This window comes from Oxyura jamaicensis, chromosome 3, assembly GCF_011077185.1.
Source record: "Oxyura jamaicensis isolate SHBP4307 breed ruddy duck chromosome 3, BPBGC_Ojam_1.0, whole genome shotgun sequence".
NCBI classification, from domain to species: Eukaryota; Metazoa; Chordata; class Aves; order Anseriformes; family Anatidae; genus Oxyura; species Oxyura jamaicensis.
Window position 1 is genome coordinate 21,382,579 of NC_048895.1, and position 60,948 is coordinate 21,443,526.

At 42.1% G+C, this 60,948-nt stretch overlaps 1 protein-coding gene across 1 annotated transcript; it reads left to right on the forward strand.

Annotated features, from left to right (window-relative positions):
• The first annotated feature begins 27,031 nt into the window (after positions 1–27,031).
• On the forward strand, positions 27,032–55,963 carry SMYD2 (SET and MYND domain containing 2). The gene is made up of 12 exons (XM_035320163.1): positions 27,032–27,344; positions 30,274–30,337; positions 36,985–37,095; positions 38,742–38,802; positions 41,384–41,508; positions 44,990–45,057; positions 46,823–46,925; positions 49,162–49,272; positions 50,946–51,066; positions 51,849–52,023; positions 53,354–53,462; positions 55,553–55,963. Exons 1-12 carry the CDS (start codon positions 27,163–27,165, stop codon positions 55,631–55,633), a joined length of 1,311 nt encoding a protein of 436 aa, XP_035176054.1. The 5' UTR covers positions 27,032–27,162; the 3' UTR covers positions 55,634–55,963.
• Positions 55,964–60,948: the final 4,985 nt, after the last annotated feature.

Consider the following 60,948-nt stretch of genomic DNA (forward strand, 5'->3'; position numbering starts at 1 on the left):
TTCAACTGCGTACTTCTGGATTATTTTAGTAAAAGTAAAGTCTTCATTTTGCATTACAGCAGTGGTTTTGCAAACAATGTAGTTATCTGTAGCTTTCTGTTGTGGAAAATAAAATCACACACAATCCTACAATTGTTTTGGAACACAAAAACCCTGCAATTTTCATTATACAGTGACTGTTTAATACACAAGTCCCTGAATTATGTCTTAAAATTTGGGGTTGGTATTTGTCATCTCACCACGTCATGTTTTGTGCTAGCAGAAGTCTGAATAGCCATAATTTTAGTGGAAACCAAGAAATCTACAACTCTTCACCACCTCTGCCAAAAGGTCTGCGTGGTGCTAACCACAATGTCTTGCTTTGCTCAATTCTGTGTCAGTTGGAAAACAATTTTTAAAATTTGGCATGCAAGGGCAGCTCTAAGTCAGCCCACTTAGCACAGCTATGCCAGGCCCAAAGGATTACTAGGATTACTATCTTTCACAGAGATCCCAGCTGTGGCATACAGTGTAATGACTTCTCCCTGCTGGCTACATGTGCTGTCCACTTTTCTACCTGGCCAAAGCATGTGTGTCATCTCCTAATAAGTGTCAAAAAGGAAACACATTCCTTTCCTTAATCTATTATTTTCCTTGATTTTATCCTTGCTTGAGCATTTAGGGTAGTGTTTTGGACTCATTCCTTCAACCTTTCTTCATGAAATCAGGAATTTCAAATCTGCACCATCTGTAGGTTCTGTATTTAAGAAATAATTTGTTTTACATCTTTTTACTGATACTAAGCCTTAAGTGCAGGGTTTTCCAGTGTATGAGCTGTGAACCATAGGGTGTCTGTGAGCTATGTCTAAGGAATGTCTAAGAAAAGCAAGTCTATTGCAAATAGTTATATTTTCTTTGCAAGAACCTAAACATTCACTGGAAAAAGTTACAAGGGTTACAAATAAGAAAAGCTTGAGAGCTACTGCCTTAGTGTATTCTTTCTGAGAAGGTAATTCAGGTAAGCTTGCCCAAAAGATGACACTCTGAGCTCTGAGAACACAGAAAGCTTCCTTTGTACAACTCGTGATTTCTTTGTGTTTGTCATTTGGCTTGGATCAGTGAATCCCACACAGTGCATCATTTCTAATAGGAATGGCCAGAAGTGCTTATATATCAGTTCACACCGTCTGCTATTCGGGTAATATTTTGGCCACACCTCTCTTCAGTGCAGGCCTTTGGATTTTTCCTTTTGTGATTTGCAATGCTGACTTGTGTTTTCTTGGCAATGGATAAACTCTGAATATGACAGAGCTATTTTTAGGTTTACATCAACATATTAAAAACAAAGAAATCTTTTCCACTAGCTATGTACACGCTAATGTACAGGAGGAGATAAGATTTTAGATAACTAGTAAACCCAAGTTGCTTTTACAGGCTCTCATGGCTGGCAAACTAGCTGCTTGTTTTGCACTGAGTAAAGTAAAAAATACTATCTGTTTTAAATAGCCTGTCCTTTCATCGCTTCTATGAGACAAGAATACTTTGTCTTTGTTTACTAGGTGTCTTGTCCTCTTAAAGTGCTGAGAGGATTGATAAAAGCTAATCAGTTCCAGCATTTAAGATACAGCAAATGACACAATTACCATCTGTGTATTAATGTACATTGAGGTGATTAATTTTATTTTCTTCCAGCTCAGTGAAAAAGAGCACAGTAAGGTAAAAGGGGCATTGGATTCCCAATGAGTATTTTCTCCTGCATCAATATTTTTCTTTGACCTGTGATGGTTTTGCTTTGATTAATTATTTTTGAAAGCAGCTCTTAATTACAGGCAACCCTACAACACACCCAAGATGGCATTTATGCCAAGATAGGGAAGGGTCAAAAAACTCAATATGCCAGCAGCATCCATGTGATTTCTAGTGCATGGAAAAAGCTTACAGTACTACGTAACACTCCGAGGTTACAGACATATAGCGCCCACAAAAAGTAATGCCAGTTTACTGAGGTTCCCTGTGATCCTACAGTCTTGTTTCTAAGTGGCATATTACAAACAAATAACTGCTTGAAACATTTCCAGGTAAATACTTTGAGGTAGAACTAATTTGGAGCACCAGAGATCTGCTCAAAATGCCCTCACGCCTGCATAAAAAGAGTACATTTGGCCATCTCTCATGTGGCTTGTAGTCAGTTATTTGCAATTCTTCCTGTCAACAGACCTATCCAGAAAACAGGGATAGTTAGAGCAGCTCCTGCAACAGCCAGGGATGACCTTAGCTTTAATCTGCTGATGCTTATGAAGTGCCTTAAAAGCACACACTTGAAGAACTGGAATTTTATTCTGTTGGCCATGAGCAAGTTATTCACATTCCTTGTCTTTTCAGCAAACTGGTTGTACACAACGGGCTTCTGAGGGAGGCACTGGCCATGGCCATGATGTAAGAGCACAAACCTTTTCCATATCAGGGAGTTCCCTACAGTTTCCTTCTGCAAATATGGGGAAAGGGATAGTATAAGGGGACATGACAACCCCACGGCCTTCCTTCAATCCCCAAATTCCCCAGCTCTGCCAGGGCAATGTGAAAAGCTGCTCACATGCTTCAGCCTAAGGAGAGTGCTCCAAACAATGCACCGTTGGCCCATGCCTGGATCAACATGCCTCTCTGCATCCCCACCAGCACCACCACCTTCCCTCACCACATACACTGGGACCTGCACAGACCACTGAACAAAGAGACTTTCCATAAAAACAGAGAAAAATGGGGAATATTGCAAAAGAATGGCACCATGCCCCCTTGAACTGTCAGCACATGCAGCAGTACATGGTCAGGCCTGGTGTGTCATGGAGGCCACAGAGGGCTCTGCCAGAGAAGGCCTCTCCAGATCAAGGCCTGCTCCTCATCCCCACTCGGCAGACCTCTGAAATAATTCATACTGTAGCCAGTAGATGTCAGCAAGTGATAATAAAATGCAGGCTGAGCCTTACCATACTGCCAGTTTGGGGCTGCTGCCTGTGGAGGACTTGGGGAGCACCACAGCGAGCAGATCTCCCCTGACACCTGCACATGAACACCCTCGGAGAAAGGTGCCATCTCAAGCAGCAAAACAGCATCCAGCGCAGTAGTCCAAAACAGCATCCAACGCAGATATAAAGGCAATTATCTTTGCAGCATACTTTTATATAAGTTAGACTTTAGTATAGCCGTAGGCAGAAGTGGAAATGGGACTGCATTCAACTGAGTAACATAGTGGGCCTTTGCAAAATGTCAAATATATCTGCCAATACTTATCAAAAACAGTACTTATAAACAGACGGTTTCATATCAGGACTTTATATCAACTGCTGGATACTAGAATAGTTTAGTCCTTACCACAGCTTACTGCCCCAGGCGGTAAATGTTAGCAGGCTCGCAGGCCATCATCCTGGCAGACATTTGCTGATTGCTAGCTCTGTTCGGGGCTCACCAGCAGAAATAAGGGTGAGGAAGCAAATTTTAATTCTGTACTTGTTGCGCTTCTGGATGAACAACTCATCCTGTCATCAAGGAAACAGCCTCTGAGCATTGAGAAGGCATGTGGAAAATTGTTGCACATTTGCTAGGATTTTGAAGGCAAGCCTCACAACTACGCTTTGAGTGATCTGTGCTTGCGCTGAGCTCTGCAGACCCCCAGGAAAGTATAACAAAGTCCAGTGTCATTGGGCCTGCAGCTGAAGTTTGGCATGAATCCCTGGGCAAGGGCATCTAGGAGTCAGTGGGTTACCCCACATGTATTTTTTTTATAATTTTTCCTTGCTAATAATAGTACCTCCAGTGACTGAGCTTCATATGATGGTTTGGCCTTACAACTTTAAAATTGCTGATTTTTTTTTTCTTCAAATATTTTTTTTTATTTTCTTCAAATTGGGCTTACTTTTTAAGTCCCAACTATTTGCAAAGAAATCTTTCTTGCATAGCTCAACCCTCTTATTTCATGGCACCTGTGTGTGTAAGCTGGATAACTTACATTTTTTGGCACTGGTTTGAACTTCTCATTTTAGGTGGTAGGAATTATGTGAGCCTGAAAATGTGGATTGGAATTTATGCAGAAAAATGCCGTTTTTTATATGAGTATGCCAAAGGCTTTGCCAGTTCCACCCCAGCTGCCTGAATTGTCACCAGCCACAGAAAATACCAGCCTCAAAGGAATTGCTCTTTGACATTTATGGGCTGCTAAAGTGAGGTAAGACCCAACCCTGCCCTACTCCTCGCAGGGAATTGTGCAGGCCCAGAGCACTTAAACTGTGCTTTAACAGATGAAGAAGGTGAAAGTGGATGAAAATAAGGATACTGAAATTCGTCAGTGTAAATTCTAGATGATGTCAGGCAGTTATGGGAAATTCCCTACTGTAAAACAACATATGGAAAGACTAATGGGCAATGTGGCCAAAGGGGCTGGGGATCACCTAGCAATGACTATTGCACTGGATTTAGGTCTACACAGATGGACAATAAAGCACAAAACAAAGGCAGGGTTAAAGAAACTCGAGAAAGATCTATTTTTTTTTGGTGGAAAGGATGTAAAAACATTGGTGAATAAAATTTATAGAATTAAAGTTGGAAATTAATAAGATCAGATTTAAAGACTAACTCATGGTAACATTTTTTGGGGGGTAGTAAATTGTAATTTTTTTTTGTTTTGTAGTAAATTGCTGTGGCTAATTTTTCAGGTTCCCCTATGCCCATGACGTACCATTAAAAGTAACTCAGAGTCAGAAAACACCACTAACATTAACATTCACCTCAATAAAACAAGACAGAGCAGTTTCCCACGGAGGCTGTTACATAACCTGATATTTTCTTTTATGCTAAATTAGTATTGCTACAGTAACCCGAAGAAAACATGAAACCAAGGATGGTTGCACAGGTGCTGATGTGTTTGGTGCTGATGTGTTTGTTGTTGTAGGGTCTCTCCTGAGCTCTGCAGGGCCCAGGAATGGATGCAGGTGCTAGGGAGGCAGCAGGGCCATGAGGGCTCCCTGTTGTCTGGCACCTCTGGTTGCAGGGACCCCCTCACTCTCTGCCCCTTGCCTTGCTCTGTATGATGCCGGTCTATTTATGACAAAATTTAGTAAGGGTGTTTTAATTTGAAGGGCTTACTAGTGTTGGTGTGAGGTTTTCCACAGGGGTCATACCCAGTTCTTAGGTCCTTACTTTCCCATCCAGATTATTCACTATAAACCCAAACATGTACTTAAAGGACTGATGCAGGTTTTTTGATGGCTTGGCTGAATAGAGAGACTTTTAAATGTGTGCTTAAATGATTTGTGGGACTGTGGCTTGGAAAATCCCTGGTTTCTCCTCAGTGTGAAGGAAGAATGCAAAAATGACGAGAACTTAGTCATGGAGTTTAGAGAACTACCTTCCCCTCCCTGAAAGGACATTCAGGGAAGAAGAAAGTGAAAAACGAACAAAAATTTTAAAAAGAAAAGAAAAGAAAAGAAAAGAAAAAAGAAAAGAAAAGAAAAGAAAAGAAAAGAAAAGAAAAGAAAAGAAAAGCCTCTCCTCTAACACTTCATTTTTATTGAAAATGTCCACAGGTTCCAGAAGAGTTTAATCTGTTTTCCAGTTTCCACCACAATAACAACCTTTCTCAAAACACCAGCACAGATGCACCATCAGACAAGATGTTCTGACAAAGCAGGAAACAACCTTTGCAGTTCAACAGGAAGAAGGTCAGATCATCTTGCCCCTCTTTCTGCTCAGAAAACTCAATGCTGCTGTAAGAACTCTGTTTAGATGTGAAAATACTCCTTGTCCCATGGCTGCTCTTCTCTTAGCATGTGGAGATGGTCCTACCTCAACCAGCAAAGCTGAGCCCAACAAACACATGGCATCACACTGCAGAGCATGCATTGTATTCTTTCTATACATCACATTCTGCCTTTCTTTTGACTTAAATGTCATGTTCTTCCTCCTTTAATTAAATATATAACCACAAATTATCAGTTATTTCTCTAGCCTTGGGTGTGTCAGATTTTCATTTTTCTTAGTAGTGGGATGTTTGACAACAGGTGGAAGGAAGAACAGCACTGTTCTCCAAAGGCAGTCTACATTTTACAATTCTTTCTAACTTACTATTCTCTATTCACACTATTTAGGTCTTTCACTGCCATTTTCTTTGTGCTGTCAGACTTCTTTTTTGATGACGAATTAATGCCAATGGGAAGTTTTCAGCTGTTTTTAACACTCTTTTTTTTTTTTTTTTTTTTTTTTCCCCAGACAAAACAAGGGTACATCTCAGCTGTTGATGCACAGATCCCAACAGCCTGTTATCCATTATCATTTCTGTCATTGTCAACTCCCCCTGACCACATTGGAGTTACCCTGAACCCAAATATCTGGTCAGGAAGAGTACACAATCCAAACTTCTTTTTCTCTATATTTTAGGAGGTGCTACAGGTTCAACATATACTTTTGTGCATACAACAGAAAGAAAAAATAATCTTTGAGAGACCTGGATTCCCAGTGCAAGGGAATATTTGAGGAATCCTGATATTTAGCAAGAAGGTAAGATTTCTAAAGAGCTGATAGTGTGGCAAGACTGAAGCAAAAACAAAGAGAAAAGACATCAACAGTTGTTGACATATTGAGGTTTATATCCTAAATCTGAGATAAACTGGAATTTATCTAAAGGTCAGAATAAAACCCAAATAACTCTTAGAGCACAGCTATTTGTCTTTATTCCATGTCAAGCCGAGTGAGTTCTGTGATCCCAGAACAGCTATTTTACCTGGATTTTTGAAAAAATATAGTTTAAAATGTTTTTATACGGAGTTAATGTTTGGAATTTTGAAGGAAGGGCAAATTGTCTAGGATTGTATTGGTTATAGAACTCAGACAACTTTAAAATTATCAAAGTTGGAGAGAACTACAAGTAGCTACATCAGGTCACTACCATGGAGCTCTCTAAAGATTACAAATTAAGTAGAACATGTCCAGAAAAATAGAAAATATGGATTACAGACTTGTTCTTGTAGAGAACACTCTCAGCTTCTACAAATTTCATTAAGGGCTTGATTGTGATACTCTTTCCCATGTCAAGTGGTATCTTAATTCTTCATTCCAGTGGGATAACTCAAAGAATTAGGCATTACTCAACTTGAGAAAGGTATCACAATCTAACCTTAAGAGCTGAGTGCTTTTAACACAGAACAGCACTAGGCTCATTGTGGAAAAAATTAATGTTAGACTTCTGAGGTGAATAATATTGTTTTGCATAAATGATATTTTCTACCAAAAATCATCTGAGGAATTGCTTAACTTTTACGCTAAAACCTCTTGGGGGAGGGAAGAATGGCTCCAGTTTCACTGCCTAAGTGTCTGTTCCATTTAAAGGATATTAGCTAGCCAAATGAAAAATGCATGAATCAATCAGCAACAAGGACCTTGATCTCTGAATGAGACAATGCTGAGCTTTGAGATTTATGGTCTTGCTTCCAGAATTCCATTATTTGGAGGAACAACAACAATAACAATGGGAGATGACATCAGAATAGCGAGTGTTCTTCTTTTCCCTTCTTTTCCTGTTGATCACAAGATGCTGACTTCTGTGTCATTCACCCCTGTCAAATGAGTAAATGTTCAGTGCTTTAAAACATTACCACATGCATGCCCAGTTCAAAATAAAATGAGAATGTCTTGAATGAAAGGGCATTATTGCTGCTTGCATTTTGCACTGCTAATTAGTTTATACACAAAGCAATTACCTATTGCTTACTTTTCTCCTGTGTTTGTTCTGCAGGCAGAACTCCTTTTGATTTTTACACAGAGAAATGTATTGTTGGGAGTCATACTCCACTGATACTGAGTAGACAAGGGTTTCTTTCTAAGTACTTGTGATTCTTGTTTTCCATTTCCCTGAATAACTGCAGTGGTTTTCTGTTTCTCTGAATAACAGCAGAAAATGTAATAGAGTTGCCCCTTATCTTTATGGTTTCTATGGTGGGTGAAGTTCCTTTAGACACTGCCTGGTAAGACCTCCATAGGAGGCTTCAACTCTTCTGCCACAACACTGAAAGGGGCAAATGACAATTAGGGGACAGATTCAGTGGAGGAAGCAAGGGCCCACATTAACACTGGCTGGGCATGGGCATGTGATATGCCTGTGATATGCCACACAACTGTGTGGCATCCTTCCCCACCCAGGCTAGAGCTGGATATCGTGCTAGAGAGAAGTAAATCATATTTCTATCCGGTCATACAAGGTATGTGGAGAACCAAAAGCACATAGATGTGCCCTTTTCTAGAGCCCGGGTCCAGAGCAACCTCTCATGCTTCCTGGAACATCACCAAAACTCTGCTTACATGTATATATAGAGAGAGGGGTTTAGATAGATATAGAAAGAGTTGACAGAAACACTAAGAGATTGTAAATTCAAGGTATAGATAATTAGGAGCCTTGAAAAATACTAGTTCTAGCAGTTCTTTTAGTATGCAACCACTTCTGGTAGGATAAATGTGCAAAACTAACTTATTGCAAAAATGTGCATACATTTGAAAATGACAGCAAAGATCAGATGCAAATCCAGCCCTAAAATCTCTCCAGACTAGGAGATATTTGGATTTAGGCTTTTTTTTTTTTTTTTTTTTTTTTTTTTTTTTTTTTTCCCAGTGCCTTATCTTGCCTGAATGGCTCCTCTCTGGGGCTGTATCCCTCCTGCAAACATCACAGTATAGCTCAGCCAGTGAGGCAGGAAGGGTAAAGGATACATCAGAGCAGGTGATGCACTCTTTGCTTTTATGGCCTCAGTCCCTTGCTTCAGCAAGTACAGGCTATCCAAACCCTTGGTATAAGCTTAAGAGGCTTCAAGATAAACAGCTAAACCCCTTTCCCTTGTGACAATGTCCTCTCGTGGGATGACAGTGAGTTTAACACAGAATAGATTGTTAGTGAGGTGAAGAAAGAATTACATCACTTGAAACCTCCCCACATCTCAGGAGTGACTCAGTAATTGGTTATCTGCAAGGAAAATGGCATCCAGAGCGAAGCCACAGCTCTGTAAATCAACGTGTGTATAGACAAAATAAATTCTGAACTGTAAAAACAGCATCCTCGTTGGCATAGAATCTCTTCTCAGCACCTTTGTACAAGCTCTTGTAAATAAATCAGCACAGAATGCAGCTCATTTATTCTACTAGCATAAGGAAAACATCTCCAAAGAAATTGGTATAGAAGCGTGCCAACAGATAAACATGTAATTTCTTTCATTGGATGCCAAATCCAGTAACAGGAGCAAAACATACTTATAGCTTTTAGACCTGAGAAAAATGTAGTAGTAGACCTCCTGATAGATCTTCTGTGTTACTTCTGTGTTACTAGTTTAAATGCTGTTGTGAAAAATGTCAAAGTGCTGGTGAGTAAATTGCAGTAGTAATGCTGCTTATAGTCATGAATGTACAGTGTGCTATCGCTCCATTTCCTTGGTGTTCTTAGGAGAACAATGCAGTGTGCCACAGAAAGAAAGTCATCCAGTTCATGGAAAGGAATCCATGTTTGCTGGCAGGAACCTCCCAGATTACTTAAACATATATTTTATATATATATATATGTATATATTACAAAAACATATAACTCCTTTCAATCTGAATATTTATAAAACATTTTCATTTTGAATTTTGCTTTCCTATAAAAACTTACAGTTACTATGTCAGAACATATGAGGAAGACCCATAGGCAGGAGAAAGTAATCGTCTTCAATATTTCTGCCCTGATGTATAAGCCACTGGAGTCATGAGGAACTTCTCACTTGTTTTGGTGAGTTCAGAATTAGACCATTTAAAACGCTGAGGTTGCCTCATGGAAAATTCTGAAAATACGCCAGATAAGAAACTGTTTTGCTTAGAAAAAGTATTAGATTTAATACTAAAGGATAGTCATACATTGTCCATTCTGTATACCTTGCATAAATTATTACTATTTATTAGCATGACTGGGGATGCTTGCTTAACAAGAAATTCATATGTTTTCAGAGTTCACTTGCTCCTGCTGTTTACAGGAGCAGTTTGCTGAGACCAGCAGTCCTCCAGCTTTTCAGGTCATTTATTTCAGACAAACCAACCTTCCCCCGTCTGGCTTCTGCTGCTGTCTTGAGTGATGTGGCCATATAGAAGGCACTTCAATGTAGGACATCACGGCATTGTCTGGTGGTGCTTAGCTAAGGACTCAATGCCAGTTCTAGGCAAAGCAATTTTTGAACTTCCAGAAAACTCAGAAGGTCTCAGACTGACAGCCAGACCCACCAGTGCACCTCATACATACCAGGTGCATCATGTTTTGGGGAGAGATTTGCAGACAGTGGAATGAACTGCATATTAACTCAAAACAAATCTGTAACCTTAAAGAAAAAAAGAGACTCATGCTTTACAGCCTTGAAGAATTAGAAGGTTTGCACAGCTTTGGGAAGAAAACCACAACTTAGGGGAAGGGCAAACAGTAAAGATGATCAGGAACAATGGTTTCCACTTTTATTTTCTACATTTGTGAATGTGTTTTTCCCTTTCTGAAACAGAATAAAATTTCTTCCCAAATTTTTATTGAAATGAAATGCTAACAGAAAATAACTCATTAAGATTTTAAATGAAAATATAAATCAAAATATATTTTTTAAAATTTCAATCTGGTATTTTTTACTTTTTTGGGGGGGGGGAGAGGGGGGGGTGTGCGGGGTTGGTATCAGCTTTCAATGAGTTAACGTTTGCCGTAAGCAGTTCTCTGTTTATTTCTGAAAATTTCCAGACAGGCATGGAAAATGACAGGGATCAGTCACCACAGAGTTTTTAAAATATACCCCATGGTAGCAGGTATCTACACATACAGTAAGCGTTTGCCAGTGTTGTTCTAACCTGGCCTCAACACAGAGCTTCTTTACCCACCTTCATTCTTCCAAATATTCTTCCAGACAGGTAAGCTGAAAGTAGAGTCCATATGGTCATGTTGATGATGCTTTTATTTATCAATAGATTCCTACTGCAAAAAAATGGTAATGTGACTTCAGAGACCCCCTGTGGATAGAGAAATCTGGAGATCTGAAGTTGCATTTCCCATTTTAGCAACATATTGTACTAACTTCTGATAGCTTTTCCTTTAGCTAAGAGCATCACCCAGTTTCCAGCATGGTTGCAGCTGCAGGAAAAGACTGGCAGCTAACATAGTAATGAGTCAGTATCTATTGAGATTCACTCATTACTATTAATTTCCCCGTTGCTTCCAACTGATTCAGGAGCTACTTATGGAAATTCTTCTTCTGTCTTACTGAAATCCAGCCCTGTTGCTGTCAAATCTGCCAACAGGCGCAGCAATGCTACTGTGATAAAATAAGTCCAATTCTATCCCAATCTTGCTTTCCTAGGGAAGAACAGAACTCATTAAATAATTATCAACTGTGACAAGAAAGTAGCTGGCCAAACACTTGCTGCTAATCTAGGCATGACAGCAGGACTATACCTTTCAAAGCAGTAATTAGCTAGATGAACAACAACATAAGTACCAGACAATGACATGGAAAGGACTGTCCCTAAAGGACAGATTCATTATACGTAGGGTTTAGTGTTTGTGTGACTTATGAATGTTATTTTGCAGTATACAATTATGCTTCTCTTCTGCTGCCTTTCTCTTTGTTTTCTGCACAGTTTATGTAAGGGGACTGAGAGAAAACCTGGAGCCGAAGCCATGAGAGAACAGGTGACAGAAGCTCTGCAAGACCTTCCTTACACACATGGAACAAAGGTGGCTGTGTAAATCACATGGCAGAACAACACCATCAGCCTGCACCCCACCCTGTGGGAGTCAGGAACTTGGTACAGGCAACTTGCCCTCGTTTTATGCTTGGACTGATATTCAGCTAGTGTTTGTAGATTGGGTCCAGTAATCCTTATGAACTCCTATTTATCAACAGTGCAAATTCTCATTGATGTAAATTGGAGTAAAGCTATTGAAGCCTGTGGAATAACATGGATTTATCCATGGCATACACAGACCCAGCAGTCAGCACCAGTGCTAGAGCAGTGGTCCCACCAGCTAACAGAACTCACAGGGCAAAACTGCTTCCACTGAATGCAGAAGGGAGGACCGCAATCCTACCTAGAGCCGATGCTGGAATCACATGCAGCCAAACTTGTTTTCAACTGGTCTGTTCAAGTGCTTTAAGTTAAGCACCCACATAAGTATTTGCAGGATTAAAGCCTCCGTTTGGAATGATAGAGTAAATCCAAATGGAGATGGATTAGCTGGCAGGGGGCAGGTGAGGTGGTCAAAGGCACATGCAGTTTATCATATGGCTCTGTAATTTACTACATGATTATCACAACTACATATTTGGTGTGGGGATATAGATATACATGCACACACGTGTACACAGAGCCAAACTTTTTTGGCACAGGGGGCACACAGTCATTTCAAATTGAGACTCTGGGCTGCACTTGTTCCAGGACTGCTTGTCTGTTGCCAACACACTGAAGCGCCTCAGGCTTCAGTCTGATTCTTTGTTTGCTTGCCCATTAAAGTTCTTATCCCACACTCCCTTTTGGCAGAAAATTTTGTTATTTCTGTTTTATGCTGGCCTAGGCCCTTCTCTTGCCTCTGTTCCTATTAACCTATAGCAGTGACAGCCAGGAGCAAACTGAAGCAGCTGGTTGGAGACGCTACTATCAGACTGTGAAACAGCTGTTGTGCAGAGGGGCCACCCTGAAAAACTTCTATTACAGCACTGTTGGGCCAAATTTTGGCCATTGCAGACAGGGAATTGGGGAATGAGAGCACTTTCATTTGCAGATATTTAATTGCTGAAAAATGTAGGGGTGTGTGCAGCATCTTTATTGGATGTCACACAGAAGTAATGCTTTCCAGGTATTTTTTTGGCACTTGGAGTCATTATCCTCTTACTGCCAGCATGCAGTGGCCCCATGTTGCAACTGAGTGTGAAGCTGATTTCCAATTTTTCTGTTTAAATTAATATTTACCAGTTGGTTATTTTTGGCAGACTTTTATTGATAGCATTGACTCAAAACAAATAGCAAATTCAGTTCTTGGTTACAGCAGTATGACATCTGGAGTTAACTCCACTTTTACCAATGTAACCAAGGGCAGGCATGGTCCTTTTTCTGTCTTTTTCTAGCCTGACATTTGCCCTGACCTTACCTATGGATGAGTTGGACTGCAATTTTAACTTTGGAGAAGTTGGGATACGACACTGAGTACAGCTCTGAAATTTATTGATTGGGCACTTCTCTAAGACACTTAATAGTACCTGCATCTTAACCTTCAGGTGACTAGTCACTTCAGAATACCATTATATGTGTGCAGAAGTAGCTCTTACAAAAGCAACATAAATTAAACCTTCGCTATCAACTAAAAGAAGATTTCCTTGAGTACTTTTGTAACCATCATCAATCAGTTGGATTAATCACTTCAGAATTATTTCAGCCATTTCTAAACTAAAGATGTAGCCCAATCATTGATGAGGGCATAGGACCTACATTTTAATTTGAATGTACGGACAGAAAGGGTGGGGTGTGGGCATGTTACCCCCATGTTGGTGCGGAGGTACAGGAGTCTACCTTCCCAGACTGAACGCACTCCGTTGGATGTCAGCCCAAGTAAATTTTTCAGTTATGTCTATAGAAAAGCTATACAATTGCATCACAATGCCTGTAAATTGGCATGCAAGCCTAAGCACTGTTGCTTTCAGCATACATTAAGAGCCATATTTTGAACTGTGTTGCTGTTTGTCATCTTAAGGGTGGGAAATCATTAAAAGAACAAAGTCAGCCAACAAGGCTGCCAAGCTAAGTTTGCTGTGACATTGATAAATATTCAGGCCAATGTCTTTCAAATGTTATTGTGAATCACCTTTCCCTCCTTCCTTCCCCTGCTTCAGTCATCTTGCTGGCTCAGAATATTCACCTTTGTCTCAGACCTCAGCTGCCTTCACTTTATTGCATATGATTGCTATTGTCTTTGTCTCTTTTATCCGCTTCGCTGTGTCTCATTTTCCTAAAGTACCTGGCACCCACTTTTCCATAACACTGTTCTTTTGTTTCAGGAAAACATAATTTCAGGAGGCAGCAGAAATACAGTTCCAAAGGCCACAGGGTGACATCCTCTCTCACCTGATCTTTATTCATATCAGAGTTTAATGACATTTTTTTTTCCATTTCTCAAGCACCCTGCAACTCCCTTCCTCCCTGACAGGAAGGCACATTTTATTTCTCATAAAAATGCTTTCCTACTGATCTTCTGTTCTTCAGAAGTTTCAGAGGCCCTTCTGTTGCATGTTGGTTTTCTCATGTGGATTGACCTATTGACCTGGTTGTGGTTTATTACTGTTTTGACATTTTTAATCCTTCCTATGTTAGGAGAAATTTACACCCTTTTGTCATTTCTGATGTCTGTTGTATTGCCATCAGCGGCAGTCTTCCCAGACTTTGTTTTCAATTTTATGGTAGGAACAATTGATAATCTTCAATATCCGAATCAGTCAGCTTTCTAAAAGTTGTTTGTTTAAAAAAAAAAAAAAAAAAAAAAAAAAAAGATACAACTAATCTTGTGTTTGTGGTTCATACATAATCTACCTGAAATAAAAACAATAATAATTGAAAAAGAGCTTTTCTGATTTCTACCAAGTCAAGAAAGGATGCTGTTGTACAGTCCTTTGTATACAGTTTCTTAGCTCCCCCAAAGCACTAAAAAAGGGGGCTTCAGTCCATTGAAATAGTACAAAACCTCAGTTGCTGATGGAAGTGGTATGTGGTTTTATGTGTACATTTTACACCAGAATGTACAGTGCCTATTGTACATCCCCATTTAAAACTCAAACACAATGACTCATACAGCTGGATGGTGACCTTCCAATGAAGTTTAAGACAGCATAGACTTCCACATGAATCTGCAGATTAATGAGACAGAGAACTATCTTCTTTTCTCCCCACAAAAGGCTACTCACACATTCAGAATGTGCTGCAGACTAAAACCAAAGTTCAGCTCACAACAGGAGTAAAGAAGAAACACGCACAGGATACACCTTAGAAGCAGTCCAGCCCTTATGGAAAACTCCTGTAGAATTTAACACAAAATGACAAACTTTCTGCAGGCTTGACATTTTCTTTTTTTTTTTTTCTTTCCCCCCCTTTTTTTTTTTTTTGGAACATCCTATTGCTCAGATACCTCTGCTATTAAATTCTATACAATGACTCAATATATATATATATATATAAAAGATGTAATGCGCCATAGGTTTTAAAGTAATTTCTGCAGTATCCTGTTGCATTTCTGTAGGACCCCCTCATTTCTAGTCCAATTATCTGCAACGTTTCATAAAAGACCTATCTTATAACAGACCCCTTCCCTCTCTCTCTCTCTCTCTCTCTCTCTGTTTTCCTTTAGGTGTTGCAAAATGCGTATGGAGATATGTATCCTAGTGCTTACATCTCACCACTCCTTGGTTTTAGGTGTGCTGCCATATCTAGCAAAGGTGTTCCTCGTCTTTTGGCTGGCAAGCTAAGTACAACAGTAAGCAAACTGTCAAAAAACAGGCAATATAAGTAGCAACTGTCTTCTCATCTAGATTAGCCCAATGAGATACCACAAGGGTGAAACAGGAGGAAAAATGAGCTTTCAATCCTTCTTATAATTTTGAAGCAAAGCCCAAATTATAAATGTTTACAGAAACCTTCATTTTTGAATGCCCTTTCAGGAAGTTATGTCACAAGTAAGTTATGCAAAAGGCAATTTACCTTCTCAGATAAATGAAAAACATCTTTAGGAAGGGCTTGGCACATCATTGTCCTACAACTCTGATGTAATTCATATATATTGAATGTATGTCTCTCTGCAATGCAGTGATAGTTGTCTTACGTGTTGATTCAAACAGTTCAGTGACAGTGGGTTACTTAATATTTGTAATGACAATGGACACAAAGCAGAGCTTTTAAGATACTTTTGTTGTCTATTCTTTTTTCCTCTCCTATTAGTTACATTTTTCACATTTTTCTTCTACCCAACTCTTACCTTCTTATGACTACACAATGAGCCCCATGCAGATCACTGTTCCCGTGTTCTCACCCCATGATCTCCTAGTCTGGACCCACCGAGGGATGGTGGGTGGGAATTTGGGCACTAGAGACACGGACAAGCTACTTATACTCTGCTAAGACACAGTGGAATAGGAGATGCTGTCAGAACAGTAACCCTGACAGTCTGATCACAAACATCCCAAATTCAGAGCAGGGTAGGTCAACAGGGAACAGCTAACTCATCCCAACAGAGGCTCAGGCAGCAGAACTCTGCACAATCCTGAACCTGCCTGTTCCTCGTCCTAGTGCTCAACAGGGACAGCTGAGAGAAGATTAATATTTTCTGGTATTCTTATAACCAGAAAGTGGTACTTCACTATGGAAAGATAGTTCTAGTCACTGTATAGCTAATAATCAGAGGCCAAGTTCATTTAAAATGCATTGGTGCAATGGCACCTAATTAACTATATTCCAACAACATCAGATTCACTAGTTCCTGTTTGCCATGGAAGAACATGAAATCGCCTTCAAGTATGTTACTCAGAGGGAAGGGTGCTGCAAGAAATTCCATACAACCTCATGATGAGCAATACGATTACAGTGACTAAGGAACCACTGGCTAAAAAAATAGCTTCAAATATTTCACACACACACTTTTTTTTATTATTATTTTTTCCATTTATGGTAGTAGTAATTGAAATAAGCAATTTGAACTTCTATGAAATCTGGGCATACTGAGAAACATGTAGAAGACTAAAAGGCAAAGTTTTTGAACCAGCGAAGGTCCTATGGTCTGTTATTGTTTTGCTTTTTTCTTCTATGAATTTTATAGAATAACTATATTTTAATCTTAAAAAGAGGCACGAAATGGAAGCACAAAGGAAAGTGGGAGGACTGATCTCATCGATTTCAGCCAAATATATTTAATCGTTGATTCTTGACACAAGGGCTACACATGCTAGCTTTTGTGCATTGAAGACAAGTGGCCTCAAAGAGGTCTGCAGAAGTCAAGGTGTCTTTAAAATGACTCACGGAAAAAACACAAGTTACTGCCACCCTCCTTGAGAGCACTAACTTCATTTGTTGAGCAACTATTTTGTGTCAGTTTTGACTCATCAAGAGCTTATTTTGTTCACGAGGATACCTTTGATGGTGTAAAAGGAGCTCTGAATACCTGAATCACAATTCAATACTTTCCAAAGCAACTGCTTTCTCAGGAATTATTTCATCAGATGTTATATAAAGGGGTAAATTCAAACTCTCAAAGTTTTTATGTGGATAATGTATCCACTTAGTTTTATTATCTAATCTTTATTTCATTTGAGACTACAATGATATCTTTTCTTACATCTTTGAGGACTGCTTCAATTCATCTAGTTTCTGCATACTTTTGAGTATTTACTTTTTTTTATGTAACTCCCTTGAGAAGCAGCTTTGAAATCAACTTATTTTCTTTCTTTCCTTCAAGAAAGTTTTGTCTCTGTGGATTTTCTCTGAAGATGTTTGGAGCTGACAAGCTGTGATTTCAACACCATTTCCCAGGCTGCTTTGAGCAGTTGACTTGCATCTGTCACAAGTGTGTTTGCTGAAGTTGGTACTAAGGGTCCAACTAAACATAATTTTCAACTGTTAACTCTGTCATCCTGATGCATCTTCTGCTCTCTGTCATTACTTTGATCTTTTAAAATAGTTCTTGAAGTATAAACAAGTCCCTCTGTTCTTCAAGCACTGAAGGAAAAATACTATATTCATCTTTGGGGGTGATGATTTCTGTTTTTCATTTTTTTAGTGTTTGGAGATATCCTGAGTTGCTGTTAATAAGTTGTGGTTAATGTTTTTGTCCATGTGCTCCTGATTTAATTTTATTGTTTTCATGGAACACATTAAGAGAAACCAAAAGAATACATGTTTACTTTCATTTTAAATTTACACCAAATCCTTGGGTGGATCTAAACCCAGCTACATTAACCAGGTTTGTTGCTGAACAGCCTGATTTCCTCTGCTATGTACTGAGGTTTTCCCAGTCCTTGTCTTAAAGAATGTCTGCTTTTCCCTCTGGTCATTCATGTCTACTGTACTAGTTCTTTCTACATGTCTGGGCTCTACAGTCCATTTACTCTATGCAGTCCTGATGCCCCAGCCATACCTGTGGAGCCTGAGAACTTCCAGCACCATGTAGCCTTTCTATCTCACCTCTTTCATAGACATCTCAGTGACAGAAACCAGCAGGACTGCCACTGCTTGAGGATAAAAGTCCCCCTAGTTTTAGCACTATAATTGTCATTGCCATTCTCTTAGCTCTGAAAGCTCATATATACTGATAATGGGCAAAGAAGTGTGTATTTATCAAAAAGGGACTTGTTCTGCATCTAAAATACATTCCCAATACATGTCTCCACAGTGCTAAGTGACATAAATCCCTGACCAGTTCAATAACTGACAGGTTATTCCCTGGCCTTGCTCTGGACTGCTCCAAGGACCTTGCAAGAAACGTGCCCTGGCAGTTTGCTCCAGAAGGCATTCCCAAAGGTGGTACGGATGAGACTGCACCATGTTATCTCCCTGCCCTATCCCAGCACTATCCAAGCCCCACAAGTACATTACAGAGCTTGCTGCATTTTGATCTGTGAAATAGCACCTACGGGACTGCAGCCTCGGTGCCACATGATTTCATGTACATCGAGCAAACCCCACAGACTAGGTGTGCTCTCCTTGGGGCTCAGGCTCACCATCCAGGTCCCAAAGGCGACCCCGCATGCAGAGATGGCACAGGAGATGCTGCCAGCCTGCTGCAAAGGGTGTTGGGTCTGCACGGCGTGGATGTGAGCCTGGTCAAGCCCCAACCTCGAGGTCTGGGCTGCGTCCCGCATCCTCTCCTAGCAGCAGTGCTGACACAGCCAGCAGCTAACAGCATAGCTCTCAGACACATTTGAAAGGATTTTACAAACATGGGTGAGGTAGAACTTTTTTTTGCATAGCTATTTCAGCAAGCGTAAATGTAACATAGTACCAGCCTGAATAGCTACCTTCCTCTTATCCTAAAATAGGCACAGACCTACTTTCATTCACAGTAAAACTCCAAGCCTTTGACTGTATTTTTTTTTCCTCCCCTGCTAAGCAAAAAGTACCCACCAAAGAAAAAACACCACCAGAATTATTCTTGCAAGGAGTGAGAATTCCCCAAGTTATCATGTAACAGAAAAACATTTGGCTTCACTTTCAAATGCGCTCCGCACCCGCAGCTTGTGCTAGGGCCAAAGGCTGGGAGAGCACTGCATTTCTGCACAAACACATCTGGAGGCATTCTAGCTGCTGTCAATGTGATGCCTTGTAGCATGGGGTCACTTATTTAGTACTCTACTAGACCAGATTTTTGTCTTCCAAGAATTAAAATACCTGTCACCTGGTGATGGATGCGGACTCTTCTCTTAGTAAAGGTGCATGCATTCTCAGCTTCCCTCCAGGTAGAAAAGTGGTCACAGAAGGAAAAGGAGATGTGGTTGATAGAGAAACCACCAGCTACACGAGCATGAACCAGCCTCCTGAGAGACAGCTCCCTCATACAGCAGGAACCAACAGAAAAGGGAATATGAGGAGGCTGACATCACTCCTCCTTAAATAAGTTTCTTTGGTATCCATCAGCCATCCACTCAATGCTTTTTAGAGCAGGAGGTGCAGTCAAATCATTCATTAAATTAAACCAGGACAATTAGAAGGTAAGAACATTATTTAAAAGTAATGACACCTGACGACAGCAGAAGGGTGAACTCTTTCCTTCCCCTTTTCTCTCCTCCCAGCCATTACTTCAGTCTGTAGGATGCTGAGATTAGAATAGTGGTCTACAGCACAAGGAATAAAAAGCGGAATCATGACAAATGCAAAATTGAAGCTTAATATATCTGCATACCCAGCAGTATAAAAAGGACACACACACACAAAAACGGAGTATTTGAAATACATTATACACAGAAGAAGACCCAGCAATGGATTTAGGCAGTTCCTAGATGAAGATGGCAAAATCATTAATAATAAAGAAAGCCATATTCAATAAACACATCTCTCCTCTGTTTGGATAAAGTAGGATGACAGCAGTATCATATCGAGCAGCTGAAGCCTTTTTCAGTCCATTAGTAACCAAATAGGATGTTAAACATCTCCTTGTGATAAAAACCTGTAATTCATCAGGCCTAGATAACTTGCACCTGAGGAGTCTCAAATAGTTGGGGAAGGAGATTTTGCTTCCACATGTTAATTTTTAATGGGTCTTGAAATAATATGGAAATTCCAGAAGAGAGGAAGAAGACCGGTGTTTTGCCAGTATTCAGCAAGGACAAACATGATGACCTTGGTAAATAAAAGCTAGCTAACCTACCATCAAACTGGAGGTGAGGGGGGAATAATAGAATATGGGTTTCAACTGATAAAGAATGAAAGGACAGGAAGTAATTAATGCCAGTCAGCATAATTTTATGGAAAACAGGTCTTGTCAGACAAACCTGATTAGATTACAAATTTGGCGGAAAAGGTAACTGCTTCAGTGCAATATATTGAGATATTTGTAAGGCATTTAATTCAATTTTGCAAAACATTCTGATTTTAGAAAATCATATTGTGTAGTCCCAGTGAAATACCCACTAGTGGAATGGTGCTCTTATTAAGCAGCAAACCCAAAAATGAGTTATCACTGGGAAGCCATTGCTAAACGAAGATATTTTTAACAAGGCTGCAGAGGGGTCAGTCTTAGGCCTGGCACTTGAACTTGCTGTTACTGAGGTAAATATAAATCACTGCTGATGGCTTTGTTAATGTGACCTCTGCAAACACAAATAGAAAAGCAAGTCATATCGAAGTGATGTTACGTGTTCATACCGCATTGGTGCGATGACTGACATGCCACGCATTTTCAGTGATCATATGTTTTGATGAAGTTGAAAAAACAAAATCAGAGGTTTGGAAAATAGTTACAAAACTGGTTGTGAGAACTGAATAAAACATCTTACCCTGAGAACATTGGAGAATGTTGTAAGCTTGCTTGATTGTAGTGTGTAAATACCTTGATAAGCAGAAAAGCAGCTCACCCTCCTTCCTTTTCCAGCACGCCCAGTAAGCTGGGACAAAAGTGGTACACAGTCGTGCTTTGTCAAGAGCTCTGCCACCCTGAAGGGTTTCTGTTTCCATGTCAGTATCAGGATAGGTTAAGCAATGGGGTGTCCCTTGTGTCAGGAGGGGTGCCTGACCTACTACACACGGCAGCACTCGTGTAGGTCATCTGCATCTGTGAAGGCTTCAAGATTTTTCTCTTGCCTGTAATCCCTCTCCAAGTAAAAGGGCAGAGAAGATGACCCTGGATAACTCAGGAAATGTCCTGGCCAATTATCTTAGGGACAGAGGGAGCCTCAAGGAGTTATCAGAGGATCAAAGACCCTACTCTAGTCTTCAACACAGAAAAGTTGCAGCTAGACGACAAAAGGAGAGGCAGGGGAAGAATGTGACAACTTAATGATGCTATAGTGGCACGGGGTAATATCCTCAGCTTGAGCGAGCAGGTGCTGCTCCTTCAAAGTCGGTGCAGAGACGCTGATTTACACCAGTGGCAAATCTAACATGTTATATTTTTTTATTTGCTTGAGTCCTGCCGTGGCTCCATAAGCAAAGGTTAATGCAGGTCTGCTGGGGGCAGGCTGGAGTTAACGCAGAATGGCAGTTGTGAGGTTGCTGATTCTGATAAAAGCAAACTGTGAACTGCAAGCATCTGAGTGTTGAGTGTCACATTCACACCTAACAGCTGCCCTTGCCTGTTCCCCACAGTCATCCAGTTCTGTCATCATGATATGTTCTCGAAACCACATTTGTGCTGCTGTCACTTTTTGTCTTTGGAAATTTGTGTACAGGCTTTCTATAATGACATACTGAAAATGCTTGTAAACCTCAAATGAGTGGATTAAAATATATTTAACCCAGGCAAATTGCTTCCATATATTAGGCAGAAACTTGAATCTTTACTTCTGCTAGGTCCACACCCTGTAGAGTAACCGCTTGCAAGAGGGATGTTAATATCTATAAAGTTGGAGGTCTCCAATGGGTGAGGGCAGAGAAGAGTTTGTTCCCTTTGTGAAAAAAATTAGAAACCACTTACTTTCTAGATAGATCTCTGGGTCTCTCACTACCACGGATAACTCTGAAGGATAGAGACAGACAACTCCACGGGGTTGCCCCACTTCTCTGTTTCCACCGGTCCTCTCTGCTTGGGAACAGCCTGACCATCCACAGAGCCAGGGCACCTCTGGGTGTTTTGTCTGGGTATCAATACTGGGCAATGTCAATACTGTCAACACGTCAACCATGCACGGCACAGATGTGGAAGACAGCAGGACGACAGATTTTGAATGTCATGCCCAGGCCCCTTCAGGGCTGGGGAAACCAGTGATATGCCATGCTGGCAGCCCTACTGAAACACGAGCTTACTTTCACCCCTGATCTCCCACCTTGCAGGTTATCTCCTAAAAGTGATTAACTGCACTTTTCCTCTATTGAAAGGCAGCGCTTCCCAGTTCCTGCTGAGTTTTACCTTCACATTTAATCTCCAGGTTGCAAAGAATAATACAGACCTGCCCTCATCTGCTGAAAAGGTGCAGTTCTCTGACCCCGAACCACCCCTAAATTGCCAAGAGTCCAGCAGCAGCAGCTGCCTAGCTGCCAGCAGGACAGAGTTTAGGGTGAGCCCTGAAATCTGCCCACAAAGCCTATTACAGCAGCTTAGGCTGAGTTTTTTTGTTGCTTGGATGGCAACGTGGGACAGGGTTCAGCTTCCCCAGATGGGCTGCTGTCGGTACCTGCAGTGGCCAGCCGAAAGGACCGAAGGATTTTTGGGAGCATTAAATAAAAAAAAAAAAAAAAAAAAAAAAAGGACAAGGTTAGTAAACCAGATCTCTCTGGAAATAATTGCATTAAATATAGAAGAGGTTACATGTGGTTTCCTTTGTCCTTTCTCTCCCCATGGGCTGGTGGCCTGTGTTACTCCTTGTACCTGCCCTGTAGCTGATTTCATTGTTTATTCCACGCTAACCCCTCAGTTTGCTGCGGGCCCTGTGACTCCGCCAGTGACTCCCTGCTCTGTTTCCAAGTTCAAAACCTTTCTGGCTAAAGTCTGCGGTGACACGTAACGCAACAAGACAGCTTTCAGCACAGGGTGCGCAGCAGATCCTGGAGAATACCATCTGCGGGTTAGCAGTACAATTTCTGGAAGATTAAGTATTAAACCTAACTAAAAATGACTAACAGGGATAGATCTTTTCCTGTCAAATGCTCACAGCTTTCTGTCAAGCACTTCCAAGGTTGTGAGGGAAGGTGAATGGCTCTACTTCTAAAGAGTCCTTAATTTTAAAAAATTCAAAGAGCAGACACGACACTTTGTTCTTTGACTTTCTTAAACCTAAACCCTACTTCAGATCCTTTCATGAGCTATCGTCTTTCATATTTAAAGCATACGGAACGGAAGTAAAAAAAAAAAAAAAAGACAGAGGGGATGAGAAGTGTTAAGTCTCTGCAGATATAAGGTATCATTTAGCAACGTATCGTTTTATCACCCAATCCTGCCAGGCCCTCAACACATCCTGTGGGGTACAGGATCCTCCCCTTGTCTCATATGAGCAGTGGGAACTGAGAGCACTCCAGTCTTCTGCGGGTTGCTTAAATCTTCCTGGTATTGGCCCTTTATTCAGCAATTGCATGCATGGTTATATGGATAAAGCCCTGAAAATCTTCATAAACTGATTAACAAGTGTTTTGTGTTTTGCAGTACACAATATTTATTTAGGCACTCAAATGGATTTATAAAAATCCATGTTCAGATTCTCTGATGAATACACAGATAAAATAGGTGGAGCCAAAAGAGGATGTTTTATTTAAAGGTTTTGTATAAATAAAAAAAGGGGGGGAGGGGGAACAGGATAAATACAGGATAAAAAAAGGATAAATAGGATAACTCCTAACAAAGTACTTACAAAACTGTTTTCATTAATAACTTATCAAACCAGTTTTATTTCTTGAAAAGCTCCAAAGTAAGTTAAAAGCGGTGCCGGCAGCTGGTTGAATTTCTCCTGAAGGATTTGGATAGGGCTGCAGGCCGCTGGTGAATTTCACTCTTGTGAATTAATTCAGGCATTATCTCTTGGAAAGCTCAATTTTTCAGACTGGAATAAAGCCTATTTAGTAAATTATTATTTTTGTTTTTAAAACTAAATGACTGTTTATTAAAAAAGAAAGCGACTAAATTTCAAATTTTTCCTCATTACCTGAGGCGTAATCAAATTGTCAGCTGTTCAACAAGGGTGATAATGTGGAACAGGAGTGTGATAACAGTTGCCATCATCCCAGCTGGTTCCCCCAAAAAAGATATCTCCTCACAAGCTTCTAATCAGTGAACCCACACAATTTTTGAGGAGCCTTTGACCTACCACGTGGTATGGTTTAGAAGTAATCATAGATAATGCCTATGAGTTGTTAGACCTCTTTTTTTATTATTTATTTGGTCACAACATTATTTGAAACAGAAATTAAAACCTGACTTTATTAAAGGAGGTAGGAATTTGTTATTGACTTCGGAGTGACCATTATTTCACTACTGGAGTACTGAAGTATATAATGCCATGCTTCCAGATTTCAGAAGCAAACACCGGATCATTTAATTTTACCAGTGTCTACTGGTACTAATGTCGAGGAAAAAAAAAAAAAAAAAAAAAAGCTGAGAACTTTTCAAAGCAGTTCACAATGTTATAGCAAGATTCAGCAACTGAAAAGGAAACTGGGAACTTTTATGGGAGAAATAAAGCATACATGCTTAGTAGCATTTCAGAAAAAATAAAATAAAATAACACTTATTGATGACACTATGAAATCAAGACTGGGTGTTTCCTACAAGTTTTGGTCTCCTTCAAGCAGGAATTAGTTCAAGGAATTCAGTAACTTGTGCAGCATAAGATGTCAGAGGAGATGGTTTTATGAGCTGTGACACTATTTGTCTGTCTATAATGGAGCCATCTATTAATAAACTGGATTGGACGCAAGGGCAGTTTCCCAGTTAATGCTAATTCTTTCATAAAGTGAATACATTATCGATTATTATTTTTAAATATACTTTGTTGTAGAAATGCCTATAATTAAGTCTAGACCTTTGAGCTAGACTACCATGAGCTACATTGAGCCGGGATACAAAGAGTAAATGGCAGCCCTCACTTGCTCAGTGCAGTAGTTGGTTAGTCAATTAGATACTGCTTTTATTATTCCAACTGGATACGCTCATCCCATGCCTGACATCTGTAAATCTGCAGTGGGCCATGATTAACATTTAGCCCAGTGCTAGAGGATGATAGCATACTTTTCAGTCATTGAACCCATTTTCATTGATCACTCCTTCCTTGTAAAAAGGTGATGTTTTAGCTAATTCAAATAATGCTGGCCTATAAAGATAGATTATTTTTGCAATGGCTCTAATTGTTTCATCACGTTATATTTCATCCCTTACACTGCAGCACTTCCAAATTCTGATTCTCTGGGTGGCCCTTACAAATAGTTGAGCTCACACAGCTGGTGAGGTGCATCACAGCCAAAAATGTGATGGGGATAGGACAGATGTGGCTACACCTACTTAGGGACATTGTCAGAGCATTTTGCAAGCTAATTTATTATTTCAAGTTAGGTTCTTCAGTGTTCCTCTTTTCTTTCCATTTTACTGCTTTACTTTCTTGTGGAAATTCTCAGTCTCATGGTTTAACCTGTGTGTTTAGTCAAAAAGGAGCTTACCAAAGATTTACTGTACAAATAATTTAACATAAAACTAAATACAGATACTAATAGTGGAGATTACAGCCTTTGGAGGCTTACATCAGTCTATGCTGCTTGTGAACTACAAGTGGCACCAGAAACATTTTCATTCTCTTCAGTGCTTTACTCATATTCCTGTAAGGAATATTCTTTTGGTGCTATATCAGGGTATTGTAAAACCGATAATTTCACGCAGCATACTTGTGCACAAAACAATAACACTTCATTAGCACAGACAGCTTTTGTTGTTTCTCTTGGGTTGCATTTTATAGCATACTGAATTTCAATAATAGATTTATTCTTAATGATAGTAATTATTATGAATAAAATCAATGCCTTTTTTTTTTTTTTTTTCTTCTTGGAGTATAAATTTTGTTATATTTACAACATGGCTGTTGATGTCAGATTCAGACTTATTGGTGCGACAGCAACAGGGATCTGCAGCAACCGGGCCTTGTTTGTTTCTTTGCTGCTTAATTTATTATCAAAAGAAGCCCAACCCCTTATGCTGGCTGATTATGACAGTTTCCCATTAATTTTATATGGCTTTTTGTGCTCAGACTACTGGATATTACCCAAAAGCCCCAGGACAGGGCGGTCAGCTTTCCATCCTCTACTCCATAACCTGGGAGCTACAAACCGTGGATGACAACACTGGACTAGCTGAGGCCCTGACATGACTCAGAGGTGGGGGTGAGCTGGCCAGCTCTAGAGGTGCCTTTCCCTGACTCGTTTTGTGATCTCCTGCCCGTCCCACCATCCGTGGTGGCCTTGCCGCCCCATACCACCAGGCATGTGGGCAACCCCTGCTGTTGCAGCCCTGGCATTGGAATAGGTTGCACAGGGAGGTGGTGGAGTCACTGTCCCTGGGGGTGTTCAAGGAAAGGTTGGACGTGGTGTTTAGGGACATGGTTTAGTGGGTGACATTGGTAGTAGGGTGATGGATGGACCAGATGGTCTCGGAGGTCTCTTCCAACCTTAATGATTCTACAAGGACCAGACAACACGTTCCAGACTTGCTGCTCGCAGCCTGGCTCCCGAGGAGGGCTTTCCACGGCGTGCAGCCTCGGCCCCGTAGCACCCGGGTCCCCCCGTGCCTTCCCCGGGGCAGGCGGGCGGGCTACTTCCCGGGCGCCCCGCCCGGCGCCGCCGGGTTACGGGCGGCTGCGCCCCGGCCGCCCGGAGGAGGCGCTCGGCGCCGGCCCTGCCACCGGGCGGGACCCGGCCGCGGCCTTCCCGGGCGCCCGCTACCGGCGTTGCCGACCCGGGTCGCGCTTCCCTCAGCGATCCCGGCGCCCCTCTCCCCGCGGCGGGATGCGCTCGGAGGCGGCGCCGCAGCCGGGCGGGCTGGAGCGGTTCGCCAGCCCCGGCAAGGGCCGGGGGCTGCGGGCGCGGCGGCGCTACGCTGTGGGGGAGCTGCTCTTCGACTGCCCGGCCTACACCGCCGTGCTGGCCGTGGGCGAGCGGGGCAGCCACTGCGACGGCTGCTTCGCCAGGTAGGGCGGCGGGACGGGGGGGGGCCGGGGCGGCTGAAATTACAATGATTTTATTTTGTGGTACTGCCTGCTGGCGGGGCATCCCCCCCCGGCTCGCCGTGGGAGCAAGGCTCGCCTCCCCTGCAGCGGTGCCGTGGGGAAAGGCGGTGCTTCAAGCTGCTTTTCCTCGCTGCAGAGGTCCGGAAAACGAGGGAAAGCAACAAAAAATAAAGTTTCGCTGTTCCCTGTACGCTCACAGCCGCTTAGATGCACGGGTGACTTCTTGTGGGATGTTTAAGTGAATCCCTCCGGTTTTGTAGCGGTGTGATGTGCCCCCGTTTTGATGAGGTTTGACAGGGGAGGAAGGGGCTGTGATTGCCAAATTCATGCTTTGCGTTTCCGTGTTGCGAATGCCTTATCTGGGTAGCGCTTCCTCTGTGTCCAAACCTGCAGGTTTTTTTTTTTTTTTTTTTTGTTTTTTTTTTTACGAAGGCCGAGCACAGGCAGCACGATGAGATGGGAGGCTCGTCACCGCAGGGCCACGAGCGTTTCCCAACCCGAGGCCGTTTCACAGCTCCGACAGCCTGCGTGCGGCCCCAGCCTGCTGCTGCCTGCAGCTTCCCTCCCCGGCTGCGTGCCAGGCAGCGTGAAGGAGCCCCGCTGGTATTTCTCTGGTTGCCGTTGACCTCTCGATGACAGCCACTGAAGCAAAAAATATATTGGTTTTGGCTTACACTTAGCAAGTTAGCCGCAGACATCACACCATCGCTCTGAATTTTCAAAACCAATAGCGTTGGTTTTTTTTTGCAAGCCCACTGAGGAAGCGCAGTGCCTGACTGGTTGTAACTCAGAGCACATGGTAGTGGGTGCCCCAGTAAAAGAAAGCAGCTGTTGGGCTTTAAGTCTCGTTATCAATAAGTAAGTACTGCCTGCGTGTGTAGACTGAGAAGCAGACTAAAGAATATAATTACTACACTCTAACAGGTCTTTTCGTCTCTTGTCCTGTCATCTCAGCTCACTTACACTTTTCATTTTCTTCTCTTTTATCTTGATCTTGTCCATTTTCTTTCTGCTTTACATCACTTACTTATATTACCTATTCACTTTACTCACTTTCCCTCGTTGCATATGAGCACCTAGTGAAGCCAGTGAAATAAGTCCCATTAATTCGGAAGTACTGTAGAACTGAGATGATTTCCCCCTCCTTCACACCTGTGACTTTAGCTAGCCCCAAAGGTTTTTTCTTTTTTTTCTCGTGTCTAACTATAAATTTCCTTTTGTCAAAGAAACTGCCTGTTTGCCTGTCACATCCAGCAGATTTTGCTCTGGAAGGAATACTTCCCATTCTCAGTTGACGTGGAATGATATTGTAGTGATAATAGTTACCTAAGAATACTTAGGTCTCAGGGAATAACTTTTAATGATCATCAGGAGCAGCGTACTTAAATGCTGCTTAATCTCCATGCCAGCTTCTCCCATGGAGTTCTGGAGGAGCACAATGATCAAGGAAAACACACTGAACGCAGTACCGCAGGAGTCACAGCGCAGGAGTCCCAAACCTATTTCACTCCGGAGCGATGTTCCTGTAGAAGGAAAAGAATCTTACTGATGTGTGTAACTGGATCTGTCTGTGCTCAGAGACGGTATCTGCTGCCTGTTGCACTATAACTGAACTAGAAATAAACTAGCATGTATAACCAAAAAAAGGGCCTGATTTGAACTCTATTCGTTGAAATTGCAGTGTTAGGAAGGTTGTGGGGCCAGCCCTGGGCTTGGAAAGAGACGCTTTTCTGTGCCACTGTAAAACCGTTGTAGTAAAATTGACAGGTTGAGACTCGAAAGATGTATTTGTGTCTGGCGATATTTGTTACTTTAAATAGGCAGCTGCACTCGAGGTACGTGCTGTCAGCCAGCAGTCGTGATGTTAGCCTGCCACACACTCGTGTCTTCACTGTCTGCTTTGCCAGAACAACCAGATGATGTCTAGGCTCCCTCTGCCTTGCAGACTCCACATGACAGTGACCTCTGTGAAATGCTGGTCGCTGTCATGTTGGATGAGGACACTTGCCCTTGTTTTACTCAAACGAGCACCTTATAAAAGTTATCTCAGTTTAAGACAAATTTTGTTGCAACTTATACTGGGTGTGTATGCATTTTAAATTACTCGGTACCACAGAGATCTCTACTTCTGTCACAGCAAAATGTCACGTGTTGGGTAACACGTTGTATTTTTGATAGGACCTGCTATAGCACATGTACCTTGAAGCAGAAATAAACCTTCATTTTGGCAGTTCCCTGTGTTGGGGGACATGCAAATATTAAAAAGAGTGCAAGCCTTAGGTGACCTTAGAATACACAGCTATCCCAGCAGCTGTTAGCAGGACAGGACAGTAAGAAGCCGTGTGGTGATAGGAGATGATACAGACTATTTCGTATTTTAACATGTTGTCTTGGTGTTGGGAGGTGCTTACTCACAAATCAGAGATCATGCTTTCTGTGGCCAGACAGAGAAGGAAATGAAACTGGAAGAGCAGAAGCAAAAAGTTAATATTGGTGAGCAACTATATGGAGCAATAGGGAAGTTTTGAACACAAGGAAAAGTTAGCTATTGTCAAAAAAAAATGATACCATTAGTCCAGCAGCGTAGAATCACACTTTTCCAAACCTGGTAATTTAGGACAACAGAGTGCTTTTGCATAGTAACAGATGTAAGGGGAGAAAAAGCTTTTGAAACTCTAAACAAATCAAAATTGTGTCTGCTGTCCAAAGGTGGAAGCTGCATTTTTCTGAAGGAAATACAATTTTTGCTGTGAAATGTTGTGCTACACTCGGGCAATTGTGGTGTTACTAGATTAGTCCCCATTAGTGGTGCATCTCCGTTAGCGATACAGGATACACTTGTATTTCGCTCAGCTTTATTGAATAGAATAACTGTTGTTTTCTTTTTAAGGAAAGAAGGATTGTCCAAGTGTGGAAGATGCAAGCAGGCCTTTTACTGCGATGTGGAATGTCAGGTATGGCAATGCAATCTGGGAGGATGTGGCGGATGCTGAACACAATTTTTTTGTTTGCATGGCATTGATAGCCTCTAATTGTAATTCTGGGTAATGGTAGGCTAGGCAGCTTCAACATCCCACAGATGCTGACCGTGGAGTTGTACATTGGACAATTACAGGATTTGGACGTGGTCTGCGTGAGTCTTTCAAGATCAGTAGCTCCAGGGCTTGGTACCACTGAGACTTTGATTAGAGCTGCCTGTCAGCCCACTAATTATATCTGTATTACTTCTTTTTTTTTAAGTACAAACCAGATAATTTAACATTAGCTCACTAAGCTGGTAGGAGAGTCTGTGTCTAAGGAAAAAATCAAATCACTAAATATCTATATTAAGATCTTAAGGGCCTTTATTTTAAGAATCTTCGCAAATGTTTTAGGTGGCTGCAACTCACAGTAGTCAAAACCATTTCAAAACTACCATACTTTGGCAGAATAAATGAGTTAGAGACATTCTTTTGTATACTTTGTATTTTAAAAACCTCACAAAGTAGAATATAGGTGTGCACCGGAGTGGAGCAATATGAAGACTTCTAAAACATTTGTTTTAATTACATTTTTACTTATTGGGATAGGTATCTTTCAAAAAATATTTTTCCACGATCTAGTACCCTGAATGCTTTTATTTCAAGGCTGTGTCTTACTCTCCCATTGTGCAAGTTGTAATGTTCTCCTTCTGTTGCCTCCTCCACCTTCCAGCTCTCCTGCACTGTCTTAATGAGTTGTGAGTGAAACAAATGGCTGTTTTGGTTTTGAGGCAGCATTTGGACTCAAAATGCTTCAAATAAATAAGTCTTTTTTACTGTATTTGCAATATTGAAAGAGCTGGCTGATGCACTGAGAAGAAAGGAAACATTTACTGTGTGAGCATTCTTAAAACCCTTGAGAGAAGTCTGGAAGAATTTTTAAAGACAGTGTAGTGAAAAAACATGATTCATTCATGAGAAATGCTTACTTGGAAGAAATGCTTCCATTTGACATTATTTGTTAGCAAGCTCATAACTAGGTGAGGGAAGGAAATACTGGGAAAAAAATATTTTGCTGTTTAGCACTTTCTATCTGAGATTCTGAGTTTGTTCTCTTACCATACAAGAGAAGCAGCAATGGTTTATGGTTCACAATGGTTTGAGAAGCAGATAATTGTCATTGCAAGGTTTACTGAAGTAGGAAAGCTCCTGATTTGTGCCAGAAAATACAGCAAGTAGTTATCATGGTGGAAGTAGTCAAACTTACTTATGCTGGTCTGCAGACCTTTTACCTCCAAGTCCCTTCTTAAGTCCCTCCCTCAGCATCCTTTTGTCTGTCCTGCAGCCTTGGCAAAGTTTATACTACGAGCATTAGTAGGCTTTTTTTCTCTCTCTCTTTCCCCCTGGATAAAGTTTTGTCCATGTTTTACTTTCTGAACTCTTTTTTATTTTCCTTGTGATCAGAATTCCCTTTTTGTAGCCGGGCATCTTCCAAGAAGATAAAGCTGAACGGCTGAAACTGAGTATCCTTAAAACAGCAGGAGATAATGCTCAGAAGTCAGAAGTCTGTCTGATATGTTAATGAATTAAATTATTTTCTACCTTTAGGTATGTAGTATGATGCTTTAGATATAAAGGTGTTTGATGCTGCGATGTCTAGACAGTTGTATGACATGCACGGGTACTTGTAATTCCCTTACTGATGACATGCGTATGGCTTTTGACTTCTTAGTTGATTTAACATTGCCTTCCATGTTTTGGGCCTTTCTGAGTCAGTCTTAGGAAATTTGTGAATGTTGCTGAGATTGAATTCTTTGACACTTGCAAAATTACCTTCGAGCATAATATTCTCTGGAAACTGAACTCCACTGACGGTACGTGATGCACAGACAATCTGCGCTCTGTCTTCATCCCTCTTTTGTTCAAAGGCACTTTTCAGCAGTTCAGCAATTCTTTGTCAGAGCCAAAAAGGACATCTTTGTTTGATACTCAACTTGTAACTCTGGCATGTACAGTCAATGTTTTCCTTTTGCCTCCGTGGATGCGAGACTTCTTCATTTGATAGTAAGGGCAGGGCTGTACTGGAAAATTGTCGTGTCATTGTTCATTTGTTTTTTATTTTTAGTTAATTTTCTCTGTAAATCCACATCTTCTTTGCTTAGTTCAGCTAAAACTTATATGTACCCTAAAAGAACATGGTACAATGTCAGTGTTGGTTAGTCCCTTGTTATTCTAATACAACTGAATGCAATTCACTTTGAGAACTGTTCATTGCATGGTGCATTCTGTACGGGATGGAGTAACAGCTTCTTCTCAACTTACTCTTTTCTTAAAGATCGGCTATACCATAATTCATTTAAAGGATTTTTTTCCAGTGGTGGATCAGAAGGAGATGAGAAAGGTGCGAAGTGTGCAGCAGGCAGTAGATTTTTTGGATGTCTTCATCAGAATAATAGACTTTATAATTGCAGACATCTTCCTTTCTCTAGAGTACATTTTGATTGAACAAGATTTTTTTTTGGTCAGAATAACTTGGTTCTTGGAAGCGAAGTTATCGACATTGCACGGATTTCCTTGAAGGCATCATTTGGACTGCTCTCTGAAGCCATACAATAGCCTTGTTCTGAGGTTCGTAAAGCACCTTCCAAGCATTTAATGAGTGCAGCGTCACAACAGTCTCTGTGGCATTTCTGTTGTTGCAAGTGGGGTATAGATACACAAATACGCACTGACTTGCTGACACAGGTGGTAGAAGGGTGCATCTCCTGCCATATGGCTGGGCATTTAGCACAAAGAGTTAAGTCCTGCTTTGCAGCGTGATTTCTTTGCCCTGGTCACCAGGGAGAGGTAGCGCTGAGGTGTGAGGGCTTGATCCCAGGGGAAAACAAAGTCTTGCAGTGGTGGAGGGGCTGGTTATTTTCGGGCTCACTCTGTGCGTGCACGCTCTGGGCCTGGTGCTGATATGCACCCATTGACTGTTTTGCTCTATTATTTTGCTTCTAAGACATATAACCTAAAGTCTGATCTGTGTTTGCACAGGCACAGGTTCAGTTGCAGATGTGGGGCACGTGAGAGTCGAAGTCATCTTTGCTGCTGGACCTTGTTGCCTTGATTTTTCAGTGGGTTGGCTGGGTGCAGCTGAGGATGTAGCCTGAGTTTGCTGCTGCTTTCCTTTCCCAGCCCCTAATCCAGTTCTCCTTTTAAAAGGGTTTGTGAGTTCCAGCTGATTCGTACCAATTCTGCTCTTCACTATTGGCTCCTCAAAGCCCAGGCCTGTTATTAGAGTAGTGGCTTTCAGACCCCATCTGCAGCTGTTCAGGTCTTGACTTCTTAAATTATAATAATTTTAGTCAAACAGCAGGAGACCTGTGCTTATCTTTTCTCCTCAGAAATTAGCTGCTGAAACACTCTGAAGAGAAATGTTTTAAGAGGGTTATGTGGCTGCAATTGTGGAGCTGGTGAACTTGAACCAGCTACTGGAGCTCCTCTTTCTGTTATTACACATAGCTAGTATTTATCCCAGACAGAGTGGAGATCAGCTAGCCAAAGTGCAGAAAGGGATGTTTTTATCACGACTTTCCGCATTTGAAATACATTTTGCGTCGAATATTTAGGGGTTATTCTTAACATGTCATGTTAAAGAGTGTTGTAGTTGGTATTTCTGGAGTAAGGGAAACGTGTATTTTTGTCGGCTAGTAAGCCTCAAAATGGAGTAGGAGATCTGGAGGTGGCACTAAGTGGATGTCTTAAATGGGACCTTGCAGAAATTGTGCAATCCTCTTTGGCAAGCTGTAGGAGACACACAAATCTTGCTGTCGCAATTCTGAGAAAGAGGAATATGACACTGCAAGCCCCTGGTTAAGCCTGCATTTGGCGAGAGTCCGCTCCCCTGCCCAAAAACTTTGTTCTGGGTAATTTTCTTTGATAAATGTCTCCTGTCAGCCTTCTGAACATTAACCCATGGAAGTCAAATACTCTCTCTGGCACAGCACTCAATGAACGGTGGTAGGGAAGGATGAGAAGGGTGTGTGAAACTCTTGCCTTTGCTGCTTGATGAAGGACTGTGTGGATAGCTTCACTGGAAAATGTCAGGGATCAGAAGTTGCCTCACTGAAATTCGGTTAGAGTCTAGGATACCACTGGAGCATAACCAGGTTATGAGCATTTGAAGAAGTGGGCTTAACCCCTACACTGCCTTGTCAAGCATTTCTGTCAGGTGTTTGTGTTTCTTCTTGATCAAGTGAAACACAACAGAAAGTTTACATCCTACTGAAAAATTCCATGTTAGGAAGGAGGTGCCAGGAGATTTGTTTGGGCTCGAGTCTTATTCTTTGAGAATGACGTCTTTTTTTTTTTTTTTTATGGCTAGCTATAAGTCAGTGTTCTGGGAATTAATCCAGTAGCCCTGGACAGTGGAATCATTTTGAAGAACTCGATGGAGAAGATTGTTTCCATGCTTTGATGTGAAAAGCACAAGGTTTAAAAAGCTTCTGTTCCAAAAATGTTGTCACTTACTCCTAAACGAAGGGAAAAATACTGAGGGTGTAATGAAAGTAGGAAGAAAATACCATTAATGTAGCATTAGGGATTCAGCTAGAACAATGCTACCTGTTATAATTCACACTACTTAGAGAAAACCGTGGAAGAGAATGCAAAATACAGTCCTGCTGAGATCGCAGGGAAAGCTGCTGTCACGGGGTTTCCATCCCAGGTATTACTCAGTCCTCAGTGCTCTCTCTTCTTGTAGTGTTTCAGGCTTTTATCTGATTTCACACAATTCAGCCATATCTTGTCCCTTTAACCTCCCCACTAGTTCACATAACTCAGTGTGATTCTGCCTGGGGAAGGATTTTAATTAGCAATGCGTAAAGAAGAAAGGGAACAAACGGATCTTTCAAAACATTGCTTTGAGACACGCATGGGATTCTGCATTTGATTTTGTTTTATCAGGTAATCTCTCCTGTTTGTTTAACCGGCGTGTAGGAGCGCTGGTGGTACAAAACTTGAGCTTCTTTTCCTTCCCTTCTTGCACACCCAGAAAAAAGGTTGAAGCTGGCAGGTGGTGTGGGTGCACCAGAAGGGGGGAGGGATGAGGCCTTTACTTTGCAAATCTTCTCTGCGTTAGGGGTCCTGTGGATTCCTAAACAAAGACTATCAGGAATTTTCCAAAAAGGGTCTTGGGGCATACATAGGAAGGAAGCCTCTGGGGGGGATGTGTTTTGTAGTGTGACAGCTGTAGGACAAGTGTAGAGCTGTAGTTGCAAGTGTAATTTCGCATGACATGATTACAGCGTAATATACTATTTCAGTTTGCCTGGTCTTTACGGCCACGGCCTCTTAGAAAAGCCACGCTTTAGCTCCTTTCAGGCAGCCTGTGCACTGTTTTTTAGGGGAGAAATACCATCCTGAGGTATTAAGGACAACGAGGCTGACATTGTGAGGGGCTGAATATCCTTGCAATGTTGCACGGCTTCGAGTTCTACATGAGGCTGGGGCAGGCATTCACCTTTCTTTTAATAATAGACTCCAAAAGCTGCTCATACACAGGGCAATTAAATGTCCCTTTTCAGTGGAAGTGGAACATCCATTTTCAGCTTTCTGCAGGCTACAAGAAGCTTTTCAAGTTTTTTCTTTCAGTCAATTAGAAATTTGTGGGATTTGTTGTGATTCCATTTCTCTGCTGCTGTTTACCACTGGTTTAAATCTGGTCTGAAAAAAAAAAATGGTGCTCCCTCTACAGGCAGAAGACTGTGGGTTTGTTCTAACACACGAAATGTGTCCGGGGAGAGAGAGAGAAATAAATAATTGCACATTGCTTGAATATAGAAGTAAGAACCTGAACACACCTGAACAAAGATGTAAAATGAAAGTTGATGCAGTCTGGGGACAGCCCGTGCCAAGCCCTGCTTGCCGTTGCAGTGCTAACCTGATTCTGTGCTGATCTCTGAAACTTTCAGTTGCTTTGGAGGAAGTGTGTAGAGTGCAGAAAGCCAGTGGCTTGTGCTATCCCTCCAAGTTTTGTCATATGCTGAGCTAGGAGTATGCTGTATGTGCTTAGCTAAAATGTGTTTGTCTTTGTAAGTGTGTTTTTGTTGCCCAGCTATAGTCTTATTCTACAACATTTAAGGAAAAAATCTGGTAATTCTATTCAGTAAGTCTGGTTTTGACCTTACATATACTCAGTGATTGTGAATCCATTGACTTCAGACACATTACTCCTGATTACACCAGGGTCATGTCATAATGAGGGGCCAAGGTATTAAATGGAAATGAACCCAATAAAGCCATCAAACTCAGACCTGCTCTGTCCTCACATGCTTGATCTGAACAATAAGAACTGGTGATTTATAAATCATGTTGTCTGTTTGCTTCTTCACCATCTAATTCTTTTTTTCCGTTGAATAAATGAAGATGTTCTGACCTTAGCTCATCCCTTGTGAATTTGTTTGAAAAAAGCAGGATAGCTGTACCCCTCCAATGTGACTCAAGCTTTTGTTCAGAATTAGTGAGCGTCATCTTATTTTTCTAAAGGAAACACATTTTACTTGACCTCCAGGATCTGGCGGGACTTGCTGTATCCTCTTTTTCATCACTTTATCTTCACGGCCTATTTTTTGACAAATATTTTTCTACCTTTGCAGAAGGAAGACTGGCCAATGCACAAGCTGGAGTGTTCCGCCATGTGCGCTTTTGGGCAGAGTTGGAATCCCTCGGAGACTGTGAGGCTAACGGCGAGGATCCTTGCCAAACAGGTGAGCAGAAGGCTGGGCTTGGGAGGTGCGTTCCTACTCCGGGTGCCAGGGAAGGCAGGAAGATGAAAACTGACCTACAGTAACTGTCCCCACAAAGCACATGCCTGCTGGCTTCCTGTGTACAGAGGGGTGTAATACAGAGCACAAACAGCTGAACCAGAGCACCGTGAAACCGCTGCAGCGGTGTCAGGGCCATCCTGGTAGTCAGCTGCAGACTGATGGGAAGACAGTGAAAGGCTAGCGAGGCTTTAAGCTGTACAGCTGTAGCTTGTCACCAAGGTTCTGGTTGAACAGAGTCCAGTGAAGTTTACTGGTAAGTTTCATGATGTGCACGGTGTTTCAGCCTCTGTTCTGGTAGATGGGAGCTTTTGGTGACACGTGTGGAACAGCACCAAAGCCGTGCTGGTTGCAGAGAGAGAAGAATGAGCCTTGGTGGTGTATTTGGTTAAATTCTGAGGAATGCTCCCAGTGTTACCTGTCTGCAGGCACAAGTATCTTTATGAAGCAGTTGCCTGTTGTACTAGTTTTCAGCTATAACTCTGTAGCACTGTACTCTATAATGCCCCGTGGATTTGTGAGTCAGAAACACCTCTGAGACACCCAGGTGTCAATGTTTACCATTACTGGAGTTAACTGATAAAAAATGGAGACTGAAAGAGAAACCTCAGGCTCTTGGTCTTTGGCGATAAAGAACATTAGTAGTAAGGCAATGAGACTGCAATGTCAACCACCGTTTCAGCATTCCTCACTATATGGAAACTGAGGATAACACAGGTCCTTAAAGCGAGGGAAAGCATCCGTGAGTTTCAAGGTTATTACACTGTGTGTCTTTGTAGAGCTCTAAACTCTCTCCGCAAAAACAAATCCTCTTTGAAGCATATTTGTGTGATTGAGGTCTGCTTATGTGACAAGGGTGACCTGGATATTGTATGTAGTGAGGATTTTGGTGGCCGGTTGGGAAGGTAGCTGCTCTGCTTGCTGTGTGTGCTGATGTGTGTGTGCATGTATGTGTGTGCGACTTAATTAAAGCATGGTTTAGTGGTGATCCACAAACAAAATCGAATGTTTAATGACAAAAAGTCATTGGAATAAATTTGTGCTTTTATTGCTTACAGGGAGGGGGGAGAACCCTACATGTCATATAAAAGCTAAATATGCAAACCATAGTCCCTGAACCTCAGCTGCTGGGCCACCTGCAAAGCCATATTTAATGGCCAAGATTACAAAGAAGTGGCCTTAGGCCAACAATGGAGCATTGCTTTTGAACTCTGTCAACAGTCAGTTTATTCACTTTCCTCAAAGCAAAGCCTGTCTCCTGCCTGCTTGCTATTGTTAGCAGCTTTCTGGGTGTCTAGAACAAAGCAAATGACATATTTAAAATACTGTTCAGTTTATGTATATAAATTTGATAGGAGTTAATCTTTGGCTGCCTAATTTGGTGCAGAGCGAATATTGCTGTGGCTTTACCAAGGGCAGTCCTTTTAACTCATTGCTGGTTGACTTCCATACATGCGTGGATTTGAGTTATTGTTTGATTTACAGGTAAGAGTTCCCAGCTTATAAAGAACAGACAAAAACATTAAAATATTTATTGAAAACATTAAAATATGTTGTTGCTTTTCTTTTTTTTTTTCTCCTTATGCTAGAAAACTCACCCTGAAAAAACGCAGTCAGAGAAGCTGCTTGCTCTAAAAGAGTTTGAGTCACGTAAGTAAAAAAGCCTTGCAGGTAAACAGAGGCAGTTATTTATATTCATGTTTGCTTTACCCCTTTCTCCCCCTCCATCAAATCCTTTCAGAGCATCTGACTTTTTTTTTTTTTTTTTTTTGAGAAAGGGGTAAACAAAGAGAATCGTGGTTCCTAGTTTTTTGAAAGTGTAGTGCTCTTATTTCTTCTTCTCTCTCTTTTTTTTTTTTTTCTTCTCCCTTGGCTGCTTGTGGGGGTTGTGAAACAAGGGTGAAAACGTAGACAGAATTAATTATGTAGCATACATCCATCTCATGGCTTTTCTGGTACTCTAGTGTCTTTTGAGAATTGTAATGTTGTAAAATTAAAATAGCTGGTATTTGTTACCAGGAGGCATAAAATCAGAGACAGCACAGTTGCTTGATGGTGACAGTGACTAAGGGGCTAATTGCAGAACCCTCTGGACTGTGCTTCAATATCTGTCACTGCCAGTCAAATCTGACAAGTTATATATTATTGAGTTGAAATTCCATGTCCTAAGTGCTCCAAAATAATCCAAGGAAGGAGATGAGGCAATGGGTTGCTTTTAACTGGAAGGCTACTCTTCACGTCCTGTGAGGCAGTTAGAAATTGAGCAACTAGGGGACTAGTAACTGTCCTGGCATAGTTTTCACTGGTCTGTCATTTCTCTTTCCTGGTGCTGGAGGCAATATACAAGGAGACAATAGGTTTGTGTATTCACAGTTCCCACTGATGTCTTCCAAAACCTTTTGTAAAATGCTGAATAAATGCAGCCATTGCTAGAACCTGAGATAGTAGAGTAACCAAATACAGCAAAATTACAGCTTTATTTGCTTCCTGTATGAAACCTTCCATCACAGCTCTTGAGACAGCTGGGGAAATAAGGGGGAAAAGTGCCAATGTTTGACTTTGCCTAAGGCAAGGATAATTTTTGCAGGTAGGTTAGTAAGTGTGAGGTTGAGGAAGATGGGTAAGTGCTGAAATAATTTCTCTGTATTCTTCTGTGTTGCAGTGTGTCTTCAATAATGTATTAATTTGGGAGCTAAAAAGCTGAAGTGTTTTTTTTCTTTTTCTTTTTTTTTTTTCTCCTGTTGCAATGTCTCCCTTGTCCTCTAGGAGCCCTTGTTTTGTTTCTTTTTTGCTAGTAAGATGCCCTGTTACTCTTTCTGCCTTTGGACTCTCCTTTTACCACACCTTTGCCATGTTCAGGAGCAGCCTTACTCTTCATAACAACCTGCACAGGAGAGGAAAAGGCACCCGGCTTTCAGCTGGAAGCTGTAATCTATTATTTCTGGCTTGTCCTAATTATCATCAAATTGTTACATTTCATTTCTCCCAATATTTTTGGTGATTCTCACATCTGCTCTTACAAATCCTTTCCTCCTTCCGCTGTTGTGCACCCTTTTCTCTTCCAGCGTGTATTTCTCTGTACTGGTACTTTGAGTTGAAGAAGGGAAACTGATGTGAAATTCTCTCATCAGCTGAGAGCTGGGGAGAGCTGTGGCACTGCTTCTATGAGAGGGAGGATTCGGAAACACTTTCCAATACTCTGCTCCCGAGACAAAAAGGGCCTGAGGGAGAGAAGGAACCAGGAGTTTAGAGTTATCATCTTGCTCACTCCCATGGACCAGGCATAAAAGGGTCCTGTGGGCCACAGCTTTGGCTAAAACTTCTCAGGGGCCTGAGGGTAAATCTCCGAACAAACCCCTAAGGGCATAGAGTTGGCAGGTGTGCCAGGACATGTCCCCGATGCTCCTGCCATCTCCTGTTATCCTCATACACCTGCAGATCAAACGCTCCTCTGTTGATCACCCTCTAGTCCACAGAGACACGGGTGTTCTCAGGCACTTAAATCCTGAAGCAGGTGTTTGCAGTGGGTCAGGTAGGTTGCACTCCCAGACACCCTCGTGTTATCCTCCTCTTACTGTAAAGGGAATCCTGGTGAAGAGCCCCAGCGTTAATTTAACATCAGCCTTTGTTAGGTCCCTGTCACACATGGCCACCAGTAGTGAGGGCCTCTGCGCCAGGAAAGACCACGTCCTTTAACAGCAGGGATAAGCAGCTTTCCTTTGCAGGAGCCTGGGCTGGTTTAACTCATGAAGATTAGGTCTGTACGAGGACCTTTCCCCGTGTAAAGCGTGTTTTAAGAAGTGTGACATCAGGGGTAACTTCATACCACAGTAGATGGGCTCAGGTAGCTCCAAAGACTGGGGCAGACTGCTGACAGTACCCACAGTAAATGTGCTTGTGAGGGCCAGGGATTGCTCATCTGCTTGCTGGGGTTAGCAAATGCCTTTTAAACAGCATAATGCTTTGCCCAGCAAAGATAAATTCACGTCCAATTACCTGTTAATATAAAGGTGTTAGAAAACGTTTTTTAATCTTGCATGTTCTTGTACTGCACGTGTGGCCTTGGCAGAAGCATTGCATTTATGGAAGAACAGATGCTTCTTGTGGTACTTCCAAGCAACTTTTCCTTGAGGGGTTTCTGTTTAAGTCCAGGCTTGTTCTAACTTAAGCCTTGCTGCAGTTCGTGGGGAGTGTTCCTGTTACTGAATTGGAATGTATTCTTTGTCCACAGACCTTGACAAACTAGACAATGAAAAGAGAGAGCTGATTCAGAACGACATTGCTGCTCTTCATCACTTTTATTCAAAGCACATGGAGTTCCCTGACAATGCTGCCCTTGTAGTTCTCTTTGCACAAGTAAGTTGGCTAGATCGCAGTCTGCTTAGGTTGATGGCACTGTAGGAGTTCAGCCTCTCTGAAAGAGGCAAAATCTTAATGGCAATGGAAGTGATAGCTCTTCGCTTACTTCGGGGAGAGCTGAGTGTGCTTGGTGGCAGAAGTGCACTTCTGTGGCCAGAAGCAGCTGGACATCTCCCATTTCAGTAGTGAGGGGAGAGATTCTTGTCTGCAGACTTCTTTATGAGGTGCTTCCCAAACATTGCAGAAAAGGAGAAACAGCCCGTAACAGACCCTGTAAAGTTAGGCTGTGGGCCAAGCACAGTGCAGCTGTTGGACACACAGAAGGCTGCTGGGTTGAGACCCTGTGAAGGCAGAATCCTTCTTTCAGGCTTCGTTTGTGGAAATCCTCGTTGGTCAGGCCATCGTTGTGTTTGACCTTCACAGGGAGTAAACTTCAGAAAACTGGGAAAGCAGACTGAAATTTCATCGGATGTATGGCTTTTAAATACAACCAGTTAGCTTGGTCATCTGGGGAGATGAAAGAGAGGCAGGATGTCTTGTTAGATAAGTTCACCTCTTTTCTCTCACCTGATTTTCATACACATCTAAACCAAACGTAGTGGGTGGAATAACACACCAGTGAATGCTGGAAGACACATTTTCTTCTTTTTCTCCTGTACTTCAAAATAAGCTAGTTTTATATGTAAACCTCTGAGTAAAAAGTTGAGATGTGGGTAAATACTGACTGCTGTAATGAAAGCTGAGATGACCCTCTGCATGTAGGCTGGCATATATCAATAAGGAGGCACCATTACTATTACCTTAATACCAGTACTGTTGTGCTGCAGGGGAATGATTCTTCAGCATGTTTAGCATCTGCTCATCGTGTATTTAGTTGTTCCAAACTATACATTCAGTTAAGAGGTTTTTTTTTGTTTGTTTGTTTGTTTTTCTGTTTTAAAGACTTTGGAATTGATATTCGTTACAAGGATACTCTAAAGAAGTTTGTACATTCAGTTTCTTGCAGTGGTTCTGTGTATTTTTGCTAAATGTAGCTAAAATCCCCAAGGGTTAAGTTATTTTGTATAAAATGAGTTTCCCTTCACGTCCTGTCCTGGACCAGCTCCACCAGACCATGGTACTTTGACTACTGTGAACTGCTGACTCCTAGGTCTGGTATTCCATCCAGTCTTCCCTCTGGGTGCTTAATGTCACCTTTAGGTGTCACCTTGAGCTCATCTGATTATAAGGCAACTATCTGTGTCTGTGGACATTGATTTATTTATTTTTTTTTTTGAACTAAAACCTCCAAAGATCATCTGGATGTTCCTCAAAGGTGTTGTACAGGACAGGGTTTGGCTCTAGCACACATTTTTCTGGAAGAGGAGGTACTTGATATGTACAAAAATGTTTTATAAAAATGAGTCAAGCCAAGCTAAAAGCAATAGTTGGATATGGTGAGGATCCTTTGTTTTGCTTCAGCAGTTTCTCTGGCCCCGTGGTGTTTACTTTGCTGCTTCATTCATTGTTCTTTCTTCCTGTGGCACAGGGCAGTTGTTTGGGACTATGGCACCTCTGACTTCTTGTGCACTGCTTTTTGTGGGCTTGGTCTGATGTTGCTGCTTACCAACACAGCTAAGGCAGAGCTGGTCTTCCTGCATGGAGCAAAGATTCTTGTCCAAACCATCCTAGTCTTTCCTAGTCCCCAGAGAGAAGAGAGCACTTGTTACCGTTCCACTCTCTTCTGTCCCTGTGGAATTTAACACTCGAGACTGTGTCACTTCACTTTCTCAGTCTCATCTCGTCATATTCTTCAAGAAGTTTCCTTCTTGTCTCAAGTCCCAGTGTCTCATCCTCTCCTTTTGTGCCTCTCTTTGCACATGTCCTCCGTTCCACCATTGGGAACAACCTTGAGCTCTACTTCTCTCACTTAAGTCTCCTGCTCCCTCTGCATTGCCTTTTTTAGTCATGCATTCCTCTGGTGAAAACAGGGCTATCTCATCCCTTCTAATTGTTCCTCATGTGTCATTTCTGGTATGATGCATTCAAGAAGTGGGTTGTCTCTGGCTTACTGGAGGGGAGTTGATGATAACTCACGACATATTTTTAAATATTTTCCCGTGATTCAGAACCACCAAGCTGTTCGCTATGTCAGCCTTTGTAGCCTTATGTTCGTACTTGCTGTTGATACGATCTTTCTCTCCTATTGTTTTTGTATTCAGCAATTACATTTTGGTTTTGGTTCAGGTATGCTCATGCGTTGGCTAGCGCAGTAGCATGCTCATCTTGGGAGACAAGGAGCCTTTGGATGCTGCCTTGCTAAAAATAGCATAAAGATCAGGTAAAGATACCAAAAGCACTGATGAGTGAATCAGAGAAACAGGATGCTTAACTGCAAACTCATCCTAAGCAATTCATACCTGAGGGGTGGCTTTGGGAAGTATTTGTGTATTTCTAAAATTCAGTCTGACTTGCATTCCAGCTTGTGGAGCAAAACATTGCTGGTAGTGCTTGATTTCAGCTCCTGCCCTCCCAGAGCAAGTCCTTAGACTGTACTTGATTGAATGTGCCTTTGCCCATTATAGCTTCAGCTGGAATTACCACGTGACAACAGTTGTTTTAGTGCCTTTCTGGCACTGCTGTCAACATTTTGAGGATTGTAGAGAGATGCTGGTGAGTGTGACTTGCCATGAAAATGGAAGAGTACTTGTTTGAGGCACGTTTAGGTCACACAAAGCTGAAACTTTGGTAAGATTCCCTTGAACTTAGTGAGAATAAAATAGGAGAACACTTTAAAACCTGCTTGAATCTCTAAGAATGATAAATGAACAACCTTTTTGTCCTCTGATTAAATCAGTAATGGACTTCCTCACACATTCCTTCCTTTTTTCTGTCCCCTTCTCTGTCTATATGAGGTTCCAGTCTTTCTCTCTCCCTTTATTGCTCTTCATGTGTGCTTTAGCTGATACGTAGCTTTGACCAGATGTCAGTGTCATTGTGCCAGGTCTCTGTAACATACGCTCCTTCAGAGCTCTGTGCTGCCCTAGCCTGGCTGAGTTTGCTGCTGCCATCCCTGCCTTGTGCCTTGCATGTGTAGTTCTGCTGAGGCCCCTTACCTGCAGTGGCCGAGTGAAGTCTTCTTGCTCTGTCAGTGTCACACTTGACTTTGTGTTTGCAGTGGTCTGCTTTGACGCTGTTTGCAGCACTTTTTGCAAGCCTCATTTCTCTTGATTGGCCTTCCAAGGTGTGATCCCTGAGATGCTGAGTCCTGAGGAGTCACAAGTATTGGGCTTTATAGTCCTGCACATTCCTTTGGATAGGGATTTGGTCCTCACTTCACTCTTTGAGATGTCATGTAGCTTCTCTGTCAGTACTGGTGAGGGGTAAAGGAAATCGTAAGCAAGTAGCTGCCACTGACTTTGAAGTCTGAGAATGTGATGTGAGTGTGGAGCACTAAGCTGACCAGAATCTGAGCTAGTCTCTTCCTCTTTTTCCTTAGGTTAACTGTAATGGCTTCACGATTGAAGATGAAGAACTCTCTCATTTGGGATCAGCCATATTCCCAGAGTAGGTTGAGTTTAATATTTTTAAAAATAAAAGTAACTCACTTAGAAACAAACAGAAATTATTATACGTGTGTGGAAGTAGATTTGTATTGAAATAAATTTAATAATGCATTTAATATTAATCTGTCTTGTTTAAAGTATGTTAACTGATAAAATACAGATAATGATTTGCAGCAGTTTTGCTTTTAAATCTGGTAAATTTGTTAAAATTGCACTTGCAATTTGTTTTGAAGTACTAAAGCTTAGATTGTGAACTGTATGCAGGCTGGTAGGAAACAATGGCTTACTTGGCAGATTCTGGACAGGGACATCAAGTAATGATCAAAGCAAAATGAAAAGGATTGCAGGTGACTTGCTCTATTCACAGCTTTCTTGTTTTGGCTGCGCATAATCCTTCACCTGGTGTTCTCGGAACAACATCCCTTCTACCTTTGTTCCTTTGCAAACAGTAAATCCCTTTCATAAATTCTTTCAGCCTCCTCAGATGTTTTTAAAACTGCCATGCTTTATGTTGCTATGACAGTGGAAAAATATGTACAAGCTCCTCAGCTTTACAAATAAACTGCAGATGTTAAGCGTTAACTGCAGTTTGGGAACTGGGGAGCACAACTCTCTCTGAAGCTGAGGAGCCTTTCTTCTGTTTAAGTCAGTGCTTCCCACTTAACATTGGAGCAAAGGAGGATGGTTTCTGCCCCTGCTCTTTGCAAACCCCATGCTGAAAGCACTGCCACTCTGCTGATGTTGACTTCCTCGTGAGGCATGGGTTATTAGCAGGTTATCTGTGTCGAAGCAGTCTGAAACTTAGAGGTGCCCAATTAGAGCGGGACCTGATCGGCTGTACACAGGTTAGGTAGTCCTTGCTTCACAGATGGTCCTTCTTTGGGAGGGTCTGTCTGCAGTTCTTATCCCTGACCTACAGACTGGAAATAGAGGCCCCGAAGTCCTGCTCAGGATCAGAGTCGTGGTGGGGAGAGAAGAATATTAAACCAGGATCTTCTGGAATCATGTCCAGCACCTTTGTAAAGGCTCAGCATCTGAGCCGCATCCTTCCTACTTAGCAGTTATACACCTGTGAGCTAAGAAGACTGAAGACACAATTATTATTTTGGTAGATTGGAAGAGAAATAATTACAATTATCCATTTTATCTCAAATAAGCAACAAATTACACTTCCAAGGTTGGTAGTGTGGCAGAGTACTTTTCTCTAGCAGACTGAGCTTTTGTGTAACTTGTGTGCTTGTACAACAAACAAACAGACATCCTCCCTCCCACTTTAAACAAGGAGGTTGGTTTGCACAGAAGCCAGCTAAAATGTTAATGCTGATCTTAAGTTATGATGCAGCAACTGACTTGTTTTCATGTGTTTTCTCATTTCTTTTTCATTAAATGGGGTTTTCTTTCTTTCCCCTCTAAGGAAAATAGTCTGTCATAGGTGCCTAAGTAGGTTGTTGATAGTTAAGCTGTGCAAATACCCCATCAGCTGTACTGTAGCACCCTAAGAATGGGAAAATAACTCACCTTGTCCTGCAATAATAAGATTTTAAAATTGTAATGATTCATTAGCATAGCCTTTCTCCGTATCATTAGGATAAAAACCAGTACAACAGATTTCCCAAGGTTACTTTGATGTTAAGCCTCAATGAAAACAGCTTGCAAAGAGAGACTGACTCAGTCTTTCAGACTTGTTTGTTTTGTGAAGTGGTGCTTAACTTTTGCCTGTTGCTTTTGGTGAGGTGGAAAAAAGGTTTACTTTTCTGCTTTTACAGTGTTGCATTGATGAACCATAGCTGTTGCCCAAATGTGATTGTAACTTACAAAGGGACCTTGGCTGAAGTCAGAGCTGTTAGAGAGATTGAGCCTGGAGAAGAGGTAAGTGCACCATGTTTGAATGTCCTAAGGTACTATGTATGCACGTGTCCTAAAAACAGGATCCATCCTGCTTTTCAGTCTTCATTCCAATTAGATGACAATTTAATAACACGGGGAAAGGATCTCTTGTTTCTCAGCGAAGCCTAAGATGTTGTTTTAGAAAAGTTGGGTAGCTCTGGAGACCTGAAGTGATTCCAGGAGGCAGCATCCTATTTTGTGTTGAAACCAGGGAAGGGCACCTGCAGCAGTCACTGCTGATGCCAGCCTCTGTCTCAGTTTACCCACCTGTAAAAGGAGGGTTAATTTGCTGATGTTTGGCTGCTGCTTTGAAATTTCAACATCAAAGAAAACTATTACTGCTGTAATAGTTCCCAGTATAATGATAATGCAATTGAAGCCAGAATAAACAAGGTAAATGGGGACCAATAAGTCCTCTGACTTGGAAATCTCCTGTTTTGTGGATGCTCTGTCCAGCGATACCACCTCAGCAGCAGTGTGGCTGTGTAGTCACAGAGGAACAAGAGTGTGCTTTTAGTTGGAGCAAAGGTGAGCAGCGATGGATAAATAAGGCCCTGGTAAACTTTCTCAGTCAAATACTGAACTTGACGGAGTCTTCAGCAGCAGAGCTTTTTTTTGCTTTAATGACAAACGTTAGGCAGAGCTGGGGAGGATGCTCGTGCATCTGCACGGGACGAAAATACCAAATGTTCTCTTTGAGGACGGAGTTTGCATCACATTTCATTGTGTGTCATTCACTAACGTTAACCTAGCAGGCAAGGTTAATCCTGATCAAAATAAGTTCAGAGTTGATTTTGACAACTCTAACCAATTTCTGCAGTATGCAACAGTAGTTTGGAAGAAGTGTTGGGGGTGGTTGTCCTGGGTTGCAGCTGGTCACCACTGTGAGCAAAGCGAGTTTAATTGCTGGAGCCCGGGGTGACTCAGGGACTAGTCTCCGCTTTGGAGCTTTCCTGTGGAATCTCAGAAATTTTCAGCATTTTTGGAGAGCACATACTGTGAGAGGTGGAAATGAGTTTTTAATGATTTTTTTTTTTTGTTGGGGGTTTTTTTTTTTTTTTTTTTTTTTTTTTTTGATTGAATTGTGTCTAGAAGCTGCATCAGTTCTACAGGCTCTCATCGCTTTTGTGCAGTTGCTCTTCTGACATGTAAGAATTTTTTGAAGGTGGACCAGTTACTCTGCCTGGGCTCTGCGCAGTCTTATGGGCTGTGTCTCCATCTTCAGGTTCAACGCAGCCACTGCATCAGGAATTTTTGAAGAGTTCGCTGTAAACGCAGTTCTGCATGCCGCGTGCTTTGAAGGCAGGGAAGGGAGGAAAGGAGCGTGGGGGAAAACGTGAGATCACACTGAGTAAGATTAGGACCATATGCAATGTGAAATTACACATACATTTTACTTTCAAATAACTGAAAATGAGGAAATGAAACTAAAACTGCTTCTCGTCTGCAAAATGATCAACTGCAGCGTGCATATGGCGTGTTTCTTGGGGGAGATGTCATTTAAAAACAGCATTGAAGCTAGTTGCAGGGGTTCTTTTCTGAAGGTCGTTGAAATAGAGGAACACTTAAGAATAGTGTATGTGAAGGGCCTTTAAAATGATCAAAAGCAGGTTTTCTTTGCTTTAAAATGTTGCCACTGAAGTAAATCTGATATTCATTCTCCCAGAACTGGAGCGCTGGGCCTCTCTTATTTTCAGAGATCTGAAGGTCTTCTCCCAAGTTTCTAAAGCTTCCAGTGGCTGCTGTTGCCCCAATTTTTGTCACTTTTCAGAAGGAAAAAATTGAGACTCCAGCCTCCAAAAAACCAGGCCACTGTAATTTTTTTCTAGGCTGGATACCTGAAATCATTATTTTACTTCTGAAAAGTCGGCACCTCTTTGTAGTTTGACAGGAGCCTGAGATTTATGGTGTGACAGCTTCCTTATCCACACCTGAATCTTGCTGTCCTGGGTTGAAGCCAGGGTAATATTTGAGGGAAATTCCATAATGAATAGAAAAGGAAACACTTCTCTGTCAGATTGCACTTACAAATGGCAACTCCTGATGCTGCCGAGAGGTTTGGAATGTGAGGGGGAAAAGGCAGGGGAGGTGGCTGCAGGGATTCACAAGTTGTGTCAGTGTGTGGTTGTCGTACTAAGTATGATTTCCACTGAACTGGTAGATATATTTATATATATTTATACTGCTTTTCACTGGCTACTGTGTTTTTACTGTCTAGGTTTTCACCAGCTATATTGACCTGCTGTATCCCACAGAAGACAGAAACGAACGGTTAAAAGACTCCTATTTCTTCAGTTGTGATTGCAGGGAGTGCACTACAAAAGAAAAGGTAAAAGAAAAATGGATAAAATGGATGTGAAATATGCTTCTGACTCTCGGGGCACTACCCAGGTCCTTAGGTGTAATATGGTTTAATTAAGTTTTGGAAAGTAGGGTAATAGAGAGGGGACTTGGTTTGGGTTTTCTGTCTATAAGAATTTGTGCTACTCATTATTTCGTGATGTGTAAATCATGACACGTCAGGAAATTTCCTGTTAGATGCTTATTTAAAGTTGAGCTACAAAGTGAAGATGAATATTTTGTTAGAAGTAGATAATTATATGGTGTCAACACTACCTGGCCAAAAGAATTTTGCTCAGGACCGAGTTTTCTCAGAAAACTATATGCTTTCTCCTTCCTCTCAGGGAACCTTGCTTGGAGCATTTCTGGGCTCCTGTTTGGCACAGAGTCCTGCTGCAGTCCCTGGCTGGGACATCCCAGTCCATTCTAGGTAACATTCTGTGATATTGCTGGGTAATTTGGAGACCCAGCAGCCTCTGCAGAATGGGCTTTCCTGCGGTGGCATCATGCCATTCTTGTCCTGGGTCACAGCCCCTCGTGATGCACAGGCCAGGTCTGTGTTCAGAAGGCATCGCTTCGTGCCCTTCAGGGGACAAAGGCAAACATGCAGACGGTGTTCCTTAAAGCAAGGCGTCGGTTACTTTGGGTAGGAGAATTGAGCTTCATGCTGCTCATCTCTCATTCCAGTCAAAGTAGGTTGTCATAGTCCTGATCCTTACATTCCAGATATTTCCCCCCATTTCACAGAGGTGTCCATTTAAGAGCTGCTTCCCAAACTGATCAGACAATCATCTCCTCCCACTAAACGGTGTCATCTTTCGTAACTTTTTTTTCCCAAATATTGCCCAATATTCTCATTTGAGGCCATTCTGTTGATACTGTAGTTGTGTTTTTCCCCACAGCTACCTTGATAATTTTGACACTGAGTTTAATGAAGCCAGGATTTCATCTGTGATTTCTAAGAACTTGCTACTCATGGAATCACCTATCGCTCAGCCTCCTTCAGTTCTGGAGAGATCCCTATAGCCCTCTCACCTGACAGTTGAAATCATAAAGGATAAAAGAAATCTAGCAACACTGTGAGGCTTAAACAGCAAGAGATTGTCTCCAGATCGCAGCTGACTCCTCATGAAGTTGTAAGTTAGATAGAAAGATACGAGTAAATGGAGCTGTCCAGCAGAAAGCTGGTGGATAACACCAAAATGCGTGGAAATGTTTTTTTGTCTGTAGATATGAAGGATACATTTCTCTATTCAATATCATGCTATTTTCCACTGAGCTATCGCATTGTGGAAGGCCTAAGGAACTTGGGCTTTTCTAGCCTTAAAACTAAATTTATTTGAATCCCTAATCTCTTAGAAGCAGTGAAATGTCCTATGCAAAACTGTTTCCATCACGAAATTGAAAAGCTCTTGGATCTTTCAAAAAAGAAAGGGACCTTATGCAAGTAGAGAATGGCAAATGAACTGGAAAGCAGAGCATTCTAGGATTCCCAGCCAAGGCTTTAGAGAAAACTGCAGGTGCATGCAGTACCCTTGTTTTTACATTCTTTGAGGAGCTTAAGTTCCCATCTGTGTCTTTTTATTAATTTTGTGCAGCAGATGCACCTGTATTTGTAGGCCTTGGAACCTGCATTTATGACATCCGTTGTGTTTCCTTCAGGATGAAGAGAAACTGAAAATCCGCAGGCTGGACAACCCTCCATCGGCAGAGACAGTGCGGGACACGATCAAATACGCCAGGAATGTGATTGAGGGATTCAGGCGAGCCAAACACTACAAATATATCCTTTGTTTCGCTGGCTTGGTGTGGGACCTAAAAAGCTCACCTGCTGCCTTGCTTCAGGAGTACCTGCAGGAGAAGCGCTGACCTCTAGAAGTTAAACGTGCCTCTGCCCTTTCTGTGTCTGCGGAGTTCTCCCCGCAGACAAGGGGCAGTTTAACACTGCAGGTGTGGGGCTGTGAGAGCCTGGGTTTGTTCCTGTCTGTGCAGGTGGCAGTTTCTATGAGCGTGCCATACGGCTGTCCTCATAAAACAAGCCAGAGACTAGAATGAGCATGGGGAGGGGGCTGTTAGGACATGGTAATATTGCCTGATTGAGAGTGCATGTGAGGCTGCAGGTATTGCTCATGGTCACAAGCCTACCTTTCCTAACTGCTGGGATGCAGACAAAAGTGCAGGATTTGGTGGGCCAGAAGCAGACCAGGCAGTCTGATGCCCGATTCTGTACCCACTGCATGGGGAATTTCACTCCCCTTCTGATGCATGATGCATGGACAGAGCAGCTTTTTTATTATTTTTTTATTTTTAAAAAAAGTCTGAAAGCTATATCTGTAGAATATCTGAGTAGGAGGCAGAATTATCTCATAAGTAGTACCTTCAGTTATAGAATACCCTCCCCATGTAGCTCAGGAGTGGCAGCGTGGAGACACTGATGCCACTGGAGAGAAAAGAGGACTTTTCAGAACCGTTCTGAACAAGGTCAAGGCATTTTCTCTTCATTGCTACCAGGTAGCTGTCTGATCAGAAACAACCTATTAATTGGGTTCCTTGACTTCTTCATACCTCCTAGTGAATTGCTGGAGATTTGTGAGCTGAGCCTAGACAAGATGGGTGCCGTGTTTGAAGACAGTAACGTCTATATGTTACATATGATGTACCAGGCCATGGGTGTCTGTCTCTACATGCAGGACTGGGAAGGTGCACTGCGTTATGGGCAAAAAATTATCAGACCATACAGGTAAATGTGAGACTCTTTTATTTTATTTTTTTAATGCTCTAATTCAGTAATCTAAATAATTAAGACAAGTTTGGGCAGAGATCACTTCTCTCAGTGAGAGAATACCTTTTGTATAAACACGCTACCCATGACATCACTTGAAAAAGAGTGTTTAAATTCTGCAGCAGGCTTTGGTACTATCAGAATACGGCCTGCAATGTATAGCTTCAGTCTGGAGTTCTCGATAATACAAGTTTATATTGTCATAGGTACTGTGCTAGTTCTGATTAGCTAGATAAATACTGCTGGTTTTTGTTATTTTTTTATATGTCCTCCTAATACTTCACTAAAGCAGAGCTTCGTAACCCATCTGCAGCCTGTATTTTGTGTAGAGGCAAAGCCCAGGTGTCACTCACAGTCAGCCCCCGGCCCTCTCTGCAGCAGTACAGTGGAAAGCAAGGCCCTGTCCCGGGCCGGGGCCGAGCAGCAGAGGGAGCTGGAGCCGAGCTCAGCTCCTGTGCTCGTGGCTGTGTTGGTGCCCGACATCCCTGATCGCGCTGCAGGCATGGGGGAACGGGCAGGCAGGAGCAGGGCAGCGCACAACCTCTGCAGGAGAAAAATACTTTTTTTCTGGTGAATTTCTGGTGCTTTTGTAGCGGCGGTGTGACTCATTAGAGCCAGCCCGGCAGGTGCTGCGTTTGGTCCTGCCGTGCGTCTCCCAGGCAGCTCCTCATCTTGAGCCTCGACGTCCCTGCCAGCTGGGGGGCGCGAGTCGAGCTCTCCCTCTGGAGCAGCCGCCAGCGTCGAGTCGCAGATCACTTGGCAGAGGGCAGTGATACAAAGAACGAGCCAGTGCTTTCTCCCCGGGGACTCGGTGCCATTTATCTTCCCTGGGACTTGCCCAGCTCGGCTGGCCCGGCGCCTGGCATTCCAGGTCAGCTCTGCCGAGCCGCACTCCGTTTGCTCCGCGCTGCCAGCGCCGAACGGTGCGAGCGGCTGGGGAGCTCGCTGCCCGCTGGGGACCGACGGCTGTGGAATAAGCAGAGCTGCTTCCGTGGGTGCAGGGTGAAAACCAGCCACAATGCCGTCTTCTTCTGTAGCTGGCTGGATTAAAGCTAGTGGCAGAAAGTCACTGCCATCTGACAGCTGCGGCGAGGCATATGGTGGTTTCGGTTCAGTTCCCCAGTGACAGGCATCCCCGGCCCAGAAACAATTGGCGCTGGCTCCTGGCAGCTGCAGCGCTGGGGCTGAGCAGGGAACGGGCCGGGGCAACGAGAGGCAGGGGAGGGGGCTGGGGGAACGCTCCGCCACTGCCAGGTTTGATAAAGTTGACTTTCCTTCTCTCTTGCAGTCAGCATTATCCCGCCTACTCGCTGAACGTGGCCTCCATGTGGCTGAAACTAGGGAGGCTGCACATGGCGCTGGAGAACAAACCGGCTGGGGTTAAGGCCCTGAAGAGGGTATCTCCTGCTTTTTCTTCGTTAATAACACCAGTTTGGGCATGGAATCGCTGAAACACGATGTGCTGCTCTGTCAATAAGCCTAGCCTGGCTGAAAACACAGCATGTGTTAATGTATTTGCTTGCAGGAATTTTGGCTCAGTTTCAATTTTTCCAAGATTGGATTATGGGCCTGTTCTCTCATACGAGCGGCCTTATCTTTTCACAGTGGACTTCCACTGCAGCACTTGGAGGGAGTGTTGCCCTAAAACATCGGTTACACGTTCCTCTCTGAGCTAGAGCTGTGCTAGTGCAAATGAAGCAGAACTCTGGCTTCTCCTGCCTTGCACGGTAAGGGCAGGAGGAAATGTTTGGTTCTTATGAAAGGCACATAGTGTTTCATTGATGCCTGCGATTCCTATGTCCAAGTTAAACTAGGCATGCTTTTGGTGGTTGTTTGTTCTGGAACCAATTTATTTTTAAATAGCTGAAGGGAATTCAATGCATATGGTAATGCTGAAATTGGCAAATACAGCATTTGGTTTTACATTTTTCTTCACCTCTTTTTATTAGCCTGTTCCTTATTCTTTAGGTTTTGGTTCTTTTTTTTTTTTTTTAATTATTATTAGTCTGTACCACGTTTCTTGACTTTCTTCCCCTATTGCTGTTGGACAGAAGTTTATTTTAGTTTCTCAATTATCAGTGACTCCTGCAGCATATAATGGCTTGGTGTGGAATGTCATGGTTTTGGGGCTTTTTTTTTTTTTTTCATTTTTAGATGCTGGCACGTTTTTAGCCAGCTATAACAAAGCCATACAGCCATGGTGAAAGATACAGTATATATGCTCTAAAATGTAACCATCACCTAGTTTAAAATTAGCAGAGGTTTTTCTTCACTGTGGTGTTTAAGCTTTGACTAAAACTGGGATTTGTGCCACTGGGAACATGGGATGGGAGCGAGGGGAACCGTAGGTAGATGTGTTGGCATAGTTCGCTTCCTAACGCAAACATTTTCTAATGACTCATTTCCAAAAGCTGCCTACAGGAACTGCCCAAAGTTATCCCAGCCCCTGATGTTTGGAATTTAGTGGAAAAACAAAGCCATTGTTCTTTGTCAGTTTGCAAGCAGCTCATCCAGGAGGCTGTCACTTCTCCTCTTGGGCAGGAGGGGGGATGCAGCCATTGCTCACCGCTGTCGAGGCAGAACCCAAGGCTCCTGCTGTACTGGCTTAACAAGTGTAAGAGGATAATTCCATAAAAACTTCCTGAGAAGAAAACAACTAAATGTTCTTATTGTTAGGCTGCTGCAATTCCTTGCTTTATCCTAGCACTGTGGTCTTTGAATATTCTCAGACAGTCTACGTTTACTTCTTTCAATCCTATCTATTACATTTTATTGCATTTGCTCGGGGCCACTGCTGTCCTTTTCTGAAGTGGAAAGCTTGCCTCTGCACTCTGTCCGCTCTCTGTGGATATTGGCAGGAAGCTGCAAGACAGCGGGTTTGGCTCTCTGAAACATTTGCTCTTAGCACCGGAGCTGTCTGTAGGTAAAACTGCAAGGAGCCTGGCACAATGGAGCCTGAATCTGAGGAGATCTTGCTTTCTCTTCAGCAGCTGCATGAGCAAATGCTTCCTTCCTAAAACATCGGTGGCTCCCTGGAATCAGTGAAGGGTTTACAGAATCTTACAGAATCAAGTCTGAAATGCATTTTAAAAAAACAAAAAAACCCACCTCCTGCAATAGCCCTGCTTGTCAGTCTGACAGCTGAAGGAGCCGAGCTCCATCTGACAGTGGTTAAGTGTACTGCCAGAACATTACCCACCCCATGTGCAGTTTTCTGTCCTGGAGCTGGTTGCATTCAAAGCAGTTTTGTCAGGAATATCATTTTGAAAGGTGCTTTGGGATCCTTTAAGATGAAAGATGTATTCTATGAATGTAAAAACCTTTATTACTTAGTTTTGAATTTCATTTTATTTCCTACTGGGTTTATGACTACAAGGGGACAAAAAGTAGCTAGAGGTGTCAGACTGTTTCAAACCTCCAAAGAGAGTATTTATAGCCTGGTGTTATATATGAATCAATTGTGTGAATATTTTTTTTCTTTTCATAGGCAATTGCTATCATGGAAGTAGCACACGGGAAAGATCATCCATACATTTCAGAGATCAAAAAGGAATTAGAGGACCACTGAGCCTTTGAATCTATGCAATCCTTCAAACCTTTATTTAAAAAGCCTTGGTACGGAAGCCTTCAGGAGTGCTTTGAAAAGTGAGAGAGTATGAACACAGTTCTGTCCTATAATTGGAATGACAAACACACTTAGGGTTTGCAAAATGTTTCTAGCTTCTACAAATCTACAATTGCCTTTTATTTTTTTTTTTCTTTTAAAGGAAACAGCCATGGTTTCTTAGAGGGCCTGCCTCGTAACAGCTCGTGCAAAAATGGCCAATTTTTCGTTAGGGATTTTAATGTGCATCTTATTTGTGTAAAATAAATAAAGCGGTGTTGACCCCCCTCTTGATTCCAGTTGTACACTTACATTGCAACTAGTTTGACATGCTTAAGTTGTTCCACTTAATTTGTCAAGTTAATGAGCAAAACTGGTATGTTTTTATTGTTGTTGTGGTTTAGTATCCAATTTCTCATTTCACAAATTATTTTTGCATGCAGTAGCTTAGCTGAAAGAAAGGAGAAACGGGGCTGGTGAATTTTTCAGCACCCAGCACCTTGTCCTCAGTCCATCTGCAGGCCCCTCGTTGCTCCTGGTAGGTGGGAATTCACTTCTTTAAGGACATAGAGCTCAGCAGGCTTTGTACAGAGAATGCTGGCACCTATCTCAGGGCTCAAAAGGATCACAGAAGATCCGCACTCTGCAATTTCTGGCTTTTAATCCCCTTTATAAGTTAAGGTGAATTTACTACAGTGGGTTAAAGCTCTTCTCGTTTGTTAGCAATTACTTTTAATGGGGACACAAGACCAATTTCTGAGGAAAAAAACAGAGGGAAGTAGCTTTCCTTGCACATTTATAAGACGTTAAAGGCTTTTTCCCCTCCATTTAGTTTGATGGCAAGAGATCCTTTAAAGGATAGGGGGAGGAAGAAGAGGGATAGAGTGGCTCTCTAGTTTCAGTACCCTAGTTGAAGGATGTTGCACAGTAAAAGTACGTGATCGTTCCTTACTGCTTTCACAGCTTAGAAAGTATGATGAGAGAGTCAGCACATCACCATTGTTCAAGATCATGTTTTCTTTCTTGTAGGTGTTTGTCTGAAAATAAAACTGCTCGAGCCCAAGGGTTTGTCAGATCATTCTGCTGAAAGCTTTCATTGCGCTCTAGCCAACAATTGTTGGAGTACGTAAAACTGCACCAGATCTCAGGGCTGCAGAGATCCAAGGCTCTTTCACCACAGCCAAGTCTAGGAAGGGTGTATGAGCTGCCTCGTTCTAGTCTGACTTTATCTTGTCACACAAACCCTTGTCCAGGGAAATAAATAGCACCTTCATTTTAGAAATGGGAAGTCTGGGCTCTGAGCAGTAGCAGCAGGTTCACAACTCACTGCGGCCCTGGTTGTGCCATGGAAAACAAACATAAGCACGGAAGGTGCTAATACGAAACCTTAAGCTTGTATAGGAAAGAATGCATGCGTACTTTTCATTGAAAAAAAAAAAAAAGGTTTATTGTATACTGTGAATATGAAGGACAGCCTTACCAAAAAAACCTTAGTGATGGAAGACATGTTCATATTTGAAAAAGCATATAAGAAACTATTTACATAAAGGCAGTGAAGGGTAAAAAAAATTATTGCAGTCAATTAATGCTGAATAGAACTTTATAAAAAGAGAAAGAACAGAAACAGTGCAAAAATACTGTCAAAAGTAATCAGTTCTATACACAAGATAAAACTGACAAGCATAAGCTTATGTACTGATATGATAATACATTAGAATATAAAATAGCATGCATAGATTTTTTTTTTAAAAGGCTTTCAATAGCATAGCATAGTTCTGCCATTCAGCCCTAACAAGAGGGATCGGGGGACAGGAAGGGCATGCAACTGATGTCCCATTTCTCTATAAAATGTGTACATACAGTGAGGCTGTGAGACTTAGATCACTGTTCACACTTAATTGTCATGTACAGAATTAAAGAACAAAATACAACAGAAGCATCAAAATACTGAAAGTAAAACAGGACAGGAAAATCCAGTGACATAAAACTTAAACATGTTATTTCATTTAACATGTCCCACACAATTATATATGGGAATATTACAGTCATCTGCATGTGTAAACTCTTATCCTTTGTAAAATATCCCAAGAAAGGTATTTTACTAATGAGGAAAACGTTTTCCATATGGAGCAATCTCAACAGGGTAAACAATTAACAAGCTATTAACAATGTGTCTGGCTCTAAAGAGTTGGTTTCTTTAAAGATTCTGAGTAGCAGCAAGAAAATACTTCTGGTTCACATACATGAGAAGGAAGTTCTTACATATTTATGGGTTACTAAGCCATGGAACTCCCCAACACAGGATGTTGTGAAGGCCAGAGGAATAAATGCGCTTTAAAAAATGCAATTCACTGAAGATGAATTCATCAGTAATTATTAAACACAGTAAGAGGGATATAGCTTTAACCTGGGGAAGCCCCTAAATCACTAATGGCCAGGTGTGCTGGAGGGACTAAACACCCTGTGCTACATTCATTTATCTTTCTTCCTTAAGTGCCAATTACCAACCTGCCACGGAAGTATTCTGTAGGAAGCCATCCTCATTTAGTCTCGCCTGCCTGATAGGGAATGCTGCCACTGAAGCACCTGCGTAAAAAGACTCAGCCCAAAACACTGAGTCCTGATGCAGGTGATCTGGAAGAGTAAAGCTATGAAGCACTGTATTCAGTTCAGGGATCTGCTCAAACATTAGGCTTTTCATTACCTCTAACTAGTGCTGGGGTTCTTCAGTGAGAGCTGCCGTCCCAGCAGCGTTCACTCTCCTGAGGCCAGGCCCTGCTGGGAGCAGGGAGCACTCAGTGAAGGTGCGCACGAAGCACAAAGCACAAGCAACAAAACATCAACACTGGAAAAAAAAATCAACTGAAAAATGGCTGGGAAGAACCAGGCAAAATTTCACTGTTTTTAAAGTATCTTATGCTAACAAAATCTATTTACTTTTAAATATTTATATAAACACTGCTATTTTTGAGCTGTACAGTAGTGTTTTGTTTCCCAAGCTAACAGTCGTTTATCTGTGGCTTAGAACTCCATTTTCTCTTGGCCCCACAGCCCAAGCAAGCAGCTCTTCCCTTCCTCAAAGCACAGTCCTTGCAAGTCCAGGGGACACACAGCTGCATCGATGGCAAGACCTGCATGTACAGCTCCCACAGCACCTGATTCTGTATGAAATACCTCTCTAGGAGGCTAAGAATGAGCTGGGGACAACTACCTTCAGGGTTTTGGACCTTGAGTCTTTCTCTTGCTGACTGAACATCCATCAGCAGAACCGTATCAATTTTTATAGAGTATTGGACAAATGAAGTTTTCATGCAGTGCTGCCCTTCCAAGATCAGTCTTGGACACGATGCATCCTTTATTTCACGAGATGCGTACCACATGGGATTTCCAGATGTGAAGCATTCTTTTCCACAAAGACAAGCAGCAAAAGCTAACCTCTCCCACTGAGGTACGAGAGCTGCTACAGCAGGTATGAGCCATGCTCATGCTCCTGCTTTTTGAGCATGCAGCTCACAAATCGTTAGTGAGACTGATGACAGCTAATTCAGTCATCATCTCATCCCAGGAGGGAGCTGGGAAGTCAGCTGTGGTGAACGCAGCATGGTCTGTAGCTGCTGCATTTCCCCCCCCAGATGTCTGTGCTATACTCAGGTGAGAGACTGCTTGTCAGCATTTACCTGAGGGTCACTCATGGGCTACAGCAACAGCAAGTATTGGATGAAAAATAATGTGTTAGCTTAAAATGACCTTCTCTATTAGAAGCAGAGACACTTGCTCATTCCTTTCCAGCCTATGGTTTGCCATTTGCATGTCTGTTTACAAGAAAGAAGTAATTAAAAAAGCTTTTGAAATCATGCAAATATTTAATATTTGCAATTGAGGCAAGTGATTTAAATAAACGGAACAAGTGTTCTTCAATATACTTCTTATAAAGGACTGCATTAGCAATAGGTTGAATCAATTCTCACAGGTGTCTCTTCAGCTGAAACACTAGTTTAGGGAAAAGCTATTTCCAACAGGGCTGAGTATTTGGGGTCCCTATACACCTACAAAAACAGGAGAAGTTTTGTGGGATCAAACCTCATCTTAAGTCAGCTGAGCAAGGACAAGAGGTGCCAGTGCAGGCCGAGCTCCACCGTTCTCCATGCAGCCTGTGGAGGGCAGGAAGAGGAGCTCTGCAGCACTGAGCAGACTTGGTGAGCAGCAGAATTCAGTCATCTCTCCCATCCTCGATCCAGGTATTGTTAGGCATGAAATGCTCTGACCATAACTTTAAAGAAGAATTTGATGCCAGCAACCTCAATACTACCATTGTTAAAGGTTTAAAGGAAAAAAGCTGTCAAATTCCAAAACTAAATATAGATTAAAAGTACATGAAAGGGAAAATACACGCAATGAATTCCCAAGTCACGCTTACTCATCCACTCCAAGTTCTTCCTTACAAAATAAGTCAGGGAGCGTAGGCTAAGCTCGCCAGACTGCAACATGGGAACTCTGGAGAAGACTGGCCGTTTCCAACTTTTTCTTTTTTTTTTTAAGGTGAAGCTCCATTTTTTTCTGGAAACTGATGCATTTCTGCAACATTTTCAATCCAAACCACTCAAAATGGAGAGACTGTTTTCTTGTAACCTACCCATGGTCATGCTTTGAGGCTAAGAAGTATGGAACCAACAGCAACTCAAAACGTCTCCTCAAAATGACTCCTCTGTGGGTCTGTGGGTCAACAGTCCTGTTGCTTTAAGCCTCACGCATTCATTCCTGCTATGACTAATGAAATTGGATACAATATGCATTTTCCTGTCACTCCCTAAAAGGTTAGGAAATGCTGCCCAAGCGGTTTAGGACTGATAAAGCTACAACGGGTTCAAAGTCAGGAGGCTCAGATTTTCCCCTACAGAAGTGGATCACATTTCAATCACAACCCATTGGCATGCTCAGGTTCGGCTGCAAGCTGGGGTGGAAGGGAACCTCTGAAGATATGCTCCAGCCCAATTCACGTAGGATATTAGCAGATCTACTCAAGATAAAATCTAGCAGGAAAAAATACATTGAAGTGAGATGAAAGGAAAAGTTTAAAATTACCATTCTTTGACAATGAAAGGGAAAAAGTGAGTCACGTTGGCCTCTATCTACCACACCAGCCACATTACGAGTTAATTGGAAATGACTGTTTACTAGGTGGCCGCTTACTTGGCTCATTAATGGGCACTGACTTAATTTGGAAAGGATTTTCGGTGCCATTTCGTAATTAATATTTTTCTAAGACACCCGTGATGTAT

Coding starts and splice junctions, on each gene's coding strand:
- SMYD2 (XM_035320163.1), top strand. CDS start 27,163: ATGCGCTCGGAGGCGGCGCCGCAGCCGGGCGGGCTGGAGCGGTTCGCC. Junction 41,509..44,989: donor TTGTAGTTCTCTTTGCACAA/GTAAGTTGGCTA, acceptor CTTTTTCCTTAG/GTTAACTGTAATGGCTTCAC. Junction 53,463..55,552: donor GGGTTAAGGCCCTGAAGAGG/GTATCTCCTGCT, acceptor TTCTTTTCATAG/GCAATTGCTATCATGGAAGT.